General features: G+C 45.3%; 3 protein-coding genes across 3 annotated transcripts; all 3 read left to right on the top strand.

Moving 5' to 3' along the window:
* Positions 1-20,612: 20,612 nt before the first annotated feature.
* Positions 20,613-23,825, top strand: LOC136481426 (BTB/POZ domain and ankyrin repeat-containing protein NH5.2-like). The gene is made up of 2 exons (XM_066478773.1): positions 20,613-21,447; positions 22,597-23,825. Exons 1-2 carry the CDS (start codon positions 20,986-20,988, stop codon positions 23,554-23,556), a joined length of 1,422 nt encoding a protein of 473 aa, XP_066334870.1. The 5' UTR covers positions 20,613-20,985; the 3' UTR covers positions 23,557-23,825.
* A 28,899-nt stretch (positions 23,826-52,724) lies between these two features.
* Positions 52,725-53,901, top strand: LOC136481424 (uncharacterized). The gene has a single exon (XM_066478772.1). The coding sequence runs from the start codon at positions 52,744-52,746 to the stop codon at positions 53,842-53,844; it is 1,101 nt and encodes a 366-aa protein (XP_066334869.1). The 5' UTR covers positions 52,725-52,743; the 3' UTR covers positions 53,845-53,901.
* A 3,714-nt stretch (positions 53,902-57,615) lies between these two features.
* On the top strand, positions 57,616-60,107 carry LOC136479322 (scarecrow-like protein 3). Its single transcript, XM_066477224.1, has 3 exons — positions 57,616-58,041; positions 58,628-59,532; positions 60,092-60,107. Exons 1-3 carry the CDS (start codon positions 57,616-57,618, stop codon positions 60,105-60,107), a joined length of 1,347 nt encoding a protein of 448 aa, XP_066333321.1.
* The last annotated feature ends 11,982 nt before the right edge of the window (positions 60,108-72,089 follow it).

Raw genomic sequence — 72,089 nt, 5'->3', positions numbered from 1 at the left:
TCTCTGGCACATTTATTATACCCTTTATATTCGAGGAGAATCCAGACGGTACCTTAATGCTATCTAGGCATTCAAACAAGCTGTCCTTCTCTCCTTTGCTAAGAGTCTAGCTGGCAGGACTTAAGTACTGGCATCCATCATCTGTCTTCTCTGGATGCAGGTTGTCTCGTTCTTTCAAACATCGCAGGTCCTATCATGCTTCAATTGTGTCCTTAGGCTTCCCATACACGCCCATGAAGCCTAGCTGGTTCACACGAAGATTCTTCATTAGGTGCATCACGTCGATCGCGCTGTGGACCTCTAGGACTTGCAAATAGGGTAGCTCCCAAAATATGGACTTCTTCTTCCACATGGGTGCGTGACCATTGGCGTCCTTCAAAACAGGTTGGATGCCAGGTCCCTTTCCAAATATTACTTTCACATCATTGACCATATCGAGGACGTCCTCACCAGTTCGGTTGCGAGGCTTGGTCTGGTGGTCTGCCTTACCTTTAAAATGCTTGCCTTTCTTTCTTACGGGGTGATTTGCAGAAAGAAATCGTCGATGCCCAAGGTACATGACCTTGCGACACTTTTTCAAGAATATACCTTTCATGTCACCAAAACAGTGCGTGCATTCATTATATCCCTTGTTTGATTGTCCTGAAAGATTACTTAGAGCTAGCCAATCATTGATTGTTACGAACAACAATGCTCGCAGGTCAAAGTGCTCCTACTTGTGCTCATCCCACATGCGTACACCTGGCTTGTTCCACAAAACTAGAAGTTCTTCAACTAGTGGCCTCAGGTACACATCGATGTCGTTGCCAGGTTGCTTTGGGCCTTGGATGAGCACCGGCATCATAATAAACTTACGCTTCATGCATAACCAGGGAGGAAGGTTGTAGATACATGGAGTAACAGGCCAAGTGCTGTGACTACTGCTCTGCTCCTCGAAAGGATTCATACCATCCGTACTTAAAGCAAACCTTAAGTTTCTTGCGTCACTTGCAAACTCAGGGAATTCTCTATCGATTGCTCTCCACCGGGACCCATCAGCAGGGTGTCTCAACATATTGTCTACCTTATGGTCTTCTTTGTGCCATCGCAACAACTTTGCATGGTCTCTGTTTCTAAAAAGACGTTTCAAGCGTGGTATTATAGGAGCATACCACATAACCTTGGCAGGGATTTTCTTCTTGGGACGTTCGCCCTCTACATCACCAGGGTCATCTCGCCTAATCTTATACCGCGACGCGTGACATACAGGGCATGCATCCAACTTCTTGTACTCCATGCCACGGTAGAGGATGCAGTCATTAGGACATGCATGTATCTTCTGGATTTCTAATCCTAAAGGGCAGACTACCTGTTTTGCTTCATACGTAGTGCTGGGCAATTCGTTATCCTTCGGAAGCATCTTCTTTTGGATTTTTAGTAACTCCGCGAATCCCTTGTCAGATACACCATTCTTTGCCTTCCATTGCAGCAATTCCAATGTGGTACCTAACTTTTTTTTTTGCCCCGCATCACAAGTTGGGTATAGCAATTTCTTGTGATCCTCTAGCACGCGGTCGAACTTGATCTTCTCCTTTTCACTTTCGCATTCTCTTTGTGCGTCACGAATGGCCTGACCAAGATCATCAGCGGGCTCCTCCTCTGCCCCTACCTCTTCTTCAGCGGGCTTCTCCTCTGCCCCCACCTCTTCTTCAGCGGGCTTCTCCTTTGCCCCCACCTCTTCTTCAGCTTCCCCCATTGCAGTATCATTGAAGGCCCCATATTCAGCAAAAATGTCATCATCGCCCCATTGTTCTTCTTCACCTTCTTCCATTACAACTCTGGTTTCTCCGTGCTTCGTCCAACAAATATAGTTTGGCATGAAACCCGACTTGAACAAGTGTGAATGAAGAGTTTTTGAGTTAGCATATTCCATCGTATTCTTACATACGGCACATGGGCAGCACATGAAACCATCGCGTTTGTTTGCCTCGGCCGTACGTAACAAAGAATGCACGCCGTCCATGAACTCTTGGGAGCGACGATAAGCATTGTACATCCAATGCCGACTCATCTGCATTACATGACATCAATACCATATTAAAACCTAGAACATAATTAGTTAATTATACAACATGCATACCACCACAAAAGCTATAAATTTAAGAAAGCCTTGCTACAATGTAGACAATCCCAACTACCACTAAAAACACTAAAGCTAAAATGCACTTCAGCAGCACAAGGATTTCGCGACCAATCCCAACTAAAACAGACAGATCCCCCGTTTGTTCAACATCTTTGGGCTTCTTCGGCTAGATCACTGCCTCATTAGCCGCCATATCTGCCTGTTGTGCAAGATATTTTTGCACAAGTTCAACATATTCTTCCTCCCAGTAGAAGCCTAAACATCCAGTGCCATCCCACAGAAACTAAAACGGAAAATTAGAACTTTAATCACAACCATCATGAAAATAGGTATAAACTAACCATAGTCATTAAATACGATAAAATAACTCACATTACGATCCGGACACTTGTAGAAAATGCGACCCTTATTGGGACCCTCCTTCTTCACTCGATACTCCATCACAATCTTCGTCTCATCACAACACTTGCCACATGCAATGAGTGGGAGGCCCGACCTAAGTCGCCTTGGAAACCAATGAGAGGCCGAGGACCCGGAAGTAGTTGCCATCTACTCTCTATACTCATTTTTTAATACACTATAAATTTCTCATTTTATAAACAAATAAAATTAAAAAAACTCTAAAATTCTCTATATCTCTAAACAATGAAGTGTGCTATGCATGCTACAAATGAACGGTGAATACTAGTTTTTAATAGCTACTTTAACCTTCCTTCATGTAAATATGCAAGCTTGAAGTGATTTTGAGCTCAAATTGCTTACAAATAAAAAAACCACAATAAAGGACCATATATATATAGTGAACAAAATGAGATAAGACAATGGTGAAACATGAGAGTATGAAGTTGGTAACCTTTAGAACCGAAGAATCGATGGAGGAATCAAAGAAATCGATGAGGAATCGAAGAATGGATGGAGAAAGAGCAAGAACACTGCTTAAATTTGAACTTAAGCTCTCGGGCGGGCTCAGGGAGGAAGAAGACGGCCAGCAGGATTTATAGCTCAAAACATGTTTCAATAAATAACCATCCGTACTAGTTGACCTTGCTTACGTGATCATCTCGGCGAGCATTTCTCCACCGGACGGCACCGTACTTAATCAAAGAAGAGCTCCGATTCTACGAGGAAGGGAACACGGTCTTCCACGACCGTTGCCGCTCTCCCTCATAGAATCAAAGCTCCTCCTTGATGTCCGTTACCGCTCGGCAGAGAACATGCTCGCCGAGCTGAACACGGTCTGCAAGTTCAACTAGTACGGATTTTCTATAATTTTCTAACTATTTTCTAAGTTTTTCATTTTATAAAAATTTAAAATACAATGTTTAGTCACGGAGTCTATAGAAATGACCATATTTTGACATAGCAATGCATTGTCAATTGTCATTACGTTGCATTGCACCCCGGACCGGACTTCGGATAATAAAATACTATGGTCGATCGATGTCGTTCTTTGTCGTACAGTCGCACGGCGACGGCCGACGGACCCGTTCAACCACCAAATCTGTCAGGCCCGGCTGTTCGGGCGTATCGTCAAAAGAGAACGGATTTGCTTCCTATTGCACGGCCTTGCATTGCATCTGTCATACCAGTCGGAGGCACTAGTCCCTATACTCATTTTTTAATACACTATAAATTTCTCATTTTATAAACAAATAAAATAAAAAAACTCTAAAATTCTCTATATCCCTAAACAATGAAGTGTGCTATGCATGCTATAAATAAACGGTGAATACTAGTTTTTAATAGCTACTTTAACCTTCCTTCGTGTAAATATGCAAGCTTGAAGTGATTTTGAGCTCAAATTGCTTACAAATGAAAAAACCACAATAAAGAACCATATATATATATAGTGAACAAAATGAGATAAGACAATGGTGAAACATGAGAGTATGAAGTTGGTAACCTTTAGAACCGAAGAATCGACGGAGGAATCGAAGAAATCGATGGAGGAATCAAAGAATGGATGGAGAAAGAGCAAGAACACTGCTTAAATTTGAACTTAAACTCTCGGGCGGGCTCGGGGAGAAAGAAGACGACGAGCAGGATTTATAGGGGGGGCCTTTAGTCCCGGTTGGTGGATCCAACCGGGACTAAAGGTCACTTTCCAGTCCCGGGCCATGCCACTAGCCGGGACAAGAGCTTTACTCCCGGTTGGAGCCACCAACCGGGAGTAAATGTCGACCTTTAGTCCCGGTTGGTGGCTCCAACCGGGACTAAAGGTCCCCTACCACAACAGCCTGGCGCAGGAGCCGTTGGGCAGGGACCTTTAGTCCCGGTTGGAGCCACCAACCGGGACTAAAGGTCTCTCTAGTTCCGGGCGCAATATTTCCCGGGACTAGAGCCTGGTTTGACCCTTCGATCAAATGTCTGTTCTCTACTAATGCAAGGCGATGGAATGGCAAAACAAATAGCAATATATGAATGCATCTATATTTCCTATATGTTGAAATTAAATTGTGCTTAGTGGAGATGGTGTGAACAACTTGCATTAAGAGATTCAAAATTAGTGGGATAAAATGGCTATTAGTAGGAGGTGATGTGGATAGGTAGTGGAAATGACGTGGATGTCTTGCATGTTGAGATAAAACTTGTAGTGGGGTTTAGCTTTACAAGAGATATAGATATAGATATAGATACATTCTCCTTATGAATATACTATTTTACTAATTCAATTTATAACAAACCTTTTTAATCCATATTCATAGGAAACATGCATGGGGCACTTATCTATTTTTAATGTCTAATTAGATCGAGAAATCCTTCCTACCAACCAATTAAGGAAGTTAAGCTTGTTGCTTTTTATTGTAAAAGAATTGGAGCTAGGCTCTATCCATTTTACTCGTAAAATGACCTAGAAAACCCCAAAAATAAATTGTTTTATTTCAAATTATAGGCTCTATCCATTATACTTTTTTCATTTATTATAGCATCACTCGCATGAGTTCCTTTTTTAAGATAATGGACTGGCACGAGTACCTGAGCTTCCCGTTTGATCTTCACTTCTTTTAGCGGGTTGAAGTATTCCTGTTTTTCTATATGTCGTATTAGTTTTGTATAAGTCAATCATTTCTATTTTTGACAATCAATTTTTTTAAAAAAAACTATATAGGTTAACAACATAAGATTTATGTTTTTCAATTGACTATGTAGAAATATTTTCATAATATATAGTTCATATGTTGTGAAACTACACGCTTCCTAGCATGAGTATTGTATTGTTTACATTATTAGACAACTCCATCTTCTCTTGTCGTCCTTGCATTGGGTAGAATTCAGTTCTATTTCAAACAGATGCATCTTGTAGCAGTGATGATATTTTTCCTTGAAAAGAAGAGTGAAATTAATGCCTAATAGGACACTGTGCAGTGGAGCACTGTGATAGGCCATAGAGAGAGAGAGAGATGCTCAGTCGTCAAATGTCCCATCTAATACCATCATGTGCAAAGTAATGACATTTTCCCCCTTAAAATACATAAAAGGCTGCGATGACATTTAGGAATCAGGAGTGTAGGTACTACTAGCGGTACTACTGTACTCCATCAACTTGACGTTGAAGTTGCTGGCAAATCTAAGCATTTAGGGCATGTTTGGAACACAAGAATTGAAAACATAGGAATATGAAAAAAATACAGGAATTGGATGAATATGTAGTGGTAAAACAGAGGAAAGGAAAAACGCAGGAAATAACTAACAATGAGTGTTTGGAACGCAGGAATATATAGCATAGGAATCATAAGACTGTAAATGCTATAGTCATTATTAGTGCTTAATGAAATGATAATATATACAGTATTAGCTGCTCGATTATCTCTTCTCATTCGATTTTCCTCGGGCAAGCGCGAAGGAAAACGAAACCAGAGGTAAGAGCATATGCTTTTTTTTCATGTGAAACCGTGTTGTTGCTACAGGCTTTCGGAGGAAAGGGTCCGCTCGTTTCCTTCGTTCCAAATGGTCTCCTCGTCTTCCTTTCCTCCGTTTTCGTTTCCTTCAATTTTCCTACGAAAAACCTTTGTTCCAAACAGGCCCTTAGAGAAGTAATAATGTAGTGGCATCTCACCAAGACCGGAGAGGCCAAGCCCCAACACATGTACAGTTGACAGCAAATGCTGTAATGGGTCTGATCTGCCAAAAACTCAAATGCACCCATGCATGTTCATCAGTTAATTTTTTTGAAACCAGCACATGTACAGCAGCAGCAAATAATCTAACATAACTAAAATTTCACCTGCAGGGGTCTGACAAAGAAGAAACAAAAAAAAAGCAGCTAAAGCTAACACAGAGACAACCATTGTTGTGGCCACAGGGATGGTGTTACCTCCCAATGAAGCAGTGGAGAATGATGTACACAAGAAATGAAAGAGAAAATCCTCTTCTTCATCATCTGTCTCCAAATCAAAGGGAGCCGCAACAAGTACTTCAGTCTCTACTACTACTCCTTTCTCTAGCTGGTATGTCACTTCTCCATTTCTTTCTAATTTTTTGCAATGCCAATAGCCCACACTAAACTTCATATTTTTGATGTACCACAAGATCTGGAACTGGATCCAACGAACCAATTCCTATTCAAGTTGTGCACCTTGCCCCTTATAATGAAGATGCTGCAGTTCAGTATGAGCCACAGGAAGCTTCAACTATTACAGTTCATACACCAAGGAGGAAGATTGGATTGAAGAAGAAGCTTGTAAGAAAAATGGACCCTAGGCCCATTTACTTTGGATTTTGGTGTTTGATGACCAACACAACCAAATTAGACTAATGAATTTGCAAATGATTGTTTTGTACTTCAATAGGGTGCAAGACGCGACTTGGACGAAGGCGACGTGATGATCCGATGATCAACACCTTAAGCAAGACCCTAGAAGCACAAGAGAAGACTCAAGATATCAAGCAAAGTCCAAGCATGAAGATACGAACCAAGCCGGACACAAGATCACGAAGAAATGTGCTCACAGAGGTGACTGGACACTGGACCGGAAGTTGGCGAAAAGTGGCCGAACGCTCCGATCAAGTGACTCGGTTACAGCAGGCATCAGCAGCAGCGACCGGACACTGAACAGTAAAGCGACCGGACGCTGAACGATGGTATTGTTCATCATCACCGGCAACACATTTAGTACTGACCGGACGCTAGCGGCAAATCGACCGGACACAGGACTGCAGCGTCCGATCGAGTACAGAGAGGTTCCAGAGCGGTAAAATTGCGACCGGACACGTCCGGTGGCATGTGACCGGACGCTGGTAGCGTCTGATCAGTTGATCACGGCTCTAACGGTCGGGACGACCGAACGCGTCCGATCAGAACGACCTGAACGTCCGGTCAGTAGCAGAAAAGTGGGATTTTGTCCCCAACGGCTACTTTCTTAGTGGGGCTTATAAATAGACCCCCTAACCGGTCATTTGAGAGGTGTGGAGCTGAGAAAACATACTAAGGGTGTTGATACACCATTTTAGTGATCTCCACTTGCATAGTGCTTAGTGTTTTATTAGGTGATTAGCGTAGGTACTTTGCAAAGTGCTTAGGTTGATTAGACCATCGGCTATGCGCTTGCTCTAGGTTTAGGCCTAGTGTTTAGTGAGGTTTGCATATCTTTTACTACTCGGTGCTTGCGCGCACCATTGTTGTACATCAGAGGGGCTTGTAGTTTTGCGAGATCACACCAACCGTGTTTGTGGTGTGGCCGCCACCGTGTACCGAAGGGAACAAGGCCCGCGGTGTTTCGACCGGAAGCTTGATAGTGAAGACGGCGGAGAGCATCCGGGAGAGGTTTGTCGGAAGGCACGTAGGAGACCCACTTGCGCGTGGGGAAGGCCCTAGGCTATCCACGGAGTTACCCAACCGGGAGTTTGGCCCTTACGAGAGATTCCTTGCAAGGGGCTCCAACGAGGACTAGGGGGAAGCTTGCGCGCTTCTTGATACCTCGGTAAAAATACCAGAGTCGTCGACGGGAGTTTGTATATCTCTACCTTGCTTTTTAGCTTCCGCATTTACATTATTTACATTACTCCTTTTGCGGTATAGATAGCAACACACTAGCAAAACCGTAGTTGCACATTTAGATAGTTTATCTTTTGTATAGATTTTGCTAAGGTTACAAAAGAGGCCATAGTTTAGAAGTTGAATTTTAAGTTGACTAATTCACCCCCCTTTTAGGCGTCGCGGTCCTCTTCAAAGATTACACCAAGGAAAGATTGTCTGCCACTCCAGCTAGGGGAGCAAGTAGCAAGGCTCCAGCTGACCCTTCCAGCCCAGCTAAAAATACCAGAAGTAAGAAACAACTGCTGCTGGAATGAACAAAGGTGACTCCACCATGTTATTTTGATGATGCATTGGTGTTGTTCTCCTAGAGAACACCTTGGCTTTTGTGGTATGAAATCATTTGGATGGTATGAAATGCTGATGTAATGGAGCTGTAATATTTTGCATGATCAGGACATGTAGTTTATGGTACTTGCTCTGGACAAACTACTGGTGTTTGATGAAATTGTGGTTTATGGTTTGCATGTTGGTGAACAATCTGAACCATGAGCACTACTTATGTTTGTAATGTATTAAGGTTTACATGTTGGTGAATGAACAATCTGAGAATTTTATTTTTCTGGACTGCATTCATCCATCCATCATTGACTCATTCATTCATTGATTCAAGCATACAAACACAGAACAGATGTTGGAGAAAAAGCAATTCAGTGTGCTACTGTGCTCCACTCAGCTCTGCAGACCAAGAAGTTTTCTGAATCCACCATAGGCTAATGTAACGTCTTCATGATGAATGATTTAGTCTGTTTTTACCATTGTCATTTTCTTTTATTTTTTAATGTAGCCTCTTATAATCCTATTCTATCTGAACTCAAATTCATTTTTGGCTGATGTTGTGAATGTAAAAGGAGCTGCTTGGCATTTGGCTCATCCATTAAGGTTTGGTGAGGGCTTGATCAACATTTCACGAAGTGAGCCTGTCTCTTTGGTAGGTGCTAAGCAATTGAGAAAAATGCTCATACAGGAAAGCACATGCATGTGTAGTTATCGTGCTAAAATATCTGTAGAAATTCCTCTCTTGAGCTTTGTTGTGACCTGCAGCTATAAAGATATTAGATATTAGTACAAGATAACTAGCCGCTCCAATTGACTAAACTGCACCGATGTAAAACTGGTTCACTCATATAACTGATGCGATGAATTATTACTTATTTCTTGACGCAGTATGCAAAGCTCCTGCCTTTGGCTTTAATCCACATGCTTGGAAATGAAAATAGCAAGAAAATTCTCGCTCATAAAGAGGTGAGCTTTTTGCTCTTATAATGTTCCTTAACTGTAGATTCACAACAGTTCAACATGATATATGTTGTGCACCCTACACCCCAGCATGACCGATTCTTCCTCATTTGCAAGGACCAATTCTGGTTGGAGGCCTGCCGACCAATTCCTTCGTCCTGTTCGCTTGGCTTATAAGCCGTACTTTTTTAGTCAACGAACAATATTTTTCTATCACAATAAATCAGCCAACAGTACTTTCAGTCATGGCTTATTAGCCAAGCGAACAGGGCGTTGGTCTAGCTTCTGTGTGCACTTGAGCCGTGGTCGAAGCATACCAGATGGTACGCTGCAGGATTGTGCGTGCTTCGACTGCATGCAGTGTGTATTTATCTCTACATCTTATTCAGAATGGTTAAAATAGAGCTGCAGCAGCCTCGCTCAGAAGTAGCTAAACATACACGTAGTGATTTTAAGATCTAATCATGCCAATAATTTATTACTTTCTTTTTCAAAGGGGAAGGGATCAAATTCTATTAATAAGGTAGCCCAATTACATCACTGTTTAGGGTATATTAGCCTCCCTGATAACAATCTTCACCTCTAAACCATGTTGACAAGTATCTAATTCCAACCTAGTGGAACGAACTCAACAACGTGGACAATAGCCAAAGGAGCATAACCCTCCAATCACCCTTAGCTTAATGACAGGTACCAAAACTTGAAAACACCGTATATGCCACGGGAAGTTTAGTTCCCAGGATGCATCTGATAGGTTGAAAGAACAACATCGACCGCACCATCGTCGAAGATGATCAAGGGACAATTAATCTTCCACTGCCAATACTAGCACTGTTGGTTATGGAAGCCCGGATACCTACTCGACCGTCGTGAGATCGGAATCTAGTTAACCTGTAACACATAGATACAAATGAGGAACTCGATTACCACTCCAATCGCATTGACCCAGCAAAACTAGGAGCAACATGAAGACCACCGGATTGGATGCCTAGAGCCACACCCGCACCAAAGATCTCTAGGATAAATAAGATCTGGCAAGCAACCGATGAAGGTGACGGTAACCAGCAACTCATAGAACAAACTTTATTCAATGTAATCAAGAAGCCTAAAAAACTATTATATTTAAACGACAGAGGGAGATCCCCATTCCTAATTAGCGCTGGCGAGGCCGTCGCACGGGAATTAAGGAGAGGTGTAAGGAAAATGAACCCTATGCCCATTTATTTTGGATTTTAGTGTTTGATAACCAACACAACCAAATTGGAGTAATGACTTTGCAAGTAATTGTTTTATAGTTCAATAGGGTGCAAGACGTGACTTGGACGAAGGCGATATGATGATCCGACAATCAACACCATAAGCAAGACCCTAGAAGCACAAGGAAAGACCCAAAAAACCAAGCAAAGTCCACACACGAAGATAGGAACCCAGCCGGACGTTGAGCGAGGCAGTGGCCGGACGCATGGACTTCACTGTTCATCGTCGCGGTAACAACTCAGTGAGAACCGGACGCAGCAGCTGTGGACAACCGAACGCACCAGGCAGTGGCGTCTGATCGAGTCCAGAGAGGTTCTAGAGCGGCGAAACATTGACCGGACGCGTCAGATGGTAAGCGACCAGACTCGCCAGAGAGACTGATCAACAGTGAGCGTCAATAGCCGACTTCAACGGTAAGGACGACTGGACGCGTCCGATCAGGATGACCTGCGCGTCCGGTCAATGGCAGAAAGCTGGGTTTCATCCCCAACGGTTACTTTCTCCATGAGACTTATAAATAGACCGCCCCCCAACCGGCCAATTGAGGAGTGGAGAGCTGAGGAAACATACCAAGGTTGTTGATACACCATTTTAGTGATCTCCACTTGCATAGTGCTTAGTGACTCATTAGGTGATTAGCGTAGGTGCTTTGCGAAGTGCTTAGGTTGATTAGACCACCGCTTATGCGCTTGCCCTAGGTTTAGGCCTAGTGTTTAGTGAGTTTGCACACCTTTTATCACTCAGTGCTTGCGCGCACCATTGTTGTACATCGGAGAGGCTTGTAGTGTTGTGAGATCACACCAACCACATTTATGGTGTGGCCGTCACCGTGTACCGAAGGGAACAAGGCCCGCGGTGGTTCGACCGGAAGCTTGATAGTGAAGACGGCGGGGAGCGGTCCGGGAGAGGCTTGCCGAAAGGCACACCGAAGACCCACTTGCGTGTGGGGAAGGCCCGTGGCTTTCCACGGAGTTATCCGACCGGAAGCTTGGCCCTTGCGAGGGGCTCTAACAAGGTCTAGGGGGAAGCTTGAACGTTTCTTGATACCTCGGTAAAAATACCAGAGTTGTCGACGGGAGTTTATATCTCTACCTCATCTTTATCTTCTGCATTTACATTGTAACCTAGGTTGTGTGCTTTACTTTTCTAGCTTAGTTGATAGGCTAGCTGATAGAGTTGGAATCTAGGTTGCAAGACTCTTTTGCGGTAGAGATAGCAACACATTAGCAAAACTGTAGTTACATATTTAGATAGATTACTTTCTTGCATAATTTTTGCTAAGGTGGAATTAGATGCCATAGTTAAAAGAAGATTTTTAAGTTGCCTAATTCACCCCCCCTCTCTTAGGCGTCACGATCCCTTACAAGGGGGACCACAATAATCGTAGGGGCGGTGTGTGAGGGGGATTAGGAGGCAGCCTCGCGTCGCGTGTGACAAAAAGTCTAAGGCATAATAAATTATCACTTTTAACCTAAGGGATGAGCATTTGGCCAATGCAATCTGAATAAAGTAGGAACAACTTTTCTTAGAGCATCTCTAGCAAAGATCCTCAAATCAGGGCCTCTGTTTTAGATTTGAGGGCTTCCTGACTTCAAGTCTCTTTTTTGGGGGGCTCAACTCTAATAACAACCTTCAAATTAGAGCTTCTACTCATCTAGAACCCACCATCTACCATTTCTCCCTCTCTTCTCCCTTTGTCCCGATGCACACGACCGCAGTGACTTTCCTGAGGAGTTGGGCGGGAGGGCGAGAAGCTCAAGGCGCAAGTGCCTCTCGTCATGGAGGGGCTTAGTGTCATGCCAGAGGAGCTTCTGCCAGGGAGGATGATGCATGTGTGTTCGCTACGTCAGGAGGGCCCATTGCCAGTCGAGGTCGGGGCGGAGGACCTCCACTCGGGGAGGAGCACTATGCCAAAGGGACTCCCGCGGTGGAGGGGCACCATGCCAAGATGGCTTGCCGGTTGGGGAGGGTGCACCAAGCCGAGCTATTCGGTGAGAGACCATTATGGAAAGTGGGCTTCGACGGAATGCCATCTCGCAACGGGGCTTCGCCAGGATGCCATTATCAAGTGTGACACAACCGCTAGAATGCCATCCAAGGGAATTTGGAGCCTTTTATTCCCCTTCTACCCCTCCCTTCTCAAACCAAATCAGCTGGCAGCAGCAATGTATGTCACCAGGGTGTTACTAGTCTGCCACTCGTTGTTCTGGCTGCTGCTCCTTCCGGCGGTCGTCCTCGGTGCCGCCGCGGAGACGATGCAGACCTACATCGTGCAGCTGCACCCGCACGACGAGGGCGACAGCGGCATGGCCATGCTCTTCGCCTCCAAGTCCAAGGTCGACTAGCACCTCTCCTTCCTCGAGAGGTCCGTGGCGTGGGAGCAGGAGAAGCACCACTCCTCGCGCCTCCTCGGGTGGAGCTCCACACCACCTACTCGTACCGCTTCCTAGGGCTCAACTTCTGCCCCACCGGCACGTGGGCGCGGTCCGGGTACGGCCGCGGCACCACGGCATGACGGGCCACGCCGATAAAGGCGAGGCAGTAAAAGAAGCAGGCGGCGCAGCCATGGTGCTCGCCAACTCCGAGATAAACCGGCAGGAGGACTCCATCGACGTCCACGTCCTGCTAGCGACGCTCATCGGGTACCGGGAGGCCGTGGAGCTGAAGAAATACATCAGATCGACGCCGCGGCCAGTGGCGAGGATAGTCTTCGGCGGCACGCGGATCGGGCGCGCGCGCGCGCTCCGGCGGTGGCCGTGTTCTCCGCGCGTGGGCCGAGCCTGACGAACCCGTCGGTGCTGAAGCCCGACGTGGTCGCCCCCGGGGTGAACATCATCGTGGCGTGGCCCGGGAACCTGGGCCCATCGGGGCTGGAGAGCGACGCCCGCTGGTCCAACTTCACCGTGCTCTCGGGGACGTCGATGGCGGCGCCTCACGTGAGCGGCATCGCGGCGCTGATCCGGTCCGTGCACCCGTCCTGAAGCCCGGCGATGGTCTGGTCCGCGATCATGACCACGGCCGAGATAACCGACCGGCAGGGGAAGGCGATCATGGACGGCGGAAGCGATGGCGGGCGCGCCGGCGTGTTCGCCATGGGCTCGGGGCACGTGAGCCCGGCGCGCGCCGTCGACCCGGGCCTCGTATACGACATTCAGCCCGCCGACTACGTGACGCACCTGTGCACGCTCAGATACACCCACCTGGAGATCTTCGAGATCACCCACACCGGGGTCAACTGCAGCGGTGGCGCTCAGGAACGGCGCCAGGAACGGCGGTGCTGCGGCCACCACGCCTGGTGCTCCCAATCGCGACCGTGAAAGGAAAAGAGAGAAGGGAGGGGTAGAAGGGGAATAAAAGGCTCCAAATTCGCTCGGATGGCATCCTAGCGGTTGTGTCGCACTTGATAATGGTATCCTGGCGAAGCCCCGTTGCGGGATGGCATTCCGTCGAAGCCCACTTTACATAATGGCCTCTCACCGAATAGCCCCACCAAGCCCGGAGAGCACGGGAAGGGTCGCCTGAGCTGCTGAGGAGGGGCCCGAGAAATGGGGTAGCTGGCGGTGCAAATCAGGCAAGACTGCTGGGGAGACACATGACGAGGAGAGAACGGCGGAGAAGACGTGGCTGGATCCACACGGACGTGGGGAGGGGGTGCGGGGACAAAAACAATCGTAAAGTAGGGGCTCCATCAAGACGCTGCAGGAATGGGGGCTGAGAGGGATATTTGAGGAGGCTTCTCAAATTCTGCTGGAGTGTTGCTCTCAGTGATTTATAAATAAATGTGTGTGTAGACTGTGGAGTACTGAACAAGTGAACAGTAAAAGACCGTGATGAGAGAGTGAAAGATCGTGCATTTGTGACGCGAAGACTGGTAACCATTTTCCAAAATAACAGCAGGCCCCGTTCGGCTTACCCCATATTTGGCTTGTTCGGCTTGTTTTTTCAGCCGGAACAGTGTTTTCAGCTAGAACAGTGCATGCATGCGTTCGTATAAGGTAGCTGACCGCTTACATTGTACATATATACGCAAGTAGTAATTTTAATTTGCAAGACCAAATTATGCCAGTAAATTTTTATTATTTTTACATGAGACAGGAGTGTTGCCAGTGCAATCTGAATGAACAAGCTAAGGAGGAGCAAAAAGTTTCATCTGTGATTCATATACCACCAGTACACAAAGAGTAATAACTCCTCATCTGTCACGGATTTTCAAATGTGAGAAATACTTCGTTAAAAATAGGCCCATTTAGAGGAGGGACGCCATGTTATTTTACCCCCTGTTGGCTGTTCATATAGGCACCACACAGTTTAATTAGCAAGACTTTGTAAGTAACATGACTAATATCCAGTATCCACCATATATATCACAAGGAAAATTTATGTATTGCTAGCTTGAGGGGTGAACCACACCTTGATTTCCATGCTAATTTAGCCCCTGCAACAGATAAATTAGTCGTGACAGAAGGGGATTAATTGGAACCGTGACGGACCATAATTTTCAATAGATCATCATCAGCTACATGTTAGAAAATCTCGCAGGGCAACACAAGTGATGCTGTTTTCTGAGCAATAGGATTTAAACGTACATCCTAACCCACCCTCGAATCTCAGAAGTGAAAGCGTACATAGGTCAGCTGGTCGGGTTTCTTGGACCTAGGTCTCGCTTTTTCTAGAATCATTCGAGGATTTAACGATGTTGTTTGGTAGGTGCCAGTCAATAGCGAGATGTCTACGGTGACTTTATCAACTCAAGAGTTCTATTAGCTTAGTCCTAATCTTTCAGAGACGTTCATAGGGATAAGGTGTGTCCACATGAGTTTATAGGGGTAAGTATATACTTACATGTATGGGTGTCTGCCTAGCTATCTGTCAATATATTAACTTAGAACTCAAATTTTGACAAAAAAACGTTTTAACTTTGACCAAATAGGAGTTTGAATATGTAACCATATGATCTTGATCGAATATGAAATTTGAATTTTATTTTTTGTGGTGTGGGAATACACACTACTGGAATCGCGCGATTTGCCTAGTGCCGCAGGCACTAGGCAAAGGCCCAGAAACACTAGGCAAACAGTTTGCCTAGTGTCACACTAGGCAAACAAGGGTCGGCAGAGGCGGACTAGGCAAAGAGCACTTTGCCGAGTGTCAAACCTCGGACACTCGGCAAAGTATTTGCCTAGTGTCAAGGACACCACCCGGCAAAAGTATTCCACTGACGGTGGAAATCGTAACGGACGTTTTGCCTAGTGTTGAAGGTCTGACACTCGGCAAAATATGCAAGGTTTGCCTAGTGCCAGGCGTCCGACACTAGGCAAATATGTCAAGCTTTGCCTAGTGTCAGGCCGCCTACACTAGGCAAATATGCCAAGCTTTGTCTAGTGTCAGGCCTCCGACACTAGGCAAACTGCCTACTTTGCCTAGTGTCAGTTTCCTGACACTAGGCAAAGCCTGTTCCCAGGTGTGCCACGTGTGGCCCCTTTGCCTAGTGTCAGACCCCTGACACTAGGCAAAGTAACCAGAAGCTGAATTTTTTTTTGATTATTCCATTTGCCTAGTGTCGACACTCGGCAAATCGTTATTTTGCCTAGTGCCTTTATTTTGCCGAGTGCTCCAGGGTTTAACACTCGGCAAACAAGATCTTTGCCTAGTGTCCGACGGTTGGCACTAGGCAAACCATTAAACACTAGGCAAATCTCGGTTTTCCAGTAGTGACAGGTGGAGTGACTTCGCATGAGGGGCATTAGGAATTGTGGAGCCAGGTGGGGGGTCGAGGATCGTTGTCATGGATTTTCAACAAATGCTTTGTGGGAGAAGAATATGAGGGGATCGATTGAGCGGGTAAGATAGAGACAATTATTAAGTTTTCCATATCTCATTACGTAGCGCTCATAATAAAATTAAAATATTTTTAAAAATATAAAGTGGGCTAACACATGTATTTTGGTCTAGAATTATTACTTTACCAATATATGTAAACAATATTCAATATAAATATATTATTATAATTTTTATTTATAAATACTACATATTCTAGATAACATTCTTGATCCAATGGTGCGTATATTATGTTTCTTCCAAGTTCCAAGTACTACATCCTTCTGATCTTCTCGACTGCGGAGAATAAAGTTGATCCACAAAGAGGAAAATACTCTGCATACCGAAAGGAAAAAATGTTCGATGTCAGTGATGTGGCTACTACCCAAGGCTACCCATGATATTTCGGGAGGGCTTGTGGCGTGAGAGAGGAGGCGCAGATGCTTCATGGGAAAGGAAGATCGAGAAAAGGACTGATTAAAATTTTTAGATATAGACAACCGTTAGGTATTCCTATCACAATAGCGCTAGCAAAAATATAGAGAAAATTGGCTCCTGTACAGTGAAAGTGACCACGCTTTGCCGCTGGACATCCAAAATAGAGCGATTTGCTACAGGACATTTTAGTTCTCGACAAATTTATTGGTTGACACTTCACCTAATAAAATATTAATTTCTAGCTTTCGAGGAGAGATAAGCGTGGTGAAATGTCCATTTTACCCGTGTCTCTTTCATCTTCCGTGCTCCCTTTCTTTTCTTTCCCGGTGGCTTCTTCCTCCCTGGTCCGGCTGCATCTGGGAGTGCACGGGCGCCGGCGGGTAGCTCCGCGGCGGGCACGTACAGCGGCGACCTGTGGGTAGACGCGGACCCACGGGCGGTCGCGCAGACGCAGGCGTAGGTGGGCAGGCGGCCTCATGGATGCGAGAGGAGCTGGGTACGTCATACGTGTGGTGGCCGGAGCTGGAACCACGGCGGCGCGGATGTGGGCAGCGCTGCGCAGGCAGCGATGCGGGCATGGCAGCAGCTCGGGCAAGCAACCGCGCGCGTGGATGCAAGCGAATCTGACGCGGGCGAAGACGGGCAGCGACGGCGTGGACGCTTGGCCACGGCGAAGACATGGGCGGACCCGGGCCGCCGGCGGTGCGGCGGAGCGTGGCGCCCAGGAGGCAGTCAGGTGGCTCTAGAGCGGTGGCCCTCATGCCAGCTGCCGAGGTCGCGCCCGCGGCAGCCCTGGCGCCCATGGCCGAGGTCACTTCCGCCTGCGGCGAGGCGCCCGCGGACGACTGCTCCTCCGGCCGTGGCTACTTCTCGATCGTCGTCCGAGGTCGAGTACTCCCTCCGCCGCCTCCGCCCCATCCGCACCTCTGGTGGCGTCGGGCCAGCCTCGGTGGCTCCAGCGGAGAAGCAGCAGCCGGCCCCGCCTGGCACGGCGAGGAGGGCACGGAAGCCGTCCGCCGCCCCCGCCAGTGGCGACTGCCGCAGCTGCAGGCCGGCCTCTCCCGGCGCGCGGCTCGCCAGCCTGCTCAACGCCATCTTCTCCGGCAAGCAGCTCGAGGAGGGCAGCGACGACGGCAAGGAGAGCAGCGACACGAGTTCCGACTTGTTCGAGTTGGAGAACCTCGCAGCGCTGGCTCCAGCGAACAGCAGCTCCGGTTGCCGTAGAACGTGCGAGGACGAGCTTCCGGTGTACGGGACGACTAGAGCTAGGCTTGCGCACGACATTGGACTTGTCCGTTGCCGCCCGTTTGGGTACGTCAGCCATGGTCGGAGTTGCTGAGGAGCAGGGAAGAAAGAGACAGGAGCAAAAATGATATTTCACCGCGCTTCTCTAAGCCATAAATTAATATTTTATTAGGCATAGTGTCCATCAGCAAATTTGTCGAGAAACAAAGTGTCCTCCAGCAAATCGCTCAATTTTGGATGTCCAGCAGTAGAGCGTGGCCACTTTCAGTGTCCAGGAGCCAATTTTCCAAAAAATATATGGTCCTCTCTCCGTCCTAAAAAAGAATTTAATTCTCAATCATCTTGCAATCAAACAATTTCAATTTGAGCCCCCTAGCCCTATACTAAAAAGCTCTATTTTTTTTTAATTCACAGGTATCATTAGAATAATCATGAAATATTTTTTGCTCTAGTCCTCCTGACCCATTCTCTACTCCGTAACTCCAGCTTAGGGTTTCTACCGCCATCGTTCCTGGTCCACCTCCTCGTCTTCAATTAATTCCTCCGGTGAACCCACCGGTGGCGATAGGAGCGGGTGCCCATTCTCCGTTCAGATACCAATAGTTTCTGGTTTTATTAAGAGTTTGTCCCGAATGGGATTGCTCCTTTGCACCACCAGTGTTGTCCTCGGTCATCCTCACCGTTGTTTGTGTCGGTGTGGGCCTCAGTATCCTTGGTTTTGGCTCCAGCTGCTGCAAATGCGTCAATAAAATAAAGTCTTGCTCGCCATCCTTCAGCCTGTTCCACCCCTCCTCACTCCTTGCCCAGCGCGCCGGTGTTGGAGATTTGGCTAGGATTTTGGCTCCTGGGTTCTCATCCACCATTGTTGTTGTACGTGTGCCGGCCGTCACCTGGGATATGCCCGTCCTCGCCTTGGTTCGAGCTACAAGTTTGCATTGGTCGTCCTAGGCTCTTAGCTAGCATTAGATCTGGTCGCTACCACCTTCGCTTGTCGCATCTCCGACGATGAGCAGTTGTGTTCCCTCACCAGGTTCAGGTCAAGCTTCAGCCTCGTCGCCTCTGGCATCAAGTTTGGCCATCTCCACTGAACCCCGTTGTCCTCTGTTATGTGCCGCCACTAACCGTTTTCAGCAATCTTTTGTGGTGGTGATGTTTTCTCGTCATGAAGAAGATGGATGTACACTTTTACCTCTACTCACGGTAGTGAGGCCTTTCCGCCCCGGCGTCTCGTAGCCACTTACCAGGCTGGGCCTCCACCCAAAATCTTTGCCGACGCTAGTGTTGCCGCTGTCGTTTAGATTATCTTTTTCTATGCTCTCTTCATGTTTATCAGGTGAATCTGTGTTGCTGCTTTAATCTTCAATATATCTTGTGTTTTTATCTAAAAAATACACAGATCGGTTGATCCAAAACTATTACTTATATACATACATATAATCTTTGATTAATATAAAAGTAAGGACACATGTCGTTATTACATTTTTCACCATTCATAAATATAGTAGTTACTATATTCTAGACAACATTCCTAGGACTAGTTTCAATCATATATGGCACATGTGATTTCCACTATTGATAATGAACGAAGCACATACAACAGCATGCACACAATTTTATTTTTATGCTACATGCACACATGTCTACTACAGCATCATCTCTCTAGGAAATAACCATTCATTTGACAGATCCATCCATGAGAGCAAGGCTAATAATACAGCCGGCTCACTGGCTGTAAGGTTCCTTGCAGCATTCTTTTAGTCCACTCATATAGTAGTTAGCTCTTTATAGTTAATACATAGCCCACTTGTCTCTCTCACAGACTTTCTTGGTTCTTGTGCCCAAGCCGGCTGTAAACTTACAGCCCGCTTCTCCTCTCTCTCCCCTCTCTCCTCCACCTCAGCATTTAGTCGGCTTACAGTCTGCTATTATATACTTGCTCTGAGCTAGGCCGGCATGACTAGTAACTAACCCCTCGACCAATCACAAACTCCAAACAACAACCCACTTTAACCCGAACCCGCTCCCTTTTTTTCACCAAAAGAAAAAGATACTCCGGCGGCCGGTACAGTAACCCAAGCTAGGCGATGCAACGCCGGCTACAGTGCCACTTCGTACACCGCCACCACGCCATTGGCGCGCAGCTGGGTCGTCAATGGCTAGCTAGCCCAGCTGCCTGCCCCAGCTCCTCCCCATCACCCATGGGAGAGGACTGGAGGGGATCCATCGCTCGATCGGCATTGTGCGCGCAGGGTGCATACATCAATGGAACTGTAGACAAAGACTGTAGAGCGGCGTCCCCACCGTCCACCCCCACCAAGAAGAGGAACCACAAAGCCACAGCAGCGATCCATCGATGGTGGATGGCCAAGGCCCAACGGGTAGGGCAGCACCCCTCGCTGTAGCTGTAGCGCAACGGGGACCGAGGCGAGTGATAGACTGATAGGAGCAGCTGCAGGCTACGGGGGGCGGCGCACGCCTCTCGTCTCCTCCGTCTCTTTCACCGCGCCTTGCCTTCACTTCACCCTAGCTACCAGAGCATCAGCAAGCAGCCTGCCTGCCTTTTTCCATCGTCTTCCTCTCCTCTCCACACACAGCTGCGTCGTCGCCCGGCCGCTGTACGTGCGTGCTTTCTTTCTTTCCAGCCGCGCGCTTTCCCCTCCAAATTAAATCTCTCCAAAATCCGCGCCGCTGGCCGGCCTTTATCGATCTCTCTCCGGCTGGCCCGGCCCCAGCAAACAAAGGCAGCCGGGAGGAGGGCCTTCAGCCTTCAGCCTTCAGAGCGACCGCCGCCGCTGCCGCGTCCGGCCGGCCTTCCAGGCACGCACATGAGATCATGAGCTCGGAGGACTCGCTCAAGTCGCTGTCGCTGGACTACCTGAACCTGCTCATCAACGGGCAGGCCTTCAGCGACGTGGCCTTCAGCGTGGAGGGCCGGCTGGTGCACGCGCACCGCTGCGTGCTGGCCGCGCGCAGCCTCTTCTTCCGCAAGCTCTTCTGCGGCCTCGACCCAAACCACCAGCCGCCGCCGACGCCGGGCTCCTCCGCCGCCGCCGGGGCCCGCGCGCCGGAGCTCGTCATCCCCGTCAGCTCCATCCGCTACGAGGTGCTGGTGCTGGTGCTCCAGTTCCTCTACAGCGGCCAGGCCTCCGTCGCCGCGCCCAAGAGTGGGCCGCTCCCGGGCTGCGGCGCCAGGGGCTGCTGGCACACCCGCTGCGGCGCAGCCGTCGACCTCGCCCTCGACACCCTCGCCGCCGCTCGATCCTTCGGCGTCGAGCAGCTCGCCCTCCTCGTCCAGGTGGGGATTCGTTCCCTTCCTACTACTAACTGTCACCAATTCTTGGGATCTGCACTTCTACAGGCAAGCAGAGGCAGTTACTATTAACTCCTGACTGACTGAGATTGGGATTCGCCGTGGATGGATAAAGTCGAAGCTCATCGATCGATAAAGCACGCATCTTTTGTGCGCCGCGCATCAATTCTTCAAAGACGGGAGTCAGTCAGGAACTCCTGGCTGACCATCACCTGCTCCTCTCCTGGATGCATCATGCATGCTCCAGCCTCCAGCTCGAGCTCGACTAGATCCCTAGCTAGGCTGCTAGGCTGCTCCTTCCCTGCCGATTCATGGCCATGGAGGACTTCCAGGCACCAGCAGCACCAGAATCCCTTCTTCGTTGCTTTCTTCTCTCTCTCACTCTTCCTATCGATATATTTTTTATTGCGTGGAAGAAGGAATCTGAGATAGATAGAGGAGTGTACTGGCACAGGCAGGCAGGCTGCAGCAGTCTCCCTTGATTTTCTGCCGCTTCGCTACTGCACCTGTCATCACTTGTCATGGATGGATCGCTTCCGCCCTGCCTGTGCGGTGCCTGTGGCTGTGCCTGCTGCTGCTGCTGCCCTCTCTCTGACTCATCTTTACTAGGAAGGGTCTTGTCACGCCCTTGTTCATGTCTCCTGTCCCTTCCTTCCTTCCATCACATCCCCATTGCACGCACGCGCTGCATTTCATTTCAATTCAATCGCCGGCCGGCCGGCCGGCCGGCTGCAATTGCAATTGCATATATATAGCATGCATTATTACTAGTATATATATTTCTACTAGGGTTTCTCGGAGATCGATCCAGTCCAGGCCAGGCCCTCCCAAGTCCCAACAACTTAACAGCGCAGCATAGATGCAGCCGTGCATCATTTCCAAAACCCCTTGCTTGCTGCTCACTGTGCAGCTGCCATGCCGATAGATGCAAGTACGTGCAGTCAACCACCATGCATGCTAGCTGCGAGCCTTCGGTGATGCGATCGATCGATCCAGCCAGTGGAAGCAGATCGATCAGCCAGAGGATTTGCAGCCTTATGCTGCTAATCACCTGCAATTCCTGCCTGATTGTACACAACAGTGCTAGCGCCTGGCGCTAACCGTGTTTAGTTACTACCCTTTTGTTGCCTGCAGAAGCAGCTGGAGACCATGGTGAAGGAGGCATTCGTGGACGACGTGATGAAGGTGCTGATGGCGTCGCGCAAGTTCGAGATGCAGGAGCTCTGGGCCACCTGCTCCCACCTGGTGGCGCGCTCGGGCCTCTCCGCGGACCTCCTCGCCAAGCACCTCCCCATCGACGTGGTCGCCAAGATCGAGGAGATCCGCTCCAAGTCCCCCGTCTCCGCCGCCGGCGGAACCGGCGGCGGGCCGCGCTCGCCGTTCCTCACGCACCACTACCTCCCCATCAACGCGGCGGCGTCGGCGGCCGACCGCGACCACAGGATCCGGCGCATGCGGCGCGCGCTGGACGCGGCCGACATCGAGCTCGTCAAGCTGATGGTGATGGGCGAAGGGCTGGACCTCGACGACGCCCTCGCCGTGCACTACGCCGTCCAGCACTGTGGGCGCGACGTCGTCAAGGCGCTGCTGGAGCTCGGCGCCGCCGACGTCAACTCCGGCGCCGGGCCCGCGGGGAAGACGGCGCTGCACCTGGCGGCCGAGATGGTGTCCCCGGACATGGTGTCCGTGCTCCTCGACCACCACGCCGACCCCAACGCCCGGACGCTCGACGGCGTCACCCCGCTCGACGTGCTCCGCAGTCTCACCTCCGAGTTCCTCTTCAAGGGCGCCGTCCCGGGGTTCACGCACATCGAGCCCAACAAGCTCAGGCTCTGCCTCGAGCTCGTGCAGTCCGCGGTGATGGTAGCCACGCGCGACGGCGACGCCGGGGTAGGAGGAAGCGACGGCGGCGGGAGCTTCCCGAGGGCCGACGCCGCCGACGACAGTTTGGTGAGCCTCACCATGAACTCCACGCTGATGTACCAGGGCCAGGAGATGGCGGCGGCGGTGGCCGGCGAGGCCAGGAAGGGGAGCGGCGGCGGCGGCCGAGGAGGGAGCCCATCCAACTTGTACTTCCCCAATGGCTTCCCATAATAAGTATTTGATTTCCCTCATCAAGCAAGCAATGCCTTCCATTTTCTTTGTATATATCCATCCAAAGATGATGTTTCTCTACCTCTTTCAATTCTCCGTTGGATTGGATTTTTAATTTGCATTGTGAGGATGATGGTCGTGTAGCTAGCTACAGTACCATTTAGTTAACGAGCTAGGAGATACTATGAGCTAGCAATGCAAGAATTTCATGGTATTTGGTGTGGATTAATTAATTGTTCCATGCATCTTAGAAGTAATGATTGATCGATTGGCCGGCCTGGGCAGCAACTATTTTACTTTACTTTGTTCAAATGTGATCAATCTTGTTATATGGGGCTAGCTTCTTGTTACATTGAATCCAGTCCAGAGTCCAGAGCTTGTTATGGGGCTAGCTCCAGTAGCAGTGTACAGGATTCGTGAGCATTTAGCTGCTGGTGTTTTTTACATGTCTTTATGCAGTGCAGCTTTTGGATACTGTAGTAGCCTTTGGACGGTAGGAAATGAGCCATTATATTGGGGAGCCAGTGAATCTAAGGTGGATTTGAATGGTACGTACAGGAAATGCACACACATACAGGAGTATTTCTCCTGTTACTACTTACTATAGACATAAGCTAGTCCACAAGCTTTATTTATTGGACATATAATTATATGAATTTACTTGAGATTAATTAATTGTGTGCACCGTTCTAGAGTGAGATGCACACACAAATTTATCATTCTGTTTTATCTGAAGTGTTTTTTTATTGGTCAGCATTTTACTTTTAGTAAATTATTATTACTCCCTCCATTCCCAATTCTAAGATGTTTTGGGGTTTCTACACTATGTACATATACATATATACTCCATCCGTCCTAAAATAAATACACATCTCGCACTTTGAGGAGTCAACGAATCTCAAACTTAACTAAATTTATATAAAATAATACTACCATTTGTATCTCTAAATAATTTTACTACTAAAAATATATGATGAGATTAATCTAATAATAAATATCTGATATCGTAAAATTAGTACATTTTCTTATATATTTAGTCAAATCTAAGATTTTTTGACTCCTTGAAATGCAAGATCGATGTGCATTTATTTTGGAACGGTAGAAGTAGTAAAAAGCAATGTATAAAAAAAAGTAAAAACATCTTATAATTTGGAACGAAGGGGTATTAACATATATATATATATAGTGCTGCCCACAAACAGTATGACTTTATGTCAAACATGAGTCCCGGGCAGGGAGCCAGGGACAACCCTGTTAAACATGATCTTTCCCTGTCAGCTGACAGCTAGAAGAAGTGAGTAGGTAATGCAAAAATATGGAGAACATATGCGTGCATGTGGTAGTCAGTTTGCACCTTGTTGCCTGTTTCGTGCTAGCTGCTAGCTTCTCTCTTTCATTCAGTCCACTGGTTATTCACCACTCTTGCTGCTGCTTGCTTATGCCAAGACCAAGACAGCTCAGTATTACAATATTTTTTCCAGTTTTATTTATATTAAGGTTATTAGTCTATGTATTAACTAATTCCCTAAATAACAAGGTCAATCCATAAGTGCTAGTACATATATGAAACTATTTCCCCATACCTACTGAAGCTGCAATATATATTATCGCCATACCTCGCGGTTTTAGTGTTTTTGCCCTTCACTACTAGAGAGAGAAAAACAAACTGGGGGCTATCATACTCTCTCCAATTTATTTTGTGGAGGTATCACATGTGTATGAAAATTATGAAAACCTCCTTAAATTCTTATCTATCACGTGTGTGTTACTCCCTCCGATCCAAATTATAAGTCGCTTTGACCTTTTTGATACATCCATTTTGGTACGCATCAAGATATAATAATATGTCTAGATACGTAGCAAAATGGTTGAACTAAAAAAGTCAAAACGACTTATAATTTGGAACGGAGGGAGTACTTTGCACTACACAAACTAGAATTTCATTGTGGCTAACAAAAACCTGTCAGCAATATAGGGACAAATTAAACCAACACTAGAGACCTTTTATCTTTAAAAGAAATTTGATATATCGTAGATTCATGCTTAAGTGCTAAAAGGTACTATAGATTGATTTAATGGTGACTGTTTGATATTCTCAGTTGTGTTTCTCCTAATAAAAAAATGCATGTGACACTACCACTTCCATTCACAAATATTCCCTCTGTCTCTTAAAGATTAGATTTCTATGCTGAAAATTTGTCCCCAAAATAAATCAATTTTAAGCCTTCACAATCCATCAAACCCATTTATTTATTTCCTCGGAGATTTCAATTAATGGTCAGCATACCCATTTATTCCTCTGGATGCCAAGCTTCTATGGTTGACGTAGTGGGTGCAACAACATTTAATATATTATTAAAAAACTAACACCAAAACTCACTACTCTAGCTTCTCAATAAGTGATCAGTGCAGTTAAGGTTAAGAAGCTTAACAAGGGGGTAGTAAGGTCGTTTTGCTTGTTTGCTAATCGGTCGTAAACTTGCTAGAAATCTATTCTTTTAGAGACAGAGGGAGTGTATGATATATGCTTACTACCATTGCTATCATGAAATATGTACTTGGATCTTGAGTTTTTATTAAATATACTAATAATATAATAAACATATTCCCTCCATTCCCTTTTATAAGGCATAGTTTGGCATGACATAGTATATCCTTATTTACATTTTGACTATATATGCATGTGTTACTACTGGAAACAGAGACTTTGCCGAGTGTCAAAAATCGGGCACTCGGCAAAGACCTTCTTTGCCGAGTGTTGCACTCGGCAAAGAATTGCACTCAGCAAAGAGTTCTTTGTCGAGTATCAGGCACTCGGCAAAAAAATGCACTCAGCAAAGGACTTCTTTGCTGAGTGCCAGACTCTCGGTAAAAGCGCGGCACTCGGCATAGGATGACCTGCATAACGGTGTTCGGCCACGTCCTTCTTTGTCGAGTGCCTGCTGTTAGGCACTCGGCAAAGATTTTTTTAAAAAAAAAAATTCTTTGCCGAGTGTCCTAGATCTGGCACTCGGCAAAGATTTAAATTTTTTTTAAAAAAAATTATTTGCCGAGTGTCCTAGATCTGGCACTCGGCAAAATTGTTTTTTTTAAATACTTTGCCGGGTGCCCCTGGCACGACACTCGGCAAAGATTTAATTTTTTTTAAAATGTCTTTGCCGAGTGCCCTGTGAAGACACTCGGCAAAGAGGAAATTTTTTTAAAAAAAATCAAAACCCTCTTTGCCGAGTGCCTTATTCGTGGCACTCGGCAAAGACCCCCTTTGCCGAGTGCCATGCCCCGGCACTCGCCAAAGTTTTTTTTTTGCCTCCAAATTTTTTGTGCAGCCCTTTTAAAGCACCAGGAACTCCTAGTTAGAATTTGAGGATTTTTTATGACTTTTTGATATATTTAGTTACTTTATTTCATTTACTTGAATTTTTTAAAAAAAATATAATTTTGAACTGCACGTGGTACGAATAATGGAATTTAATGATTCAAAAAATGATAGTCATGTTACTGAGTGTAGTGTGAGGCCGTATCCAGGAACGGACATGAAATTTTGGACATCTTGTTCACGAAACATGACCGCGAACTTGCGTGCGAAGTGTTTTTAAATTATATAAAAAGCAAACGAAGTCCGAAAATCATGAAACTTGTTGAGATGTCGTGATATCATATGTGGAAGCTATGATAAAAATTTCAGAAGATTTCATGCACGTTGTCACGTACGATGCTTACAAACCAGGATATCTCTACATGTGATATCCTTTGCCGAGTGCAATGGCCACCGCACTCGGCAAAGCTGAAAAAATTGGTGTCCAGACAACCATTTTTCCAGCTTTATCGAGTGTTGTGACCATGACACTCGGCAAAGAAATTTAAAAAAAAATCAAACTTTGCCGAGTGTCGGACGGAGGGCACTCGACAAAGAATTTTTTTTTAAAAAAAATTCAAACTTTACCGAGTGCCGGACAGAGGACACTCGGCAAAGAAATTTAAAAAAAATTCAAACTTTGCCGAGTGACGGACAGAGGGCACTCGGCAAAGATTTTTTTTAAAAAAAAATTCAAACTTTGCCGAGTGCCGGACAAAGGACACTCGGCAAAGAAATTTAAAAAAAAAATCCAAACTTTGCCGAGTGCCGGACAGAGGGCACTCGGCAAAGATATTTTAAAAAAAATTCAAACTTTGCCAAATGCCGGGCAGAGGGCACTCGGCAAAGAAATAAAAAAATTCAAATTTTGCCGAGTGCCGGATAGGGGGCACTCGGCAAAGAAATTAAAAAAAAATAAATCTTTGCCGAGTGCCTGAAGGTGTCGCACTCGGCAAAGGCTTTGCCGAGTGCAATCTGGCCTCAGGCACTCGGCAAAGAATCTGAATCCAATAGTGTGTGCCTTATAAGAGAGAACCGAGGGAGTATTTGTGATTTTTTAGGATGTCTCAAAATTTATCAGTATGATGATAAAATGGAGGATTATGGAATATATATACTTTTTGAAGTGTAATAACAGTTCAGCTTCATTCTTTAATTATATACGAATTGATCTCACATGTTATATATTTCATCATCCTACTATTAGACACATGCTCAAAATCATATCCCATGTACGTGTGTGTGTGAATAGATATACCACCCAAAAATGCATACGTGGTGCAAGATCGAAGCCCTATTGGTGTTTAGTTTTTTTTCCAAAGAAATCTTTACGGCTAGTATTAAAATAGGAACAAAATGTAGTGAAATTCAGATATATTTTGCATCGTACTTTTTCATGTTTTCCTCGAATATTTATTGCACAATTGTGGTGGTCCTATATTTTTTTTAAGGACATTGTCAAGAACAATCGTTATCAAGGTGCCTTTGTTTATGACTGTCTGAATGAAATGCAATATATAGGGAGTTTATCAATAATGCTTATATTAGCTAATAATGCGCAAACCCACACCCATGTAAACCTACATATACTTAAAACAAACCAAAATGTAGCTATATATATACTCCCGGGAGTAGTTACTCCCATAATCAATAAATCACGTTGCGTATGTGTACATACTCATTTATCAGTTTGAGTATGTTGATATACTAATATTAAGATACTCCATATCTTTACTATGTGAATTTTTTTTTCAAAAGAGCATATATTTTTTAATATATTATATAATACTATGATAGTAACATATAAAATAAGTATAACCATATACTCTAAGTATATATACATACTTGTCATATATAAGTACCCTAAATAGTCTAGTACGATGATATACTTCATCTACATACACTTCGTTGGGCCATATACGTCCTAAATCTAGAGATATACACATAGGAGTAACTACTCCCTTATATATATATATATATATATATATATATATATATATATATATATATATATATTAAATTGTGTGGTTGAAACTTGTCCATCTCATGATCTGTGTAGAGATGATGATATATGAATGTGCCACACATAGTTCTGTAGATGACTAGTATTTCTGTACAAGTACACTCATACAATTATGTCGCCAACCAGAACCTGTATAGCCCACCACACATGCACATGGAAGTGATGTTTTTACAGTATTTACACTGCAGTCATTTGTCCATTTATAGTTTATACTACATACTGTATATACTTATTAGTACCTTAATTATTTCAGCTGGCACATATATATGCTAGCTGCTAGCTGTCCTGGGCATCAAATCCATCAATATACATTCAGATGCATGTTAGTACTGGCTGACCACCGATGATCGAGAGATGTGTGTATGTGTTGTGGTTGCGAGAGAAACCTGTAACGGTATATATAGCCCCAACTCGAACTCCAAGCATGCAGCGGATACGATGGATTGATCGATGATGCTAGTACGTAGAGATATACACTGTACTGTACGGTGGTCTGTACGTGTGGGGCCTTTTATCATGGGTATGTACACAGCACAGTGACATCTACATTCCTATGTCAGCAGTACGCCCCGGCCCTTTCCTCCATCTCTGCAGTTTGTTACTGCAGTGTAGATTCCTACGAGGGGATCGATCGGAACGGATCCTCCGGCGGCCGGCCGGCAAGCATGGGCATGGCCAACACACACACGGCAACGTTGTGCACGGCGTCGTCCTCCGTAGCCGTGTGTGACTTCCACATTGCACCGTGTCCAGCAGTCCACCAGCTGCGGACCGATCGAGTACGGGCTGTCCGGGGTTGGTTGAGATACGATTTGAGAACACACATATAACCATGCATATATATGGCCGGCCAACACCACACATACCACTAGATAGCTGGTACATACTAGTAGTAGCTCGATCGATCGCTGTGCTTGTGCCTGCTGTGTGGGCTAGCTGTGGCACGGCCGGCGCGGGACTGTGGCTAAAAGGCGGGTACACTGACTGCGCCGATGCACAGCTGAGACCACCACCACCGCGGCGCCGTAACTGTACATGAGCCCCACCCCGGCGGCCCGGCCACTGCACCGGCCGGCCCACGGTGCTAGTGGCACCATGCGCGAGACTGTACGTTGAAAACATCTCACAATCAAGGCGCGGTCTCCCTCCCTCCTCGTCCCCAGTACTCCCAGACGAGAGTACTGTTGCTGCGATTGGAGGATTGGGGATTCCACTGTTCGGCCGGCCGGTCATCCCAGCGCTGTCGCCGGCCGTCGATCGTCCGCTAGCTTCTACCTGATCCGTCCGTCTCCATTATCACCGGCGGACCGGCGGCGGCCAACGATCGAGCAGCATGTGTGTGTAATAATGTGCTTTATTTCTCTGTTTATTGCTGCATGCGCGCACGGCCGGCCTCTCTGTTGTACAACAGTTCATGTGTGCCTGCTGTTTAGTGGTTACAGGTTACTACTACCCTCTGCTCTCTTCATCATTTCATGCACAGTCGTCGCCTGTACATTGCTTCATTTCCTTCTTTGGGTTACTGTAATCATCCTGATTCCAGCTGAATGTGCGTTTGTGCGTGTACAATGCAATGCAAACAAGCAGATCAGATATTCAGATGAATCGAGTTGATTGATCTTCTCTTCTTTTTTTGTCTCTTGCGTTGTGGTCGTCCCCGGCCGCTTCAGGATTGCTGGTAGCCTGGTACCACTGGCTGGCTACTGGTGGATCGGTAAGCATGCACCAAATAGTTGGCGCGTCACGGAACATTGTATTGTATTGTTTTCAGGAGCAGCGACAACGCATGCATGCATGCATGATGGGTCGTTTTGTGTCCAGTCAGTCAGCTGCCACTGCAATCCTGCGTGCGTGCGCATCCATGGTCCATGCATGCATCTATTTTCTTCAGGTAGTGGAGGCTCCGGGCTCCGGCCATGCATGCACGCCGAGGAGAATCTTTACAGTGATCCAACGTCCCATCACCTCAATTCCGGCCCTGCCCCTGCTGTCTCAACTCTCAACTCTCAAGCAAGCAAGGGCTGTTATATTATTTAATTAATTTGTACATATATTCAATTCCATGCATGGATGGTCTCTGCCTGCCTGCTGTGCCATCTCCATTATGTGCATGCAAAAGCAAGTGTGTGTTTGTGTTGTTGCCAAGCAAAGGACCCACCGGCAGGCAGGCAGGCAGGGGAGTAGTGCCGTAGTACACACCACGGCACAGTACAGTACAGTGCTAGTATCCCATCCCCCAAAACCCAGCTCTGCTGCTGCTGCTGTTGCATGCTATGCTGCTCCCAACAGCTACTTCCCTCACTTTGCACACAAAGAGGGCCGCATGGCACGGATGCCGGCCCCTTTTGTTCAAGCATGCATGCCCAAGGAACAACGGGAATGCATATGCATGCATGGATCTCCATACAAAAGCAATATTTACACTTGCGTGTTCCATGGATGCCGGATCGATGAATGGCTATGTCCAGAGCTCTTTTGGCGTATATATGCATATACAAATTTATTTTGAAGCCCGCCCGCCTGCCTGCCTGCCTTTTGACCTGCTGACTGACTACCCATACGCATGCATCGGCCATGGCTGGCCTATGAAATGAATGATTTTTTTCTCGAATACGCAAAAGATTTGCGTATCATTGGCCCCGTTCGCTTGGCTGAATTTGGCTGGAAAACACTGTTCCGGCTGAATTGTTATGAGAGAAAAACACCGTTCCAGCTGAAAAAGAAGCCGAACAAGCTAAAACTTAAGGTCAGCCGAACAAGCCCATTGTATTACGAAGAATAGTTTGAACAAACATACAACGCGCTTCTAACAAGTGCCGAAGGAGGTTGACCTAACACAGCCAAAGCTGGACCATCCTAGCAAACGACCTCATGTTTCGATATTACATAAAAGGAAACAACCAATATCGACGCAGCTTTGTGACCCAGGAGGTGGCCTTGCGTCTTCACGGCTGCCTGGACGATGCCTTTCTAACGGCCAGAAAGAGCTCGTCCAGCGCCTCGGCTTCTTGCCATCGAAGAGCCTATCGAAGGTCTCCAACTCCGAAGCGGATGGCACAGATGGACCCTTGGTGTGGCCCATACGCTACATGATCAACACCTCACTTCGCTTGAAAGCTGGCACTCAAGAGATGCTCTGAGCCGCCAACCGCCTGCTCCGCCACGGCAGCACCGGCTTAGCAGGAGGCTACTTGGGAGGGTCACGAATCAACAGAGAGTCCCTCTTACGCGTGACATTGTTGATGAAGCTATCGAGGCGTCGTTTGGCAGAGTCGTCGTTGTCCGCAGCCTGGTGGATAGCCCTCGGTGTGAACTGGGAGGGCCATCCACCATGAGGTCGACCATGTGTGTCTTCGATGAGTCAACTGCCCACTGAATGGGGCGCAGGGGGTGGTATCCGTAGCTCACAGGACACCACCACCGGGTCCACATCCTTCAGCAGGGGCCTCATCCGAAGGCTGGGGGTCGCTGAAATTGACGGGAGGCGCTAGGGAAGGCCACACGTCGATGGGGCTACCGATGAGCGAGGCAACAAACTCCTCAACCATCAGGTCCTCCGAGATGTCGCAATCATGCGTGGCACCCGGGTATAGCTTGAGTGTTAACGGGTCGAGCTCAATGATGCTCGTCACGTTGGTCGTCCCACCGTGCCATGCCTGAGCTCCAGCATTGACCGAGGTGAAGTCAGGTGTCTCTTGGGCGACCCCTATCGACCGCCCGTGACTCTTGGTGGCGACACTCGTTGCCGCAGCGGTGTCGTCCCCCTTTCGTCGGCGCCGACGTCTCCTACATCTCCGCCATCTCCACCCACTGCCGCCACGTGTGGTCGCACCTGGTACAGGTGTAGCTACAGCCGGCATAGCTCCAGCCGCGCTCGACTTGCCGCCCTGGGTACTCTACCGGTTGCCCAAGATACGTTCTCGGACAGGGCGTCGTTGCCGGCCATATGGGGCACCAACTGTGCCGGGGTTGGAAAGAGGCACCTTCCGCGTGCTGCTTATAGTCCCGCATGAGATGTTGGAACCCCTTGCAACAGAGGCAGCGTGGGCGCAGTGTGCAGGCTGCCACCCTGTGCACGGTGGAGAGACAGTTGATGCTCTTCCTGTGAAGATCCGCCGGATAGCGGGTAGGGGGCCGCTGGTTCACCGATGCAGTGCGGGCAGGGCGTGCCCCTCTAGCACCACTTAATGACCCCTACGTCAAGACCTCACGCTAGCCATCGACAACTGGAGCGGAGATGCGCTAGCGGGCAGAGCCCCGTCCGCGACGTCCGAGGCGCTACCGGGCGGGGACGCGGCCATCCACGGGCCGAGCAGGCAGACTGTGCACCAGCACATGCATAGTGCCAGCACCAGTAGCACTGTCGTGCGTGCCTTCGGCCAGTGAGACCTGCGGTTGCGTCGCCCGTGCACAGTGCCAGCACCAGTACCACTGTCGTGCGTGCCTCCAACGACGTTAGCTGGCTAGGCTCCCTCAGCCAGGGGGGGCACTTGCCCTGCTCAGTAGCATCGTTGCCACCAGAGCCTCCAACGATGAGGCGTGGCTTGGCACGGTCCAGCAAAGGCGATGTTCGGAGCTGCGACCCTGGTGGACTACGTCGAGGTAGGAGGTTGGGGAGCTGACCGGCGACCTCTCTGCGTCGAAGTCGTCAAGGTTCTCATCAGTCCAACAACGAGCCTTGGAACGCCCCATCGAGCCATCCTCGGGGTGGAAGGGGGAGGTGAGGGGGATAGAGAGGACGACGGGCTAGGCGCATAGGGGTGGACGAGGAAGGTGTCGAGCCCCGACGCCGAAGTAGTCTGCCATGGCAAGTTGGGTGCCGAGCACTACGTAAGAAATGTTTTTAGGGGCGGCTCGTAATCCTTTGCAGGGGCGGTTTTGCCAGCCGCCCCTATGAAGGGGTGGCTACAAATCGCTGATTTGTAGAGGCGGTTCTGAAAGGTCCTTGTTTGGTTTTGGTAATTGAGTGACAACTTAGGTGGACTAATTGTGTTTATATGAGATACACAGGTGATTAGTCCACAAGTACATGTGTGTGAGCAACATATGCCATGAAGGTGAAAATGGCTTGGAGATGTTGCAAAGCTCACACATGTGATGATGAAGGAGCTTAAATGCACATGAGACATGACATTGAGTCATGTGATCAAGGTGGAGAAGATCAAGACAAGACTTGGCTTGATGGACCGGTTGCAAGTGTGAAGGGCAAGTCAAAGGCTTTGGAGTGATGGACCGCGTGGCGGTGAAGCTTGAGCAAGACTTGGCACTGATGGACGATGGCAACGGTGAAGAGCAAGTGAAGTCAAGATCGATGAACCAATATGATCATGTGATGATATGAAGTGGATCATATCATTGTTGATCGTGTTGGTGCATGTGTTGCATCGACATTGAAGGAGATGGAATGGAATGCGCAAGGCAAAGGTATAACCTAGGGCATTTCATTTCACCAGTCATAGGTGTGTAGAGAAGTTTATGACCGGGTTTAGGATAGATGGCCGTACTATCAAGAGGGGCAAACTTGTTTGCATATCGGTCATCTAGTGCCACTCGAGTGATCTAACTTTGCATTATCGCTAGGATCGAGTGGCGTGGCAAGTTGAGTGGCTAACATCCTTTGGGAAATGATTGTGAAAATGCTAACACACATACACATGGTGGTGTACACTTGGTGGTGTTGGCACATTTACAAAGGAGGTGGTGTTTGCAGGGGAGAGACGGGATTCGGCGCTTTCGGGAAAATGGAATGTCTATTTTCTATTGTGCCGGATGCAAATTCTTGTGGTTAGCACACTTAAGCAAGGGTGAAGAAAATGGAGAAGATGCTGGCGTCGGTCAACTGATCGGACGCTGGATCTGAATGCACCGGACGCTGGAAGGCTGCGTCCGGTCAGGCTGACGTACGGTGACGCAGTAGCTGGAGAGTGACCGGACGCTGGCTGCGTCCGATCGCGTTCGACCGGACGCGTCCGGTCATGCTCGGGAGCTTACTGGAAACGACCGGACGCTGGGGGTTCAGCGTCCGGTCAGTTGAGTGCTGCTGCGTCCGGTCAGGTCAAGTGACCGTTGGAACCGAGACACGTGGTCGTCTGTGGGCGACCGGACGCTGAGGTCCAGCGTCCGGTCAACACGACAGGAGCGTCCGGTCGGCCTGACTGTTGCCCACTGAAGGGGTAACGGCTAGTTTAGCCCTTGGGGCTATAAATAGAAGTGGCCCTCAGCCATGGCTGGGGAGGAGCACCTCAAGGGACTTAGTGTCCATGCTTGTGAGTGCTTGGGAGTCCTCCATCACACATATACTTGATAGTGATCATTCGATTGTGTGAGTGAGCGATTCTAGTGCGATTGCATCGTGAGGTTGCATCGAGTGGCACTAGGTGATCGAGTTGCAAGCCGGTGGTGCTTGTTACTCTTGGAGGTTGCCACCTCCTAGACAGCTTGGTGGTGGTCTCCGTCGAAGCGCGCAAGAAGCTTGTGCGGCGCTCCGGAAAAGTGCTTGTGAGGGGCATTGTGCTCGCCCCGCGGGAGTCGCGAAGGGCAACTCTAGTAAAGCATGTCATTGAGCTACCCTCACTCAAGGGGTAGGTTCTTGCGGCGCCCGACGTGCGGGCTTAGCGGGTGATGCTAATTAGCCGCCGAACCACCAAGTGAGCGGTCGACACAACGGGGACTAGCGTGTTGGCAAACACGTGAACCTCGGGAGAAAAATCATCGTGTCAACCTTGTTCTTCCCGTTGGTTTGCATCCCCATTACACAAGCTTGCAATTACTTTTATACATATTAAGCTTGTGTAGTTGCTCTTGTAATTAAATAGCTTGTGTAGCTTGCTAATTACCTTCTTGCTTGTGTAGCATAGAAATAGCTCCCTTGCGTGGCTAATTTGGTTTTAGTAACCTTGTTAGTCACATTGCTTAGTTTGTGTAGCTAAGTATTTGTGCTCTCTAATTAGGCATTGGTTGCCTTGTTATTGAGCATTGCTAGTGAGCATCGTTAGCTTTGTGCTTTTGTTTACTAGCATGTGTAGGAGCTCCCTTGTCGCTTAAAGTACTAGTGGCATAGGTTTGTGTAACCTTGCTCCTAGAATTATTTAGGAGAGCTCTAGCTAGCCCGGCACCTTTATTGCTTAATTGTTATCTTTGCAAGGTGCTAGTGAACATATATAGTGGGGTGTAGTCTTGGCTAAACCGTTAGTTTAAATTCCGCATTTGTATCGGTTAGCTGACGTGATTAAGTTTTAGAAAAGACTATTCACCCCCCCTCTAGTCACCATCTCGACCCTTCAATTGGTATCAGAGCCCGGTCTCTCATTTGTGGTCTTCACCGACCCGAGAGGATGGCGTCTAATGGGCTAGATGGTTGTGAGAATCACATTTTTAATGGCACTAACTTTGCACTTTGGAAAAATCATATGCTTGATCATTTTCGTGCAAAGGGACCTAAATTTTGGTGGGTTGTCACTAGTGGTCTCTCCCATGTCTTGGATCATAGAACTCTAACCAAAGCTCAAAGAGTCCTCTATGAACTTGATGCAAATGCTTGTTGTTTTCTATTGGATGCTTTACATTTTGATTTGATGAAGCAAGTAAACTACAAGGGGACCGCTCGTGAGATATGGGACTCCATCAAGGACATCTTCGGTGATTCCTCCACATGGGATGATGGAAAATTCAAGAAGGAGGATGAGCCCAAGAAGGAGGCACATGAGTGTGTTGAGCATAACCACAATTTGGTGATTGTGGAAGATTGCTCCACCTCATTGTCAAGTGAGAATGATGATGATCAATCCACTACAAGTTCACTTGACAAGGTTGATGATGATGCCACAAGTGTTGCAAGTGATAATGCTACCCCATGCACACTTGATGGTGATGATGGTTCATGCTCAAACCATGATGATGCTACTACAAGCCCATCCACTACACCACATTACTTCATGTCACAAGGTGACACTAAGGTATCAAATGATAATGTGGTTGATCATGTTGATTCATATGATGAGCTTGTTAGTAGACTTGCTAGCATGACCATGTCTTTAGAAAATGAGAAAGCTAAAATAATGAAATTAGAAAATGAAAACTCATTTCTAAAGAACTCTTGTGAAGAGCATAAGAAATTACTTAATACTTATAAATCTTCACTTGATGAGCTTAAATTGAATCATGAGACACTACTTGCATCTCATGATAAATTATTAGAAAAACAAGCTTCTCTCATTAAAATATTTACAAAGAAACTTAAAAATAATGAGAGCTCATCACATGAGTCAATTGATCAATCACATACTATTGCTAACCCTTGTGATGTAGGCAAGAAGCATGTATCCACCTCTTGTGATGATTTATTAGATATGCCATGCTCTTCACATATAGATGCTTGTTCTACTTCTATGTCTTGTGAGACTAACCTTTTGAAGGAGAACAATGAGCTCAAAAATGAAGTGAAGAAATTGAGCAACAAGTTAGAGAGGTGCTACAACTCAAAAGTCACCTTTGAGCATATGATGAAAACTCAAAGAAACTATGGTGACAAGTGTGGCCTTGGCTTCAAAAAGAAGATGACAAAGGGCGAAAGAAAGAGAGAAAGAAAGATAAAGAAGCTACATCAAAGAAAGCTCTCTCACACCATGTGCTACCGGTGTCATGAAGCGGGACACTTTGCAAATGGTTGCCCTAACATCGAGAAGCTCAAGTTGAAGAAAGAAGAAGAGAGGCTAAAGCATGTGAAGTGCTTCAAGTGCCGCACTTGGGGTCATCTTACCTCAATGTGCCCAACTAAGCAATTGGTGAAGCAACAAGTAAAGCCTCAACCAAAGCCATAAGTTGAGCAAAAGAAGACACCTCAAGAGCAAATCAAGATCAACCAACATGATGATGATGATTTGATGATCAAGAAGAAGAAAACAAGAAGGGGTGGAAAGGCAAGGCATCCAATGCAAACTCAAGATGCCAAGATGATGAGCAAGAATGAAGTTGAGAAGAAAGTCTATGCTCACATCAAGTACTTCAAGTGTGGAAGTACGGGACACTTTGCCTCTAAGTGTCCTAACAAGCTTGAGAAGAAGGCTCAAGCAATCCATGAGAGGCAAGGCAATGAGAAGCACCACATGAGCAAAGAAGAGAAGGCTCAAGCAAAGAGAAAGTGCTACTCATGCCGGGAAAGGGGACACATGGCACATTCATGTCCCCTAGGTAAAATTTCTAAGCCTATTTCAATTGATAATCATGATATGCTTAGAAAGGATGGCAATGGTACCTCATTGGTTGCAATTGCAAAGCATCCCGCTATTCATACTAAGGCATTGCCTAAGTATGTTGCTCCTAACTTGAGATGACCCAAAGTTATTTGGGTACCATCAAAAAGTGGATGATTGATTGTAGGTACCATCGGCATTGGAGGCTTGGTTCAAATGATATTCATCTTGTTGATCATGTAGTTGAGCCAAGTATTTCTAAGTGATGATCATTATCCCAATGCCATGACAAATTGAATGAAGTCCAAATGTGCTATAACATACAAGTGTAAATTTCAAGTTGTTGGTAATTCATTGGATATATTTGATGGCTTGCAAATATTTGAGTTGAAAGCTTGCTAATTGGATGATCATGAGCTAACCAAAGGTATATCTCTTGTTGATCATTTCATTTGGATGCATATGAGTTGATTGAATTAGATAAATATGCAATGTTGCTTGCTATAAGATGTTTGAATGGATAATTGCTTAGTAATCAAGTTTGGATTGATTTATGTTGGATAAATTCATGAGATGATATTTAGTAAGTGATTTGAATGGATATATGTCTTATGGAAGTATTCAAACAAGTTAGTTTCAAGTTTGATTCATATGTGATGAAGAATAGCTCAATTGCTTGAAATCTGTCATATATTCAAAATCTGAGCTAGCTGTGATCATAGCCATGTTTGAGTATTGAAAACTTATTGGATTGGCATGAAAATTGGTGTACATGCTCTAGATTTATGGTATGAGATGCTGTAGAAATTTCATGGAAATTGGATAAGAAATGCTTCGGTTTTGGAGTGGTTCTTGTCAGCTATAGTGCAGCAGTTTTCAGCATGTAGCAGTGGTGGAAGAATTAAAATTTAGCAGTCCATATGAGATCAAATGAAGCTAAAATTTTTATGGCTGCTAGATAACTTAGTGAAGCTCATCTCCACCAAATTTCATAGTATTTGGATTTGTACTTTGAGAAATATGCTTAGTTCTTTGGAGAGTACAGAATCTGCCATAAAAGTGACAAGTATTGGATTGATCTAGAGTCACTTTGATTAAAAGGTCCTCAAGTTGGAAACATGTTTACAAGTGTTTGAGGTACCTAAATTTGGTTTTGAAATGATCTAGAAGCATGACAAGATATGAGTACAAGGCCATTTGATTGAGAAGTGTACTTGGCACACTTTTGGTACTCAAATTGAGAAGATCAAAATCAAATTCAAGATGAAGATAAAGTTTAAAGTTCTAGTTGTGATTGAAGATCATTTGGTAGAAAGAAAAGGACTTAAACAAGTAGAAAGAAAAGGACTTAAAGAAGGAATCAAGGTTACTCATCAAGTTAAGTCCATCACTTGGATCAATCAATCAAGTTATTTCAAGTGAGTGTCAACAATGGTTCTTGGAGAGAGGTCACTTCTCCCTAGTGTAGGGGCTTGCCGCCTATGTGTAGGTAAACCAAGTGTGGTACTTGGAAGGCTAACATGGAAGTGGTGATCCGAGGAACATTTGAGACGCTTAGTTGAAGCAATCAAAAGGATTGATCAAGAAAAGCAAGCAACACCCAAAAGAGAGCTAGTCATGATATTTCAAGTGGTATTCTCAAATTGATGCTCTTATGCAAGCAAAGATCAAAAGATAAAGCAAGTCAACCACAACAAGAAAGTACACTTGATCATAAGTGGTATTCATTTCATATGGGTGAAGAATGAGATTCAAATTGATATCTATTGGTCTTCACCATGCTTATAATTGGACTTCATATTGCTATTGGAGTAATGAATTGGAATCTATGTGACTATCCTCTACTCCAACATAGCAAAGGTATCATTGTAATATGCATGATCATTTCATCCCTTACTAGTATGCGGTTAGTGCATATATAGTACATACTTCATAGGATCATGCATTACAAATGAAATGTTTGAAATTCATAGCCTACCACTATTGCTTGAATGATTACTTGATCTAGTGGTTAGTACATGAATTTGTTCATGAGCTAGTAAACCCAAGAACTTGACTTAATTTGGATTGCTAACAAGTGACAAGTACAACATTGGCAAGATAACCCTTGCAAGAGGTGTGAAGAAGCTTGTCATTGGTTCAAACCGGACTTGAAAGCTTAAGCAAATCAATTTAGTTCAAGTCACATAAGAAGCTCATGATAATGATAAGAGTACAAGCACAAGACAACAATGCAAATGGATATCTAGTTTGTATGTATCAACTCACAAGTGATATCCTATAAGTGGTACTCATGAAGATAGCAAATGTTCAAGAAATGGTCTTTATTGATAAATCAAATAAGTGGTTCCATACTAGAAGATTCTTTCAAATGATATTCACTTCCTACAAGTGGTATCTATGCATAGTATCAATCATGCAAGATGATGGTTCCACAAGTGATCCTCAACTTTAAGTGATCATCAAATAAAGAATGCATCCCTCACCTACAAGAGCTTAAGTGCATAAAATGGATGACCCATGCATAGAATGATAAGATACATGTAATACAAGTTACAAGTTCAAAATGGTATCTACATGTAGTGTCATTCTAACAATCAAGTAATGTCCATAAAAAATGCAAGTCTCAACCATCTACCCCAAAATGCATACCTTTGCATCAATAAGAAGCACACCTTTTATGGAAATTGATGACAAAGGGGGAGAGATTGTACAAAGATATGAAGCTTGATTGAATGGGGGAGAGAATGTACAATGGAAGAGATGAGATACAAAAGAAATAGAGGGTGGACATGGACAAAGAAGAGCAACATTGAAGAAAAGAGATGGATCAAAATTCTTGGACAAGAGAAGCACACAAGTAGGGGGAGCAAGCTCATGAACTTTGATTGAGTGCATTTGATATATGCATATTCATGTGCTTGCTTGCATTGCATAAGTTTTTTCAATATGCATGCTTGTGTGGTGTATGCTAATTGTAGAACTTGGATGATGATTTGATAACTAGCATGCATAGGATGATAGCTAGACACTTGGTATGCTTTTCAAGTAATGCTAGTACCTTGCTTTTAATGTTGATCTCACAAGGTATCTAGTGTTTTATTATCAAGTGATATCTAGCTAACCATGGTGCTAAGGATGAACTTAAAGGTGCAACTCTGATTGGTACACGCTTCAAAGGTTTATTCTATACACCTTAGCATCATTTTGTAGTATTTACTCTCCCATAATTTCAATCTATGCATATGTGCAAGCTTCAAATTAAATACTCTAGCACATATGTAGGGGGAGCTAATACTACCATTTCGGGTTTATGGTACTTGTCCAAAATCATTTTCATATGGTAAAATTGCTTGGGCAAGCAACATGAATCCAAAAGAGCTTAATTTCCATATCTTTGTAGAGTTGTCATCAATTACCAAAAAGGGGGAGGTTGAAAGGTCCTTGTTTGGTTTTGGTAATTGAGTGACAACTTAGGTGGACTAATTGTATTTATATGAGATACACAGGTGATTAGTCCACAAGTACATGTGTGTGAGCAACATATGCCATGAAGGTGAAAATGGCTTGGAGATGTTGCAAAGCTCACACATGTGATGATGAAGGAGCTTAAATGCACATGAGACATGACATTGAGTCATGTGATCAAGGTGGAGAAGATCAAGACAAGACTTGGCTTGATGGACCGGTTGCAAGCGTGAAGGGCAAGTCGAAGGCTTTGGAGTGATGGACCGCGTGGCGGTGAAGCTTGAGCAAGACTTGGCACCGATGGACGATGGCAACGGTGAAGAGCAAGTGAAGTCAAGATCGATGAACCAATATGATCATGTGATGATATGAAGTGGATCATATCATTGTTGATCGTGTTGGTGCATGTGTTGCATCGACATTGAAGGAGATGGAATGGAATGCGCAAGGCAAAGGTATAACCTAGGGCATTTCATTTCACCGGTCATAGGTGTGTAGAGAAGTTTATGACCGGGTTTAGGATAGATGGCCGTACTATCAAGAGGGGCAAACTTGTTTGCATATCGGTCATCTAGTGCCACTCGAGTGATCTAACTTTGCATTGTCGCTAGGATCGAGTGGCGTGGCAAGTTGAGTGGCTAACATCCTTTGGGAAATGATTGTGAAAATGCTAACACACATACACATGGTGGTGTATACTTGGTGGTGTTGGCACATTTACAAAGGAGGTGGTGTTTGCAGGGGAGAGACGGGATTCGGCGCTTTCGGGAAAATGGAATGTCTATTTTCTATTGTGCCGGATGCAAATTCTTGTGGTTAGCACACTTAAGCAAGGGTGAAGAAAATGGAGAAGATGCTGGCATCGGTCAACTGACCGGACGCTGGATCTGAATGCACCAGACGCTGGAAGGCAGTGTCCGGTCAGGCTGACGTACGGTGACGCAGTAGCTGGAGAGTGACCGTACGCTGGCTGCGTCCAATCGCGTTCGACCGGACGCGTCCGGTCATGCTCAGGAGCTTACTGGAAACGACCGGACGCTGGGGGTTCAGCGTCCGGTCAGTTGAGTGCTGCTGCGTCCGGTCAGGTCAAGTGACCGTTGGAACCGGGACACGTGGTCGTCTGTGGGCGACCGGACGCTGAGGTCCAGCGTCCGGTCAACACGACCGGAGCGTCCGGTCGGCCCGACCATTGCCCAGTGAAGGGGTAACGGCTAGTTTAGCCCTTGAGGCTATAAATAGAAGTGGCCCTCGGCCATGGCTGGGGAGGAGCACCTCAAGGGACTTAGTGTCCATGCTTGTGAGTGCTTGGGAGCCCTCCATCACACATATACTTGATAGTGATCATTCGATTGTGTGAGTGAGCGATTCTAGTGCGATTGCATCGTGAGGTTGCATCGAGTGGCACTAGGTGATCGAGTTGCAAGCCGGTGGTGCTTGTTACTCTTGGAGGTTGCCACCTCCTAGACGGCTTGGTGGTGGTCTCCGTCGAAGCGCGCAAGAAGCTTATGCGGCGCTCCGGAGAAGTGCTTGTGAGGGGCATTGTGCTCGCCCCGCGGGAGTCGCGAAGAGCAACTCTAGTAAAGCATGTCATTGAGCTACCCTCACTCAAGGGGTAGGTTCTTGCGGCGCCCGACGTGCGGGCTTAGCGGGTGATGCTAATTAGCCGCCGAACCACCAAGTGAGCGGTCGACACAACGGGGACTAGTGTGTTGGCAAACACGTGAACCTCGGGAGAAAAATCATCGTGTCAACCTTGTTCTTCCCGTTGGTTTGCATCCCCATTACACAAGCTTGCAATTACTTTTATACATATTAAGCTTGTGTAGTTGCTCTTGTAATTAAATAGCTTATGTAGCTTGCTAATTACCTTCTTGCTTGTGTAGCATAGAAATAGCTCCCTTGCGTGGCTAATTTGGTTTTAGTAACTTTGTTAGTCACATTGCTTAGTTTGTGTAGCTAAGTATTTGCGCTCTCTAATTAGGCATTGGTTGCCTTGTTATTGAGCATTGCTAGTGAGCATCGTTAGCTTTGTGCTTTTATTTACTAGCATGTGTAGGAGCTCCCTTGTCGCTTAAAGTACTAGTGGCATAGGTTTGTGTAACCTTGCTCCTAGAATTGTTTAGGAGAGCTCTAGCTAGCCCGGCACCTTTATTGCTTAATTGTTATCTTTGCAAGGTGCTGGTGAACATATATAGTGGGGTGTAGTCTTGGCTAAACCGTTAGTTTAAATTCCGCATTTGTATCGGTTAGCCGACGCGATTAAGTTTTAGAAAAGACTATTCACCCCCCCTCTAGTCGCCATCTCGACCCTTCAGGTTCCCAGACCGCCCCTACAAATCGATTTGTAGGGGCGGCTGGATATTGAGCCACCCCTACAAAACAATTTTCAGAAATCACAAAAAAGGGGCAAAAAAATAGCAATTTTTTTTAATCCGAGGAGGTCTCCACCGACAGCCACACACACCCACTCTATCGTTGCAATATTTTTTCATGATTTTTGCACACTTTGCATGAGCCAGGTTTCGAACCCGCAACCTCTCGCTCTCGTGTAAACTCCTCTACCACTGCACCTCACAATCACTTGTGTCTATATTCCATTTTAGTTCCCACATATTATACAAAACTGAGCATAAATTGATTATTCGATACCCTAAACTAATTCAAATGAAAAAGTTGTCAACTATAAAGTCTCATAACTTTTTGAGATCTACAACTTTAATTTTGGTAGTTTCTCCATCCGAGGTCACTTATAAAATTTGAATTTCAAAATGGAGAAATTCGAACATAGTTTTCCATGACAAGATGATTTCAAATGAGAAAGTTATCAACTACAAAGTTTCATAACTTTTCAAGATCTACAACTTTCATTTTTACTGTTTATCCATCCGAGGTCGTTTAAAAAATTCAAATTTCAAATTTTTGGAAATTCAAACATAGTTTTCCTTGACAAGATGATTTTAAATCAAAAAGTTGTCAACTACAAAGTTTCATAACTTTTCGAGATCTACAACTTTCATTTTTGTTGTTTCTCCATCCGATGTTGTTTACAAAATTTGAATTTTAGTGCATAATTTTTAATACTCGGCTATTTATAGGAGCACTTCAATATTGAGCTGCTCCTACAAATTCGATTTGTAGGGGCGGCTAGATATAGAGCCGCCCCTACAAATTAGGCCATTTGTAGGGGCGGCTGATAACACCGGCCACCCCTACAAATCCATTTGTAAGAGCGGCTCATTTGACAACCATTTATAGGGACAAAAAAGGAAGGCGTTGCTACAAATTGTTTTTGTAGTAGTAGAGGCATCCTCGTCATCCAGGACGTCCTCGGCGAGGACCAGCTCCCCGTCCTCCGATGAGAGGGTGAAGGAGCTTCCGACGCCGTCGAGGCCACCCGGAGGCGGGGCTGAGCTGCCGAGCGTTAGATCTGCGTGCGGGTCGGCCGCGGCGGCCAACTCCGCCGCTGCCGCCGACGAGGTAGGAAGGGGAGAGAGGGGAGGCGAGAGAGTGGCAGGCGCTGGCGCCAGGGCGGCAGCCGGCGGTGGCGGCGGGCAGGGGCCAAAGGGGTCTGGGGGCTAGGGAAGCGACTACTGCTGTCTACAGTAGTAGCAACGGAGATAAAAAGAACACCGGAACACGCACGCGTGGCAAGTACTGTAGATAGGAGTGTGTGTATGTATATATACATGAAATATTTCATGGAATGAAATATATGGACTTGGGGGGTGTACAGTAGCGCACCATACATCGTCAGTAGGCTCGTCACGGATACCATGCATGCTTCCTTCTGCAGTTGGTCTGCGAGACTGAAATTAATAAAGTGCTTTTGTCATGCATGCCGATCGAGCAACTATCAATGGCGCGAGATCCGTCTCACAGGCATACAGTCATGTATACAGACTCTCATGTATTGGCCAGCGTACCCTGCTCTCATGTATACTATATGTTTCTCAAAATAAATCAACTGCTAAAGTTCTCCTAATTTCAAATCTTATAAATTTATAGAATTCATAAAATAGAACCAACATTATTTGTGATACAAACTAGTATTTTTAGATTGGATACATCATAAAATATACTTTTGTAGTATACTTTGGTGCCATAGATGTTAATACTCTTTTCTATAAATTTGGTTAAACTTAGGACCTATTTGGAACTGCTCCACCAAATCTGCTCCACAAACTCCACCATAGATCATCTCTAAAAAAATGAGAGCTTCTAGAGAATCCCTTTAGCTCAACTCCACATTTTTTTCCTGGAGCAGAGTCTGTGGAGTACGTGCACCTATTTGGCTGAAAAACATGGAGCAACCTGTTTGGGATTCCTCCACAAACTCCATCATAGAGCAGCTCTTACAACTCCACCGTTTTTCTAGAACAGAGTTTATGGACCTACACCTGTTTGGCTGAAAAACGTGGAACAGAACAGTCCCAAACAAACCCTTAAAATAGTTTGGCTTCGGATAACTCTAAAAGTTGGTTTATTTGGCAATGAAAGGAATATTCATGCATGCCGTCGTCCTCATACCAGTATATATATACTTACTACCTCAGTCCCAAAAAGATTAATTCTAGTTTTAGTCAAAGTTAATTGTCTTAACTTTAACTAAATTTATATAAAATATTGTCAACATATATGACTCCAAAAATAGACTACTAAATACAAATATATTTTATGATGGATATATTAATACTTATTTATTTTTTGTATAATAAATATCATTATATTATATATATATTTAGTTAAATTTAAAATTATTTAATTTAATACTATTCTAGAATCATGTTTTTTTAGGAAGGAGAAAGTGCACAAGGAATCTCTCTACTGCTGCACCCCAGGCCGCACTGCTAGCTATTGTCTTTGTTGCCTACTAGCTCAGGATATTGCACGTTGGATACTTGCAAACCGATTGCCCGTCCAAAGTAAAGAAAGAAATGTCAAGTTTGGAGAATTAATAAACCATTATTTATATAACGATCTACTTTATTAGTACGAAATAAAAGATGCAACTGTCTCAGGAGACACTACTACAAAAACTTTACTGGAGGCGGGCGTTTTCGGTTTTCCGCGGCGGGCAAAGCCGTCCGCCGTGGCCTAGAGGCCACGGTAAATCATGGCTTAACCGCGGCGGGCGGCCTTGCCCGCCGCGGTTAACCGATTTACCACGGCGGGCGATGTAACGTGCCCGCCGCGGTAAATATACTTTTACCACGGCGGGCATGTTACACCGCCCGCCGCGGTTAATCGTTTGGAAAAAACAAAAAAAAACCAAAGCCCACCGGCGAGCCCATTGTCTGAGCCCACCGGCGAGCCCAATCCCAAACCGAAACCCTAGCGCCGCCATCGTCGTCCCTGGATCCAGCTGCAGCCGCCTCTGCAGCGCCGCTGCCGAAGATGAGGCCGGAAAGGAGGAGGGCGCCGAGCAGCCGCGCATCCGCGTGCGCCGCCACCGTAGCTCCGACGTCCGTGCCGGCTCTAGATCTGGGAAAGGGGAGAGGGCACAGTGAGGGAGACGAAGAGAGAAGAGCGAGGGAGACGAAGAGAGACCTGTACCTGCATTGGCAGCGCCACCGTCGCGGCATTCCCCGGATCCGGCCGGGATCCGTCGGATCCAGCCGCCCTCCTATAGGATTCGGCAGCCCTCCACCTAGAACCGCACGCCGCCGTCGTCAGGGAGGGATGGGGAGGCCGCCTCCCACCAGATCCGGCCAGGGAGGAAGAAGGGGGCCAGATCCGCACGAGGGAGAGAGAGGAGACCAGGGCGCGCCGCCTGTGGATGTCGCGCCGCCGCGCGAGGAAGGGAGCCAGGTCCCGCGCGCAGAAGCCGACGTGCGCCACATGTCCCCAGCGCCACCGGTGGATGTCGCGTCGGGAGAGGAGTGGAGAGGTGGTGACGACGGAATGGAGAGGAGACTGCCTCGGTCTCGCGCGGAGTGGGGAGTGGGGAGGTCGCCTCGCCTCGGACTCAGTCGCGTGGAACGGAGAGGAGGTCGGGCCGACGGGTGGAGGAAGAGAGAGACAGAGGAGTGGGGTAGAAATCGGGCCTTGCTGGGGATTTTAGGCTTGGGCCTTTTCCGAGGCGGGCCATATAGGATGCCCGCCACGGTAAATCGATTTACCGTAGCGGGCACCTTAAGACGTCCGCCTCGGGAAATAGGCTATTTTCCGAGGCGGACGTCTTAAGACGCCCGCCACGGTAAATCGATTTACCGTAGCGGGCACCTTAAGACGTCCGCCTCGGGAAATAGGCTATTTTCCGAGGCGGACGTCTTAAGACGCCCACCACGGTAAATCGATTTACCGTGGCGGGCAAAAGTGCCCGCCTTAGAAAATAAAAAACGCCCGCCTACGTAAATCGACAGGCATTAACCGTGGCGGGCAAAAAGATGCCCGCCACGGAGGCCACCTGGGCGACGTCGCGCAAATTCGATCATGTAGTAGTGAGAATTATGTGGGTGCCAAAAAAATATTTGTATATATATATATATACTGCTGCTGGTACTACTAGGAGCTCCTCAGGGGGTGTTTGGTTCTTTAGGGCTCGTTTGGCACGGCTCCCGTCGGCTCCGGCTCCACTACGGTAGTGTTACTGTAGCACGGAGCCGGAGGAGCCCGAAATCGTGGCTTCTCTGGCTCCTCCTCTTCCCAGTTCATTTTCTGCCTCGATTTCTAAAACGGCTCCTGCTACAGTGTCCAAAACAGTGTCGCTTCAGTGCGCGGAGGAGGAGCCGGAGCACCCAGGAGCTGCGCCAAAGAGGGCCTTAGTCGCTCCTAAAATTTATGTTACATCGAATGTTTAGATACTAATAAAGAACATTAAATATAGATTAATTACAAAATCAATTGCATAAATAGAGGCTAATTTGGGAGATGATTTTTTTAAGTCTAATTAATCTATCATTATCACATGTTTACTGTAGCACCACGTTGTCAAATCATAGACTAATTAGGCTTAAAAGATTCGTCTCGCAATTTAGTTGTAAGTTGTGTAATTAGTTTTATAATTAATCTATATTTAATACTTCGTGCATGTGTCTAAACATTCGATGACAGGAATTTAGGAGGATGTGTAGAAACCAAACGCCCCCTAGTCACATCGCACGCTCATCATCATGCGTTCAGCGTTCGTGCAGTAAAGCTGCTAAACTCTCTCATCTCAGCTCTGCCCGATTAACGAACCAATAATTCGGAGCAGAGGTTGCAGCTGATCTGATGCGAGGCAGGCAGGCATCCTGCTGCATCAACCCTGGGCTGCGGCTGGTAGCTAGCTAGCCTGCTTGATAGCCGCTGCTGCAGGCATCAAGCAGGCAGGGCAGGAGAAGAGGAAGTGTCACATCAAGACAGGCATGAGCCCATGACTTTTCCTCCCCTTTGTAGTAGCTCAGGTAGCTAGCTTGCTGCTTTGGCGAGACTTTTCCTCCCCTTTGTGTCAGCTGTCGCCGCGCTCCATCTGCATGCATGCTGCCTGCACCGCCGCTCGTCGGCCATCTCGGCATGCAGCGTCTGCAAGACAGCAAGAAGGGAAGGCACTACTGCTGCTGCTGCTGCTGCTGCTTTTGATATTTAGGCTTTGTGTAGGATCAGCGAAAAGCTCCATGCTTAGGGTCGTAGTTAGTAGTGCTGCTACCTAATTGGAGAGGTAAGAATGGAAGAGAGACCATGCTCAATTTAAGCAGGTTCGAGGGAGTTGAATCGAACCTGAAACAACAGCAGTAGGACAGTTTATTGTATATTCAGGTTCCATTTGCAAACTGTAAAACTTAGCAAGAATTAGGAATTCTAGACACTTCCCTGTGCATACAGCTTGTCTTTGAAGCTCACCTGTGGAGGTTGGACCGTTGGACTGCCGGGGATAGGCTATATGAACAAGAAAAAAATTTGCTGTGGCTGCAAATTAAACTGTTTTACCATGAATATTGTCTACTTAATTAAGAAATTAGGAGAGTGGAGGAGGTTGCCCCCTTTACTCTCAATGTAGCTCTGCCGGCGTTGTGCCTCAGGAGTTACTGCTAGTGATCATCTTATTAGACATTAGTAATGTAAAGTTAAGGTTTAGAATTTTTTTTTGGTTCTTTAGCATTAAAAGAACCTCGTTTTTAGAAAATACCACCGAAAAGACTTACACTATGTAATAACATTGAAATTAACATTATGTCATGTTTGGTGTGGAAACACAGTGAAATCCCATCCACCTTCGCACACCTAAGAAAGGGGAAAAAATCAAGAGCTCAGCACCGCAGCCAATGGCGCCGTGACCTTAGCGTAGAGTCCCCGCTCGTCGCTATCGTAACCTCTCTGTCAAACCCGTCTTCCACGCACGCGACCTCTCCACATGAGCTTCTAGGCCCCTCAGGTAAGTGGTTTTGGTGGTTAATGCTAACCTTACTTTTTTTATTAATATGGGTGTTTTAGAGAAACAAATTTTACAATAGTGTAGAAATGGTTTTCACTGACACCACCTATTACAGTGCGTATGACCAAGAACCTCTAGTAGAAATTCATTTGTAGCGGTGGTATATAACATGATAGCCGGTAGAAATAGATATTTTCACTGACGGTATAGCTTATATTAACTGATAGTATAGATAGCCTATTTGTAGAGGCGGTTGGCTACCGCCACTATAAATCAATTTATAGTGATGGTTGCTTAAATGGGAGGAAGACAAATATCGATGAGATCTACAACTTTGTAGTTGAAAACTTCTTCGTTTTAAATCATTTTAGGTATCAAAATATTTGTTAAAAGTTCTTAGAAGTGGTTGCTTAAGTCAACTGCCCTTGAAATGATTTGTACTTGTGGTACTTAAGAAAACCTCCACTACAAATAGCTTCCATGGATGGGTCAAAAGGCAGAGGCGGGCCCACTTGTATTCAATGGTATTCAGTTGAATACCCATTATTTTTGCAAAAAAAAGTTCATATATATATAGTGTATTCTAGGCATATGTATGAAAAAACAAAAATGAAATTAAAGAAGCCACGCACAGCACGCAGGCACGCACTACGCAGCCAGTCGGCCTCCCACTCTCACAGGCTCGCCACTCACAGTCCCCAGCGGCCCACTCGGCCCAGTGGCCCACTCGGCCTCCCAGGCTCCCACAGGCCACAACCCAACTCGCCAGCACCCAGTGGCTAGGCCACACACGCGCACGGCCACGGCATAGGCACAGCACGCAGCCGGCAGCCACCCACACATCCGATCCGATCCAATCGACATCCACATCCGCGGCGGCCGGCGGGGAGGGCGCAGCTCGACGGCGGGGAGGGCGGAGCGCCGGAGCTCCTACTCGGTGTCTCGGAGGGGGTGCAGGCGGCGCAGGTTGAGGTTTGTGTTAAGAGCTCCTACTCCGATCCCAATGTTCTCGGTTAAAGCAGACATGTGAAGTTAATCTCGGATTATATGATTTTTTATTCTAATTTGGGATAGTATGGTTTGATGAATTTTGTTTATAATGTTCAACTCAGCAACTTAAATGGGTTAGCAAGCCTTTGATCAGTACATCTGTAAAAAAACTTGAACTGTTGATTTATTTAATGTGGAAGTATGATTTCGATTTAGGTGTAGAATTTGAAAAAAATTTAGTATGGTATATGGATTAACCTCTTCAATTTGTTACTTGTTAGGGTCTTAGCCTCTTAAGGATAGCAATTTGTCCCCAAATTACTTAGTCTAGCCTCTTGATTTAATTATAGGTCTCAAGTATGAAGAGAAAAAAGAGTAATACCACATATCTGAGGAGTTTCTTGCAACGGGCTGCTGCAAAGAAGCATTCACAAGATAAGGTTGAGCAAGAGGTAGAGGGAGGTATTCCATCTACTAATCAGAGTTGTATGCAACTGGTTGTTTTTGAAGGGCAGACTGATGGCAGTGGTCCAAGCATAATTTCACCAGAACCAGAAGCAGTGAGAGTTGAGGCTGAGCCTACAGTAATAGAAGATGATGAAGTTATATCCCTAAATGAATCAGATTGTAGTGATGAAGACAATGCTGACATGTATCAAATTGAGCATGATCCTGGATTGAGGGTTCCTATCTCAAGCTATGATGTGAAGATCAAGATTCAGTTCGAAGGGCATACATTGCATTGGGGCCATGTCAACCAAAGATGAAGAGGGATTCTTTTCCACAACATGATTGTGGAGGTATGCGCCGCTTCCAACATAAGTGGTTTACTGAATTCAAGTGGATTGAGTATAGTGTGGACAAAGATGCTGCATTTTGCTTTGTTTGCTATTTGTTCAAAGATAGCTGCAAATTCCCTGGTGGAGATGCTTTTGTTAATGAAGGGTTTAGAAATTGGAATATGAAAAGGAGACTTCATAGGCATGTTGGTGCTATCGATAGTGCTCATAGTGAAGCTGAAGAGAAATATAGATTGTTCATGAGACCTAAGGCATCAATCCATGAATCCGTTGCATCAAACACTGCACAGTTCAAGGCTAAGTATCTAGCTCGCTTGACATGGTCACTTAAGTGCATAAGATTTCTGTTGCGTCAAGGCTTGGCTTTTCGTGGTCATGATGAAACAAAGGATTCACTCAACAAAGGTAATTTTCGAGAACTTTTAGCATGGCTGGCAGGAAACTTTGAAGAGGTTAATCTGGTGGTACTAGAGAATGCACCACAAAACTGTCAGATGATAGATCACAAGATCCAAAAACAACTCATTGATGCTTGTGCTCATGAAACAATCAAATTTATCATAGACGAACTTGGTGATGAGTGTTTTGCAATTCTTGCTGATGAGTCAAGTGATGCATACCTACAGGAACAATTGGCTCTTTGTTTGCGTTTTGTCAATAAAAAAGGCGAACCAGTTGAGCGATTTCTAGGTCTTGTCCAAGTTGAAGATACTACATCATTGACTCTTAAAGAAGCAATTCAGTCCTTGCTTATCAAATATCAATTGCCCCTATCCAAGGTACGTGGTCAAGGGTATGATGGAGCTAGTAATATGAAGGGTCATGTTAATGGTTTGAAGAAACTAATTATGGATGAGTCCCCTTCTGCTTATTATGTTCATTGCTTCGCCCATCAACTTCAACTAACACTTGTAGCAGTTGCTAAGGAGAATACTGATTGTGATTGGTTCTTTGGGCAACTTTCATATTTGTTGAATGTTCTAGGGATGTCTTGTAAAAAGATCCGCATGCTTCGCGTTGCTCAAGCTGAATACATGATTGAAGCATTCAAATTGGGTGAAATTGAAACCGGGCAAGGATTGAATCAAGAGATGGGCTTAGCAAGGCCAGGTGATACACGATGGGGATCTCACTACAGAACTGTAATGCATATTATGTTCTTGTATCCTTCAATCAAGAAAGTTCTCTTTAGGATTGAGAAGGAAAGTAAAGGGGCTGAGGCTAATGGAGCTCAAACTATGCTCACAGTATTTAAGTCCTTTGAGTTTGTTTTCTTGCTACACTTGATGAATGAAATATTTGGATACACAAATGACTTGTGCAATGCTTTGCAAAAGAGGGAGCAAGATATCGTAAATGCAATGGATCTTCTGGAGTTCACAAAGGTAGAACTGGATGTTTTGAGGCAAGATTCTGGATGGCAAGAATTCCTTACCAAGGTCACTTCTTTTTGTGAGAAGCACAATATTAAAGTGGTTGACATGAATGGGAAGTATATTCCTATGCAAAGATCAAAGCAGTTCTATAGAGGTGCCATTAATTATCACCGGTTTCATGCTGATATGTTTTTGGGTGTCATTGATAGGCAAGTTCAAGAGCTTAATAATAGGTTTGATGAGGTAAACACAGAGCTACTTAGATGCATGTCATCATTCAATCCATCCAATTCATTTGCTGCTTTTAATGTTGAAAACTTGGTTAAGCTTGCTGGGTTCTATCCACATGACTTTGAATTTGAAGAAATGAACCAACTTCGTTTTCAGTTGCACCACTATATCAATGATGTCAGAAATGATGAAAACTTCAAAAATTTGAGAAGTCTAGCAGAGTTGTCTATGATGCTAATTAAACAAGGAAAGGTTGCTCGGTATGAAATTGTTTATAAACTTCTCAAATTGGTGCTTGTTCTCCCTGTTGCAACTGCTGGTGTTGAGAGGGTCTTTTCTATAATGAATTTGATAAAGAACAAGAGAAGAAGCAAGATGGGGCAGAAATATTTGAATGGTTGCTTGGTCACGTTGATTGAAAGGGAATTCTTCATGCAAGCTAAGAATAAGGACATCATCGCTCATTTTCAAAGCATTAAGGATCGGAAAGTTATCCTGTAACTTGTAAGTCGTAAGCTTTGTTACCATTTTGCTGTTTTATCCTCTATTTATTTCACATGTTGCAACTTTGATATGTTGATCATTAGTAGCCGAACAATTTCACATGTTCAAGTTGTGATCAATTTTATTAATCAATGATGCTTCCACTTAATTTTGTGTTATAAAACTATAATTTAGGTTGTCAAATTTTTTTTCTTGCCATCTGCAATTTTGAATACCCATGGTCCAAATCCTGCGCCCGCCTCTGTCAAAAGGTATGATTCTTTTATTGCTATCAGTAGCACCTGTGTAGTGGGATGGTAATAAGAAAAGTGTGTAGTGGGATGGTAATAAGAAAAGCGCGAGGGCTGAGTTCTTGGATTCGAATTCTAGAGGAGAACACTCAAATTCGTATTTATAAGCAAAAAAATCATGTAACGTGGTAGGCGAGCATAGCCAGCGGGTTCGGACCTAGCTATGCACTTTTGTATTTTTATACATTGTTTTTTTAATTTCTATTGACAGTAGTTTAAGAGGATCGTTAGTAAAAATATGTTTCTATTACTAGTGTTATATTAGGTCAAAAACCATGAAGATGTCTCAAATGTTGATGAAAAAAGCTAGTCAATAACAACTTAATTTGGATGTGTGGTTAACATATGTTTTAATGAAACGAATGATAACCGTGCGGAGTACCGGCGTGGTCCGCATGGACACAGCAGAGTCCCGGTGCTTTCCTTCTGTCGCCCGAAGTCCCTAGGCCTACGGCCTACTGCCACTACTGATGTAGCAATGGGCCGGGCCACACTGAGACTTTGCATGGTCACTCTACGTTTCACCAAGGACCAATGATTCCTTGCGTTGGGTTGGGCTGCCACACCCCACTTTCCACTTTTATGAACGCGCACAAAGATCATACTACCCCTTTTGCTCCAAAAAAAAAAAACAAAGATCATACCCCTATAAATACGTTCGTGAGATGGACATGGACTCGGCATATTTTTTAAATGAACAAAGTTTATTGTAGGCACCAGCTTATTGACAGGAACATGACCTAGGCACCTCCTACTTCTATGCAATTAAGAGCATGTTTAGAGGGGCTCCGGCTCCGGGTACCGTAGCATCACTGTGGAGGAGCCGTCGAAGCCTCCAAATCGCAGCTCATCCGGCTCCGTTGGTTTCGCAGTGCAATTTGGAGGGAGCTGGAGCCCTGCTGGGAGCCGCTCCAGACGCCAACAGTGTCTAACAGGGCCAAGGCAGGAGGAGCCAGAGCCCCTGGAGCCACGCCAAACACTGCCTAAGTTGCAGCGCTGCTAGCACGTCCGTCAGACAGTTTAATTGCAAAGATAAAAAATTCCCACCAAAGTATATTGTCTCTATATGCTACGTGTATTGCGCGCAACATCTTTCAATCTACAAATGCATAACATGGGGAGTTCGCATGACCACTGAGGTACTCCATCCATTTCAATCCATAAGTCGTTTTGATTTTTCTAGATACGTAGTTTTTATCATGCACTTATACACTATATCTAGATATATAGTCAAAATAATGTATCGATAAAAACTAAACCGTCTTATAATTTGGGGCAGAGGAAGTAGGAAAAAAGGAAAGTGCTTGTAACATGTAAAATCGTCCTATGCAGGATTACAAATTGCCTATTGCAACATACAACACACAACCAACGTGCAACATCCATCCAAAAGTCAAACTCATTATCTAAAAAAAACAGCCACAAGTCAACTAATGAAAACCCTAAAGTAGAGGGGGGAAAAGGAAAACTACTTACAACATGTAAATTCGTCTTACAATATCACAAATTGCAGGTTGCAACGTACAATACAACAGTTCTCTCCAAGATTACGGAAATCCACATGCAACACATCCAATAGTCAACTAGTGAAAACCATTGAAGTAGGAAAAAATAAAATACTTGTAGAATGTAGAAGCGTGTTATGGCAACATCTCAAATTGCCTATTACAACATAGAACACTAAAAAATATTTCCAAAATCACAAAAATCAACAACATCCAAAAGTCAACTAACAAAACATCTCAATTACCCTTGAGCAATATCGAAAGATTTATTTATCACCGCAAACACTACGAAATGATCTTTTATATGTAACATCTCTAAATCAACGGTGCAACATCACAAAATTCAATGAAATATGGATTTGAAACGTTTCTACAAGAATCTAAAAGCCTACTAAACACATGCACAAATGCCACAAAGAGACAAACGTTTCAGGAGAATCACTTGTAACCGATTCTCGTTTTTTACTAGTTCAGAGAAACACCCAAAACCATGTTTCTCCCAATTCTTTCTCTTTTTTTTTTGAAAAAAAAAATTAGCAGGAGCACTGCTATACAACATAAGAAGAAGAGCAAATCTGGAGTCTTACATATTAATGCTACATATAAGAAAGGGCACGCGCACACACAAACACTAAGATGGAGGATCATTTGGGGTTAAAGGAAATCTGGTAGCACTTGTCATAAGTCTTATTTCTTCTTTGATTAGGTCCAGCACTTGGAGTGTTGATCATGCCGATTGCGTCAATCCTTCAAAGGTCCTTTGATTGTGCTTTTTTCAAATGTTCCAAGACAAGTACGCATGAGGATTGCTGATATTGTTCTCTGTTTCGTTGCATCCTGTCCTTGAAGCCAGCCAAACATATTTGTGAATCCAACGAGTTTTTGTCCAATTTCTAGTTTCAAGAATCTAACAAGATATTCAAATAGTTTCATGAAGTAATTCTAATTTACCAGAGAAATTAAACGCTTCCGAAGAATGTCCAGATTCATAACGTTTCTACGAGAATATGGAATCCTGCCAAACGCATCTAGTCAAGTTGCATGTGAATTGGATCCATGGAGTTTGCATGTCCCTGACTTACGCATCACTATGCAGCAGGATCCAGGACGAAGTTCTCCAAGCATGGCCGCCACCAGGTACGGTGTATGGATACTTCTTCTCTGAAACTACGATGTACAAGGACGAAATTCCAGTTATAAACTAGTCTTAACTCCATAGTCCTAGGAGGATGACCACAAAGTAAATTTGTCCGTTGCTTCCAAATGGATACGAAAAACACAAGATGTACGGAATTATCCTCATCTCCAATGCCAGCAACTTAGGATATCCGATCCTGTACTCCCTCCATTCCAGAACGAAAGTCGTTATGGGATGCGTATAAATCAAACTTTCTTAACTTTAGCTAGGTTTGTAAAAATATGTGCAACATTTACATATCTCCAAATAAGTTTATTATAAAAGTATATTCAACTATCTATCTAATTATACTAATTATGTATTATAAATATTAATATTCTTTTATATGTAATTGGTCAAAGTTTTAAAAAAATTGATTTCTGAGAAACGAGAATAACTTCTGTCCTGCAATGTCCGAGAGCATTGCATTGCTACTACTAGTCTACTACGACGAAGCTAAGCTACTTGCTTGTTTGCATCTACCTCTCCTAGTTTGCTCAGATGCTTGGTTCAGTACGTCCAAATCCCTACCATCAACCCCAAGAAAAAGCCCTAGAATTTCTTGTTCTCGTCGGCGCTGCCTTTGCATTGTTGCATTTGCATGCATCCGTACAACACAAGCATCCCCATGTACGTATCACCTGTGTATAAATACGGCACGAGCGTGAACTTGCAGTCCCTGCTCCCAGTCCAACCACTCAAACTGCAGCGTGTAGGTGATCGAGCTCGAGCTAGCTTATACACACACTGCATGTACACAGTGCACACAACGACGTCGCCATCGTCTTCGTCTGCCATGCATCGTCCTACTCCTATCCCTACCGAGAACGACGACGACGACGTGTCAATGTGCGTGCCGGCGCCGGCGCCGCCGTCGCAGCAGGAGCACCTGGTGCAGGACCTGTGCCAGTGCGCGGGCCACGTGGAGGCGGGCGCCATCGAGCGGGCCGGCCGCTGCCTGGCGCGCGCCACCGGCCTCGCCGCCGCGGTGGGCGACGGTCCGCTGCGGCGCCTCGCCGTGCCCATGGCCGACTCCCTGGCGCGCCGCCTCATCCGCCTCATGGTCCCGGCCGTCGCCGACGCGCTCATCGACCCCTCCGACCACCTCGACCCGCGCTGCGTCCGCGCGGCGCGGCGCAGCTTCTTCGAGCTCAGCCCGTTCCCCAGAGCCGCCGTCGCCGTCGCCAACCGAGCCATCCTTGAGGCCATGGAGAACGAAAAGGTTCTGCCTTGGCTTGTGTACTGTGCTAGTCCACCGATCGAAGAACAGAGCTACTCCTATACTAAAGATAATTAACGGTCTTGTGCTAAAACCCTAGCAAAAACTGGAATTAGTTTAAAAGATGGATCAGTGGCACTATTTGTGTGAAGAAAATAGTGCTAAGTACAGTACTTGCTAACCTTCCGTTTTACGGTAACCCTAGCAAAAACTAGAATTTAGATTAAAATATGGATCACATGCTATTTCGCCGTGTTTTACTGTTTGTCTTTTATGTGAATATTCATATATTATTGGTACAACTAGTCAGAAAAATATGGCATGCTTAGGAAATATAAAAAATGTACTTACTGTTTTGGATATGAAAGTAGTCACGATCTTAATAGAAATTATAATAAAATTATTTGGCAAATATTTTTTAAAAACGACTTCTACTCCAACAAAGCAAACACAGCCCAAGCTATTTTAAGAGGAGACGGTGCCTGCCAAACTAGCTCTCAGTCAAAGTTATCATTTTTAACAGAGGGCATTCAGATTTATTTATTTATATATAACAGTAACAAAATTGTTTCACTTTCACGGTGATCAGAATGTCCACATCATCGACTTTGCGGGGCCTACCGCGCAGCCATGCCAATGGATCAAGCTCCTACACGACTTCAACCGTCGCCCGGGAGGGCCGCCGCACCTGCGCCTCACCATCGTCCACGACGACGGGGACCTCCTTGCCAACATATCAGAGCTGCTCACGGACGAGGCCGAGCAGCTGGACGTGCCACTCCAGGTGCACCGCGTGGTCGGCCAGATCGAGGCACTGGATTCCACCGACCTGCACGGCGTGCTCGGGCTGAGGTCCGGCGAGGCGCGCGCGGTCGTCTGCACGCTGCAGCTGCACCGCCTCCTCGCGGGCGCCGACGACCCGGCGGGCACCTTCAGCGCCGGCCACCGCTTCAACCAGACGGCGAGCGTCGCGCGGCTGCAGCAGATGGCGTCCACCTCGTGCCCGCCGAGCGTGGGCTCGTGCGGTGGCCGTGGCGACGACGACGACAGCGACAGCAGCCCGGCCACGCCGATGGGCTTCGTCTCGCCGCCGCTATCTACGCCCCAGCTCCAGATGCCGCCGGCGCTGGCGAGCTTCCTGTCGGCGGCTCGCGCGCTGTCGCCCGAGGTGGTGGTGGTCACGGAGCAGGAGGCCAGCCACGGCGGCGTCTCGTTCCGGAAGCGCTTCGGCGAGGCGCTGGGGTACTACGCCGCCGTGTACGACAGCCTGGACGCGGCCGCCGAGGCGTACCGCCGGCCCGCCACCGAGCGGGCGGAGGTGGAGCGCGCGGTGCTCGGGGAGGAGATCCGGGACGTGCTGCTGCGCGAGGGCGCGCACCGGCGCGAGCGGCACGACCGGCTGCAGCGGTGGGCTGCGCGCATGGAGCTGGGCGGGTTCAGGAGCGTGCCGCTGAGCTACGTCACGATGAGGCAGGGGAACGACGTGCTCCACAGGTGCGGCCTGAGCGGGTGTGCGGCGCCGGCGAACAGCAGAGACCACAGCGGCTGCCTTCTCTTGTGCTGGAGCTCGTGGCCACTCTACTCGGTCTCGGCATGGCGGCCGGACGGACGCTCAGGTGCTCCCGGTCCCGGTCCCGGGAGCTGCAGCTAACTAAGCACTGACAGCGCCGTGCCAAATGGAAGTGGTGGCTCCTGCGCGGCATAGTTTTGAGGAGAGCTGATGTGCTGATCGATGGCGATTCATTCGAGGGTCAGTGAATTTGGCTGTCAGGATCCAGGGTTAAAGTTTAGTTACGTCACATCGAACATTTAGATACTAATTAGAAGTACTAAACATAAGCTAATTATAAAACTAATTGTATATGAGTAGACTAATTAGCGAGACGAATATATTAATCCTAATTAATCCATAATTAGTAAATGTTTACTTTAGCACTACATTGTTAAATTATGCACTAATTAGACTTAATAGATTCTTCTCGTAAATTAGCCTCAATCTATGTAATTAGTTTTGTAATTAGTCTATGTTTAATTCTCCTAATTGGTATCAAAGATTCAACGTGGCATGACTAAACTTTTGCATGAGGGAAACAAACGCAGCCAAGGTAATTAAATTAATAGGTGTCACACTGACATGCATGGAGATGATTGATTGGAATTGGAACAAGAATGATGTAGTGTTTGACAACGTAAAAAGGAAAATCATATTTGCTACCATCAGCTCTAGGTGATCAGGCAAATCAGCAAGGGCTCTTTTAGCAGCATACCCGTGAAGAAGAATGACATAGAAAGTTACATTAGGTTTTATGCCCTTCCTAATCATAGAATCAAAAATCTTTTGGGCTTCCGCATTTTCCATTCTTGCAAAGATAGTACAACAGCGGACCATAAGTAACAACATTTAGGTGAAGACCCCAAGCATACATTTCTTCGACCCTTCGAACCACCTCTTTCCACTGTCTTGTAGAGAGGTATCCATGGATCAGACAAGTATATGTCTGGACGTCTGGCTTAACACCTTTATCAATCATATGTTGAGAGACACCCTTCGCCTAGTCAACTGTCTGAGCTTTGCACATGCCATCAATGATCGTGTTGTATGTCACAACATCTGGCGAAATCCCCTGATCAAGCATTTCAAGGAACAGGTTGTAAGCTTTTTCCACCTGACCCTCGCCAAACAAACCATTGATAAGTGTGTTGCAAGAAACTGCATTCGGCATGCAGCCAAAGTCAGGCATTCTTGGGAGCAGTATGTCCATGGCCTCGTCCACCCTCATGCATCACAGAGGCCCTTGAGCAATTGATTGATGACTACTTCATCCACCCTCCAGCCCATCTTCAAGATGAGGCCGAAGGCAGCGAAGCCATCCACCAGGTGACCCAAGTGTTGGTATATTTAACGCACACAGATAAATCCGTAAGTGCACGGATATCACTGTAGCTTTCACCTAGAAGTTTCCAAGTATCGTATCCACACGGAAACGTGTGAGACAAACTACGATCTAACTTAAATAGGGGTAGCAACAAGGTTACGATAAATAGGAGCGTAGAGAGAAAAACTAAGGTTCTCTAGTTCTGACTTGGGTAAATATGTCTTCTACTATTCAACTAGGGACATTACTTAAGGAAAGACACCAACAGAGGATGCTTCTCGTAGTAACCGCGTCCTACTTGCCCTACAAATGGGAGGTGGGCTACAAAGGATTCAATGAGGCTATAAGAGTCACCCTCCTGAGCTACCATCGATCCGGAATGCAGGATGCATCCACAAGTAACCAGAGTCTAAGCACCACGCTTACACTACAATTACTACTTTACTCTTCCCGGATAAAGAATAAAACACTCAAACAAGTTGTGAACCTCATGAATAATATAAACAAGAAGCTTACTTGAATTAGAAGTTGATTACCAGAGAAATCTCAGAGACAAGCTCAGATAGAACTTGGATCCACCAAGTTACAAGCCGTAGAGAGCACCGACAGGCCGGAATCTCCTCCAAACTCTTCCCTCACTCTCCATCTCACTATTATTTACAAGACTAGATCCTATGAAGGACTAACCATTTCTTGATAGCTAACTCTGATCCTGAAGATATGAATTAGGGTTTTCAGGATGGCTCTAGAGAGGGTGGCAGGGGCTGGTATGTATAGGCCGGAGCGTCCAACGTGAGCCATTGGATCAAACCAACTTCAAAAACGGCATAGAGGCAACCTAAGAGGTGGTGGAGAACTAACATTGCAACGCGGAGGCTGACAGGTGGACCCAGGGGCCAGGCGTCCTACAGGTGGGGCCGGCTGGCCCCACATGGTAGCCCCTTAGGGTCTACTTCGGTGGAGAGCCTCCTGCAGTCTTCTAGAATCTTCCTACATTGTTTACGCAGTGGAATTTTGTAATTTCCTTTGATAAATAGGCCCCCTTGACGGTTTTCTGGATAAACCCTGCTGAAAACACAGATTCACCAAAACTCATGAAATTTATTAGTTTAAACCCCTATACCTATGTTTGGTGATGGAATTAAGTATAAATACAGGTTATATTGACGGTTTATAATTGGTGTTAGTGACCGTCAATAAGCTCCCCCAAGCTTAACCTTTGCCAGTCTCTGAGCAAAGCTAAACTTAATAATGGATTAGGAGTTGCTACAATGTTTTCACGCCTCAAAAGTACACATGCGTTCAATAAAAAATCCTCCCCCGGATTAGAATAAACTGATCTGACTTTCAAATTCCATTCACTTGGGTCTTGAGCAATTGAAAGACATAACGATCAAGTCAAGCACTATGTCTCTAGTTCTTTGTTTCACCATTGTTCTAGAGTTTTTATAAGTTTTCAAAATAAAGCTTAGAGATTCTATTGTATAACACTCTCAAGTGTATCAATATATGTGGTGTTTGTGGATCCTCACCAAGACAATAAAGATGTTATGCCTTTTCTCTTTCTACTACTAAGGCTTATGTGGAGTTCATAGGTAGGGAGAAGGCTAGAGCATACTTGCAATGCATATATTGTAAAGTCAAACAACAGGTCCAAAGAGAGTTGAGTCATACAATCAAATCAGGATGTGCATGTGTGTGGATATATGGTGGATATAAATGGTGGCTAACCTGATTCTACTTTGCTCCTTGAAAACATATCTCTCTTTTGAAACTTAGAAACATTTGCTAGAGAGCAGGGGCTATCTTATTCATCTTTTTTTCAGACGGACATCTAAGTACCCATTGTTTTAGATATCTCGGACACTTGTTCATTTTTTCTCAATCTCTTTTTTTCTTTCTTTTTTTTACTTTTGAATAACTTTTGCATAACCCCATGTCTCTTTTCTGTAACAAAACTTTGAGAGAGATATCAATAAGAACCTAGAGCATTTATTTGGAGGATAGAAAACCTAACGAGTATGTTTTTGGGTTCACTCCCAGTGTAGGAGTAGAACATTTTTGGGTGGATCTAGATGGAAAGGCATATTTTTACGCCTACCCCCAGTGTAGGAGTAGTGCATATGTGGGTGGTGTGTACGTGATCTTGATTTTAAGAGCATGACAAATCTCTCATAAGGGTCAACAAAGCTTGACAAAACTCAATACAAAAGCAAGCAACATATATGTGGAAGTTTTCCTAGCCTAAATAACCTGTATGGCTCTGGTGGGAATTTAAGTTTTGTCATACAGGAACTCATCATATAACATTTTTATGTTTTTCAAAAGATAAATCTTTGGAACTTTAGTGTCATTTGGAACAAGATAAATAACAGCTCAGACCATCTCATATCATATTCATCAATTACCTAGACTTAGATCAAGCAAATGCTACCCACGAGTTTCAAGTTCAGAGTAAATCCTTATATCAAAACAATCTTATCCAAAACTCAGGAGAATTTAAGGCAGAAAATTTGGTACTTAAAAGAAATTACAACAGAGCAACTATTCATCATTTCCATTTTAAGAGATTACTCTGAGTTCTCTTTATTTTATTCAACTCTTAAAAATAAATTAAAGTAAACTAGACACACTTTTTTATTTTGTTTTCAATTTTACTAGATCACACATTATTACTATAGATGACTAATGTAAAGATAAATTTTTATTTTGTTTTTCATTCTTCATTTTTTAACTATTAAAAAGAAACTAAAATTAAAACAAAAAGAGGAAAGAATACTTATCTGGATACATGGAAGTGCTTCTCCCCTAAGCAAGCTCTTTCGGTGAGGGTTCGGTATTGTAAGTCCTTCGAACCGGACTTCTTCTTGTGAAGTTCATTGATCAAGTACCTTGGTTTGCTCTGAAGATGAGAATTGTTGAGGTGGCGCCTCTAATGGTGATGTCCCCTTCTTCCGCCAAACCTGTCTTGGTTTTGAGTTTTTATATTGGTTTGACAGGTTTAGGACTTTCACTTGTAGAAATTAGGGAGTTGACTATCTTTCCCTTACACATTGCTTGAAGTGCGTTCTGCTCATAAGACAAGGTAGAGATCAAGTGTATGGGCTCTATTGGTGGGAAAACACCAACAGAACTAAAAACTTTCTTTATTCTTTTCTAACCTTAGGCACATGGGACAAGATGAAGTTGATGTAATGTACTTTGTTTAATTGTAACATGGGTGGTAAGATCAGAAGATTGATCATGAATATAGCATTTAAGTATATTTGGCCAAAAGGGTTAAATTGCCTAACTTACTGAAGGATTGTCTTTTTCTACATAATGTATCAATCTTTACATGACTATGACTATCATCTTCTAGAGATAAGATATGCACTTTTTAAATCATTTGGTTAAGACTATGAGATCAAGAAAGTGGTGCTAGGAACAAACTTGAAGAACTAAACATGTTGAGTTAATTAGGTTAGATCAAGGAAGTGTAACTCAGTCATGTTTGGTTCTTATTTATATGCATACCAGAATTAAGGAAAAACTTTTTAAATAATGACCATTTACCTTAGGATGTTACCTTTGTCATTAGAGCGTGAAGACACCATATGACGAAGGGTAGATGACTCATGATGGTTCTTCTCTTTTGCTTGAAGTTTTCCTTGCTCGGCTTGGCTAGTTTCGCATCTTGAGCTATTCATGAGCTTCTTTATTCCTAGATCGCACCTTTTCTTTCTCATCATTTTGCCATGTCATCTTTTTGCTTCTTTGATCTTGCCACTTCGTTGGTCCTTCCACCTCACCCTTTGTTTTATGCACTCGTCTTCTTCCTCTTTTTTCCTTAGTTGTAGTGGTGGCTGGGTTTGTAGATTCATGTCAAACCATGAATAGGCATAGCTCATATTCATTCATCCAGTTCTTTCATCCATCATGAATGAGTTGTGTCTTCTTTGCACAATGTTACTGGAGTTCATCATGTGTCTAGCTTGATCTCCGATTTGATTTCATCTCGTGACTTACCAATATTGATGTGAGAGTTTCCTATAGGGGTTAGTCCACAAAATATCCAGTGCCTATTAAACCATACTATCAGCTCAAAAATCAACCTAGACACCACGTCTAATTTAATTTAGGAAGACATTTTAACCTAAGCACCAAGCTTCATTTAAAAGCCTTTAGACGTAAAATCAGCACACCTTTTGGTTCAAGAATTAGACTATACACCGTGTCTAATTTAATTTAGCAAAATAGTTTACACTGAGCACCATGCCTAATTTAGAAGATGTAAGATCATACTCCAAACCTTAAGCATACTATAGTAAATAAAGGTAGCATGAAAGCATTATAGAGATTTATTCAAATAGAGATGAAAGAGAATGATTGTTATTTAGCAAATTGAGCATTGCTTAAAGGTAGAGACAACCAAGATGAATTAGCAATATGGCATAAGATTTTTTAGAGAACTTCACCCCCCCCCCACACTTGAATTTTGCAAGGCAAAATCAAGTTTGGATGGATGTGATTCAATGTTGCATGATGATTGGTTGGATATACCTTGAGTCATCATTGTTTGTCCTTTTTGCTTCAAACCTAGAATGGTTAGTGACAATAATATCTGAAGGAATATTTTCACAATTATGTTTCTATGCTCATTTCACAAGGGTATCGCAGTAGAAGGTGAAAACTCATATTATCTTCCAAAAGTGCTTGTTTTAGGGCAGAAGCTCATCTTTGGGGAACCTTTCGAATTGTGTTTCTAATTGGTGAAGTGGTTTCCCCTCCAACACCAACCTTTGGGTGCCTATCTCAAGATTCATGCCAATAAGATTTGCAATATTTATGATAAAACATATGCATCTACAACCACCCTCTCAAAGTCTTTATGAACAGAAAGTATGAGGGAGTTGAAGATCTCGTGTGTGGTAATGTTGGAAAGACCGATTGATTCAGGAGATTTCTCATGTGGACATGGATTTGATGAGGTGTTTATAAAATAACTTCCATGCTCTTCGATGTTAACTTCCTTTTCAAGCTCTAGGGGTGTTTCTTCATGAATGTCTATAGGCAAAAACATTGTCTCTATCATTCTATGCCTATGACATTCATTGGACATTTTATTGTCCAAGATTTCCTATGGATTGGTGGCTCTCGGATTGATCTTGTCTAAGGCCTCATCCAAACTTGGATGAGTCTTGTTTATTAAAGAGATTGATTTAAGCTCCTTGTTTGGATCTAAGCTAAATTTGGATTCTACCATAAGGCTTCATTCTTGTCCATCCATTCTTTAGCAACGACATATAAGTTCTTAATATATTCCAGCCATTGTCATTGCTCTTCTTGGTCATCCTTGTGGCCTTCATGACTCCTATACTTTGGGTGTCTTGGTGGATTTCTAGGATCATCATGAGACTTAGGAGAAAGAGCATAAAAGGGATCATCGGGGTCAAGGATGGGTCGAGAAATGGATTCTGATAAGACATCTAATGAGGTCTTAGAAGGGAAGAAGATATGATTGGCTAAATGACTTAGCTCTCCTTCTATAACACAACTTGACATGTCACCCTTGAATTCTTCCCAATGTTCTATATAGAAATAAGGATGCTTTCTAAGAGATCCCTTCTTGAAAGGATTTGAATTATATTCGCTCAAAGGTCTCTTGTGGAACTGGAAGTTTAAACTTTTCCCAAAATGATAAAAAAGATCATCCTCACAAGAAATTTCAAAAGGTTGAATTTCTTTTTCCTTTGGAGGATTTATATTTTGGGGTATGGATGGTTTGGGACTAATAGCTAAACCTTGGGATTAAAGTGGTTGTGATTTGGCTATCAAAACTTTCTCCTCTTGTTCGGGAGATGATTCCTTCTTTTCCTCGAGGAGTTTATTATGATTGCTAGTGTAGGGAGTTTTTCCACTAATCTTAACAAGCATAAACCTTGCTTCACTAGCAGACAGATAAAGGAAAGCTTCTCTAGAGGCTGTGTCGGATACAGTGAGAAGGGGTACCCTAAGCATGAACCAAAAAACGGCCGCTTAGACTTCGAAAAAGTCGAAACCCGCCAAACACCACTGGCCTCGGCCGATCCTCCGACTCGCCCGAGGCCCCCTCACCGCTGGCCTCGAGCGACCCCCCACCAAGGGCCTCGGCCGGGCCGCCGACTCTCCGTCTCGTGCGAGGTAGGCTCGGTAGCACTCCGCTGCCTCTTCCTCCTCCCGCCCCTCTGACAAAACGTCGTGTCACATTAACTCAGCCAACTGCTGCCCCTGACATCGGCCGCATGATCGGCACAGTACAGCAGAATGGCCAACGGGATAGGAGGCAGGACTGGGCAGAAGTTACCCGCCACTGTGCTAACCACTAAAGCACATAGTTGACGCCCATGCCTCACTGTGCTACCAACCCCTGCTCTGAGAACAACGTAGCGTGGGAGCCACGTCGGAGATACTGTGGCCTCGGAATCAGCACCCAGGATCAATAATTCCCCCCAAGGCCTCGGCGATATCCTTCAGGGGCTCGGCAGCCTGAGGATCCATGTCCGCCGAACCCCCCACAATGGCTCGGCCTCGCCGTCTGCGGAGCCACAGCTCCCTACGACGTCATCACACGATGACCAGCACGACGCTCGCCATGCCCTGCATCAAGCTGTACTGGAGCCCCACGACGCACAAGATCAAGTACGACCGACGCGTCACTTCTACACGGCAAGGACGGGGCCACTCCATCAACCATACCACGACAGTGGCCGGCTACAGGGCTCGAACACACCGCCCCCGTTTATAGAGCAGGAGGTCTCGGCATCCCGACGCCAACTCCGCTTCGTGCGAGGCACCCTAGAGGAGGCCTCGGCAAGAGGCCTAGTCTCCGTCTCGCGTGAGGCCTCATTCTCTGTGTCGCTCGGGGCCGGCTTGTCCGTGGTCCGTCGGCCCCCACCTCGACAGCACGTCATGTCTCATCAATGCTTTCAACCACTCCCGTAATCTCCGCCGGACCACGGCTCAACGTCACAGAATGGCCGATGCAACCCAAAGTCGCATCAACGCCGTACCAGCTGGGACAGGGCACGGCGGGGATTACCGACAACTGTGTCCCGGCACTGTGTCCACAATCAGCACCTAGGACAGAGCGTGACGGGGGTTACCAGCCACTGTGTCCTAACGCTGCACCCGTGACTCGCCGCCCACTCAAGGCCTCAGCACTGTGCACTGGGGCCTCGGCAATCTCGGGGTTCGTGCCCGCCGAGACCCCACCGTAGCGTGAGCCTCGACACCAACCAGGCCTCGGCCTCGCGCGCAATCTGTCCACCAGGGCTTGCACGTTCGCCGTCACATCCGATCTGAGACATTCCCGGGGCTCCCACGACGCACAGGACCTGATGGGACAACCACGCCGCTCCAGTACTCCAAGGACGGATCGCTCCTACGGCCACGCCGCCACCAGAACAGGCCACAGGGTTCGGACGTGCCACTTCTATTGACACTACATCGCATAGTGATACATGTACTACCTTCGTTCTCCCTTCAACTATAAAAGGAGAGGACTTGGGCCTCGTAGGGGGGGACGAACACACCGATAGAACGACACACTTCTACGCTACTTGAGAACAACGCCTCAAGCAGCCCGCACCACCCTCGCCGAGACCTAGGGCTAGCTCCCTCTCTCACCTAGCTTGTAACCCCCTACTACGAGCACTCCGATGCAAAGAACATAAGATCGATCTCTCAGACTGGACGTAGGGACTCGATTGCCTGAACCAGTATAAACCTTGTGTCTCTTCGCATTACCATCCGGGATTAGGGGCACGCAGCACAAATTCACTCGTCGGTAGAGGGACCCCCGGTTCCAAAACACCGACAGGCTGCATCAAGGGATTCTATGGAATGCTTGCTAAGACCCATGTAAAAATATTGAAGGAGCATTGGGTCTAAAATAGCAAGGTCTGGGCCAGTGATGATGATGTCATTAAAACGATCCCACTATGTGCTAAGAGATTCTTCTTCTAGTTATCTAAAATTTAGAACCTCTTTTCGAAGGCTAACCACTTTAGATCTGGGAAAGAAACGTAAACAAAACTTAGAGCATAGCGTTTTCTAATCTCCTTGCATACTTCTTACGGTTTGACTGTACCATTATTTAGATCTTCCCATCAAAGAGAACGAAAACAACTTCCATCTTAAGGTTTTGTTAGACATGCCAGCGATATGCAAGCATGCACAGGTCTGTTCAAACTCTTGTAGGTGTGAGTATGGGTTTTTGTTGTCTTCTTCTGAGAAGGATTGATCCTGAATCAGTTTTATAAAACATGGGCGCAGCTCATAACCAGGTGTAAGGATAGGCTCTACAGATTTTAGTGGCTCTAGGTACGCGCTCGTTGGTGCAGCGTATAGGTAGATAGGAGTGGAATCCATGATAAAAAGGAAAAGAATAAAAGAAAGAAGATAAAAGATAAGAGATTAAGCTAGGCTCATAGTTAATTCAGCAACCATTTCCCTGGTAACGGCGCTAGAAAGCTTGTTGGTATATTTAACGCACACAGAAAATCCATAAGTGCACGGATACCGTTGTAGCTTTCACCCAGGAGTTTCTAAGTATCGTATCCACATGGAAACGTGTGAGACAAACTATGATCTAACTTAAATAGGGGTAGCAACAAGGTTACGATAAATAGGAGCGTAGAGAGAAAAACTAAGGTTCTCTAGTTCTGACTTGGGTAAATATGTCTTCTACTATTTAGCTGGGGACATTACTTAAGGAAAGACACCAGCAGAGGATGCTTCCTGTAGTAACCGCGTCCTACTTGCCCTACAAATGGGAGGTGGGCTACAGAGGATTCAATGAGGCTATAAGAGTCACCCTCGTGAGCTACCACCGATCCAAAATGCAGGATGCATCCACAAGTAACTAGAGTCTAAGCACCATGCTTACACTACAATTACTACTTTACTCTTCCCAGATAAAGAATAAAGCACTCAAACAAGTTGTGAACCCCATGAATAATATAAACAAGAAGCTTACTTGAATTAGAAGTTGATTACTAGAGAAATCTCAAAGGCAAGCTCAGATAGAACTTGGATCCGCCAAGTTACAAGCCATAGAGAGCACCGACAGGCCGACATCTCCTCCAAACTTTTCCCTCACTCTCCATCTCACTATTATTTACAAGACTAGATCCTATGAAGGACTAATCTTCTTTTGATAGCTGACTCTGATCCTAAAGATATGAATTAGGGTTTTCGGGATGGCTCCAGAGAGGGTGGCAGGGGCTGGTATGTATAGGCTGGAGCGTCCAACATGAGCCATTGGATCAAACCAACTTCAAGAACGGCATAGAGACAACCTAAGAGGTGGCGGAGAACTAACATTGCAACGCGGAGGCTAACAAGTGGACCCAGGGGCTAGGCGTCTTGTAGGTGGGGCTGGCTAGCCCCAAATGGTAGCCCCTCAGGGTCTGCTTCAGTGGAGAGCCTCCTGCAGTCTTCTAGAATCTTCCTACATTGTTTATGTAGTGGAATTTTGTAATTTCCTTTGACAAATAGGTCTCCCTTGATGGTTTTCTGGATAAACCCTGCTGACAACACAGATTCACCAAAACTCATGGAATTTATTAGTTTAAACCACTATACCTATGTTTGGTGATGGAATTAAGTATAAATACAGGTTATGTTGACAGTTTATAATTGGTGTTAGTGACCATCAATATGCTCCCCCAAGCTTAACCTTTGCCAGTCTCTGAGCAAAGCTAAACTCAATAATGGATTAGGAGTTGCTACAATGTTTTCACGCCTCAAAAGTACACATGCGTTCAATAAAAAAATTCTCCCCTAGATTAGAATAAATTGATCTGACTTTCAAATTCCATTCACTTGGGTCTTGAGCAATTGAAAGACAGAACGATCAAGTCAAGCACTATGTCTCTAGTTCTTTGTTTCACCATTGTTCTAGAGTTTTTATAAGTTTTCAAAATAAAACTTAGAGATTCCATTATATAACACTCTCAAGTGTATCAATATATGTGGTATTTGTGGATCCTCACCAAGGCAATAAAGATGTTATGCCTTTTCTCTTTCTACTACTAAGGCTTATGTGGAGTTCATAGGTAGGGAGAAGGCTAGAGCATACTTGCAATGCATATATTGTAAAGTCAAACAACAGATCCAAAGAGAGTTGAGTCATACAATCAAATCAGGATGTGCATGTGTGTGGATATATGGTGGATATAAATGGTAGCTAACCTAATTCTACTTTGCTCCTTGAAAACATATCTCTTTTGAAACTTAGAAACATTTGCTAGAGAGCATGGGCTATCTTATTCATCTTTTTTTTAGGCAGACATCTAAGTACCCATTGTTTTAGATATCTCGAACACTTGTTCATTTTTTCTCAATCTCTTTTTTTCTTTCTTTTTTTTACTTTTGAATAACTTTTGCATAGCTCCATGTCTCTTTTCTATAACAAAACTTTGAGAGAGATATCAATAAGAACCTAGAGCATTTATTTGGAGGATAGAAAACCTAACAAGTATGTTTTTGGGTTCACTCCTAGTGTAGGAGTAGAACATTTTTGGGTGGGTCTAGATGAAAAGGCATATTTTTACGCCTACCCCCAGTGTAGGAGTAGTGCATATGTGGGTGGTGTGTACGTGATCTTGATTTTAAGAGCATGACAAATCTCTCATAAGGGTCAACAAAGCTTGACAAAACTCATTACAAAAGCAAGCAACATATATGTGGAAGTTTTTCTAGCCTAAATAACCTGTATGGCTCTGGTGGGAATTTAAGTTTTGTCATACAGGAACTCATCATATAACATTTTTATATTTTCAAAAGATAAATCTTTGGAGCTTTAGTGTCATTTGGAACAAGATAAACAACAGCTTAGACCATCTCATATTATATCCGTCAATTACATAGACTTAGAAATAGCATATGTTACCCATAAGTTTCAAGTTCAGAGTAAATCCTTATATCAAAACAATCTTATCCAAAACTCAGGAGAATTTAAGGCAGAAAATTAGGTACTTGAAAGAAATTACAATAGAGCAACTATTCATCATTTCCATTTTAAGTGATTACTCTGAGTTCTCTTTATTTTATTCAACTCTTAAAAATAAATTAAAGCAAACTAGACACACTTTTTTATTTTGTTTTTAATTTTACTAGATCACACATTATTACTATAGATGACTAATATAA

Source organism: Miscanthus floridulus, chromosome 9 (genome assembly GCF_019320115.1).
Source record: "Miscanthus floridulus cultivar M001 chromosome 9, ASM1932011v1, whole genome shotgun sequence".
NCBI classification, from domain to species: domain Eukaryota; kingdom Viridiplantae; phylum Streptophyta; class Magnoliopsida; order Poales; family Poaceae; genus Miscanthus; species Miscanthus floridulus.
Note: the sequence above shows the minus strand (reverse complement) of the source record. Positions and strands in the feature narration are given on the sequence as shown.

Coding starts and splice junctions, on each gene's coding strand:
- LOC136481426 (XM_066478773.1), top strand. CDS start 20,986: ATGAGCTCGGAGGACTCGCTCAAGTCGCTGTCGCTGGACTACCTGAAC. Junction 21,448..22,596: donor AGCTCGCCCTCCTCGTCCAG/GTGGGGATTCGT, acceptor TGTTGCCTGCAG/AAGCAGCTGGAGACCATGGT.
- LOC136481424 (XM_066478772.1), top strand. CDS start 52,744: ATGCTTCGCGTTGCTCAAGCTGAATACATGATTGAAGCATTCAAATTG.
- LOC136479322 (XM_066477224.1), top strand. CDS start 57,616: ATGCATCGTCCTACTCCTATCCCTACCGAGAACGACGACGACGACGTG. Junction 58,042..58,627: donor AGGCCATGGAGAACGAAAAG/GTTCTGCCTTGG, acceptor CACGGTGATCAG/AATGTCCACATCATCGACTT.